This window comes from Suncus etruscus, chromosome 20 (assembly GCF_024139225.1).
Source record: "Suncus etruscus isolate mSunEtr1 chromosome 20, mSunEtr1.pri.cur, whole genome shotgun sequence".
NCBI lineage: Eukaryota > Metazoa > Chordata > Mammalia > Eulipotyphla > Soricidae > Suncus > Suncus etruscus.
The window spans coordinates 28240172-28310880 of record NC_064867.1 but is presented as its reverse complement, the minus strand read 5'-3'; the positions used below and the strand labels follow the sequence as shown (position 1 = coordinate 28310880).

The 70709-nt window shown below is 52.7% G+C and overlaps 1 protein-coding gene across 1 annotated transcript; it reads right to left on the bottom strand.

Annotated features, from left to right (window-relative positions):
- Nucleotides 1-29068: 29068 nt before the first annotated feature.
- On the bottom strand, nucleotides 29069-70004 carry PLXNA1 (plexin A1). Its single transcript, XM_049766486.1, has 32 exons — nucleotides 69892-70004; nucleotides 64329-65612; nucleotides 60627-60809; nucleotides 53289-53429; nucleotides 52655-52755; nucleotides 52301-52424; nucleotides 52043-52196; nucleotides 51794-51893; nucleotides 50876-50990; nucleotides 48164-48364; nucleotides 46109-46205; nucleotides 45682-45875; nucleotides 45435-45586; nucleotides 45093-45213; nucleotides 44703-44839; nucleotides 43531-43698; nucleotides 43149-43242; nucleotides 42727-42966; nucleotides 42475-42618; nucleotides 41880-42114; nucleotides 38400-38542; nucleotides 37115-37419; nucleotides 36529-36595; nucleotides 34960-35106; nucleotides 34709-34868; nucleotides 34230-34333; nucleotides 33948-34044; nucleotides 33590-33780; nucleotides 33299-33468; nucleotides 31931-32143; nucleotides 31686-31836; nucleotides 29069-30420 (listed from the first exon to the last, which is right to left on the bottom strand). Exons 2-32 carry the CDS (start codon nucleotides 65532-65534, stop codon nucleotides 30325-30327), a joined length of 5751 nt encoding a protein of 1916 aa, XP_049622443.1. The 5' UTR covers nucleotides 65535-65612; nucleotides 69892-70004; the 3' UTR covers nucleotides 29069-30324.
- Between the last annotated feature and the right edge of the window lie 705 nt (nucleotides 70005-70709).

Here is a 70709-nt window from a genome sequence, read left to right as displayed (position 1 = left end):
GAAGTAAGGCACTTGCCTTGCATGTGGTTTTGGCTCAGTCTTTATCTAGTCCAATCCTCAGTACCACATATGATCCCCTAAGACCTGCCAGGAATTATTCCTGAGCACAGAGCCAGGAGTATTACCTGACTATAGCCAAGTATGGACAAATTACTGTGCATACACACACACACACACACACACACACACCATTTACATGCTAAGGATATTTATAATATATCATTGCAAGAGATTAATATGTAAACTAGACAAAGGTCTCCAGGAGTCAATAAAAAAACAGTGTAAGAGAGAAAAATGGACAAAAGCATGAACAGACCAAAAGAGGCATGAAATTTACTCCAAAATAAAGAAAACTCTATTCAACCTCATTAATAACCTGGGAAATTCAGATAAGACAACAACGAGATCCACATCACTTCCATCCAATGAGAAAAAGAAATAGAAATTGGAAAGGCAAAGTGCTGGAGAAGGAATAGTCCCCTGGTTGGGAGTAAAGGAGTAGCCATAGGCCCAGGAAACCTGAGCACCAGCCAATGTACTTCTGAGGGGAATCTCACAGCATCCCAGAATTGTAGCTAGTGTGGGCCCAGCAATGTGTCACATGTGTAGGAGCTGCATCATCCCCAGCACAGCAACAATGGACAGAGAGGTCATGAGTCAGACTGGGTATGGGATGACCCAAAGGGTGAGCCAGAGAGGTGAGCACAGACATGTTTGGTCTTTATTCCAGCATCACTCAGAGGCAACTCAAACAGAACCAATGTCTGCTTGGGAGTAAGGCATGAAGAATTCAGCTCAGAATGATGAGAGGTGGCAGAGGAGGTACAAGACCATTGGTACTGTTAACTGGTGGTGGGGACCACAGCATTACTTCTCTATAAGCACATATGAACCTCAATGAGCTGTATGTGATATATGTGACATTTTATAAAATAGCTCAAAAAGAGTTGACTCTGTTGACTGTTGTTGGCCATACAGGTTGAGGACAGTGACTCTGCTAGACAAAGAAAAAAGAGGTCAGGATCTCCAAGAGAGGGACATGCAGATATGGTGCAACACAGAGCCATGGCAGAGAGCATGGGAGAGGGAAAGGTGCTGAGCAGGGAGGTGGGAGGGAAGATCAGGTGTGTCTGTCAGTCCATGCGATCCACTTAATGGAATCCTTCACCAGTATGCCCAGTGGGATCCAACTGGTTGCCACCAACAATTGTCCCACTTGCTAACTAATACATGGATATTTTTGCCCAGGGAGCCTGTTCTATCATTGCCAGCATAGCAAGCTCCAGATCCCTGGTATCTGTTGGTCCCTGCCTCATTCTTCACTCTGATTCAGTGAAGCACCCTCAGCAGGGAGCAAGCCAGGTGTAAGTACTAGTGTCAAATGATGGGGAGTCGAGGTTCAACCCTAAACATGCCACCTTCTGCCCTCTCCCCCTTGTAGTACTAAGGTTTTGAATTTATTTAAACAATACAGGGAGGGTCTGGAGGCATCTGATGGCAAGCATCATCCCCTGTTGTCAAACACCTGTTAACCCAGTACTTCTCCCTATCATGCCCCCATATTAGGATGACTTTCTACTCAACTACTCAATTAATATCATTACCCAAACACATAGCAGAAAGGAGGTGGGCAGGGTCCAACTTGCTTTAAAAGGCCAGACAGATAGTACAGCAGGTAAAGCATTTGCTCTGCATGATGCCAAACTGGGTTTGATCCCCTGCACCCAATATGATCACTAGAAGTGATCCCTGGGCACAGAACCAGGAGTAAACCCTAAGCATCACTGGGTGTGCATAAACCAAAAACCAAACCAAACCAAAATGTAAAAAGGACTCCTTTTTCAGAAAGATGGCTCAGAAGGCTAAAACACAGGTCTTTTTCCCTGCAGGAGCCCCATTGTGAATCCCAACAGTGCTTGTTCCCCGATCACTACTGAAAGGGGCCCCCAAGCACAGCCCCGGACAGCTCCCCCTCCAATGAAAATGAAAATGCCATATTCCTTCATGAAGTTGTCAGGAAGCAGGAAAGGCCAGGCCAGGTCACAGGGCACAAAGCCCAGTTGAAGGCAAAAAATAGAGGAGAGAAATGTGTGATTTCACAGGAGATGGGGCCAAGAGCCCAGGTCACCCACTGAACTGCAGCATGACAGGGACAGGAGGGAGAAATGGTTCAAAGTAGCAACATGGATGAAAGGCCTGTTGAAATCCTACAGCACCAGTGCAGGAGAATAAAATTCCAGGTTCTCAGGCTGCTGCAGGAATTTAAACAGAGCTGAAAGAGGGGTGCCAGTCAATGTAGCCCATGGAGGTAGTCGTAATGAAGGGGCTAGGAGAATAGGAGAATAGGTAGCAGGTGACTTGTCATGTGTGTGTGTGTGTATGTGTGTGTGTGTCTGTGTCTGTGTCTGTGTCTGTGTGTAAATAGCCATCCCTTCCCAAAATAATTGGGGCATCAGTGTATGGAAGAACTGCATGGTCAAGCACCTCCTCCTGTACTTCTTCCCTTCCCCTTTTTCAGGAATATTCTGAAAGCTTCTTCATCATAATTCTGACATCTAGGAATAGGAAAAAGTTTGGAAATGGAGCTGTTGTGCAAAAGAATTCATATTGAAATTATCATGAGTTGTGTGTTTGATTTTTTAGTTTTTGGGGGAGATACACCAAGCAATGCTCAGGGCTACGACTCTTGGCTCTGCACTCAGAGATCACTGCTGGTGGTACTCAGGGAACCACAGGGGATGTTGAGGATTGAACCCAGTTGGCCATTTACAAGGCAAGTGCTCTCCCAGCTGAACTATCACTCTGGTCCCTAATGAGATGTTTAACAGCAAAAATTAGAGAACTCTACAGTTCCAGCAACCAGAGAACAGCTAAATAATTCTGACACTTCCTTGTTATAAATAAAATACCAAACAGCTACTTTTATTTATTTACTTATTTATTTTTATTTTTTTATTTATTTTTTTTTTGAGGAATCAGGTTAGCAATCCCAGAACCTCACACATGCAAGGCAAGTACTCTATTGATGAGCTATATCCTCAGTTGTTTTGGGTTTTAATTTGAGGGAAGCTTTTGGTCATATCTGGAAATGCTGAGGAACTACTCCCAGCTCTTTTTTGGACTATTCCCATTCTCATCACTTTTAGGGGCACCATGTTGAAGACTGAAGCCATGTTGGTAACATGCAAGGCAAGCATAATAGGCCTTATACCAGTGGTCCTCAAACTATGGCCCCCGGGCCACATATTGTATTTGCATCTGTTTTGTTTCTTCATTGCAAAATAAGATATATGCAGTGTGCATAAGAATTCGTTCATAAGTTTTGTTTTTACTATAGTCAGACCCTCCAATGGTCTGAGGGACAGTGAACTGGCCCCCTGTTTAAAAAGTTTGAGGACCCCTGCAAGGCTTATACTATCCCTCTGAGCCTAAAGGGTTGTTTTAGAGAAGACCTCAGGTCTATGGGCATAGAAAAGGATACCTTAAAGATGCCAGCCAGTGGAAAAATCTAGGCTTATGTGAGCACATGACTGCCAGGAAAGGGCAGGGCAATGGAAAGGTAGGAAAGGAAGAGAGATTGGGGGAGTAACTTGTTTTTGTTTTTGGTCCACACTCAGAGGCACTTAGGGGTTAATTCTAGCTCTTCACTTAGAAATGTCCCCTGGCAGGCTCTGGGGATTATATGAGATGCCAGGGATTGAACCTGGGTCCATCCGGGTCAGCCACATGCAAGGCAAATGCCCTACCACTGTGCTATCACTCTGCAATAAGGAAGAGAGATTGATTCTGAGAGGAGACTCTATCTCCCTGAAGATTCCATTGGGCAGAAGCAGACAGATCTCATGTCACCCTATTGCTGGTTGCCAACTGGGTCTATCTGAAGAAGACCATGAATTTGCCTTCATGAGGTCAAGCCTAGTGGGCTCACAGCGCCTTGAAGTCAGCCAGGCTCTGCCCATATCACAGCAGGGCCATGAATTCTTTCTAGAATATTCTGCCTTCCTGGAAGAGAGGATAGTAGGGTCTCATTTTTAGTGGGGTCTGTGCCTACATGGTTCCTCAGTGTGTACTGATCCCCATGGAAGGAAACTTGTCAACAGCTTTTAGGCAGCACCTAATAGGAAGTGACAGAGGATAGGTAGTTATTGCCTTGTTTCTTTGTCTTCCTCAACAAAGAGAAGAACGTGTTTTTTGTTTTGTTTTGTTTTTTTTTAAATTTGTTTGTCTGCTTGTTTGGGGCAACACCCAGCAGTGCAGAGGGCTAATTCCTGACTCTGCACTCAGTAATCACTCCTGGTGGTTCTTGGGGGACCATATAGTGTGCTGTGAATCAAACTCAGATCAGCTGCATGCAAGGCAAATGTCCTACCTGCTCTAATATCTCTCCAGCCTGTTACTAATCTTCCCATAGTAACTGAGGATTTGGATTAAAGGTGCTGAATATATCATGTGAATTCCTGCATGTCTTTACTAAAGAGCAGAGTGAGAAATTAAGCATGTGTCCAAAATTAAACCTGCAAAGGCCTCATAAAATGTTCCCCTTGTTTCCTCAGTAGGAACAGATTCACCTTGGGGAAGATGGATGGAAATGAGCCTGATTTAACAGGCATCTACCTCCAAGGTGAGCCAAGGGTTCCTTCTGAGTTCATTCTCCCTAAAGAGACCCCAGGGGAATCCAGGCTCGAGAGCACCAGCCAGGAAAGGCAGGAGAGGTGGACTGGTGTTCTTATGCAAGACGGCCAACCTCAGCCCCTTTCCCAGCACTGCCAAGCATGTGGCCATGTCTGATCCTGTGATTGTATTGAATGGGAGCCATGAGGGAGCCATGGGGGCTGTAGGTAGAGGGAACACTTGAGATCTGGGCACCCTCTGATTCCAATCCCCACGTAACACAGCAGCAGGAAGAAGGCCGCACCCCACGTCTGCCCACCTGGGGAAGATGAGAGCGTTCTCAAGACATCTGGCAGCTTTCCAATACAATTGCTGCTCTGGCTTGCAATTAACCAAAAAGTCAACTCATCAGTCAAAACGCCCAGTCCATGAGTACAGAACACCCAATTAGTTCCATCTTGTGGACAGAAAACTCATGGGTGACAAGAACAATTCAGGAAGCCCACTGTGAAGGTGGATAGAAAAGGAAATGGAAAAGAAAAAAAATCCACGAACAAAGATCAGGTAGAAAACAGAAGAAAACTTTTCCTTCAAAAGCCAGTTTATAGTCTACAGAGACAGAAGAAATACTGGCGCCATGAAACAAGAGCCACATTCTCATATATTAAAACAAAACAAAACAAAATAGCAGGTCACACGGGTGCAGATGCAAAGCGACAACAACCCTCATTCGTGGCAGGTGGGACTGTAAAAAGGCAGACTTTATAGGAAAGAAGTGAAATTTCTTCCAAAGCTAAACACACTCTGGATTTCCCAGGACCAGTAATCATGCTCCATGGTATTTACCCAAGTGAGTTGAAAGCCATGTCCACACAAAAACTATTGGTATGTTTATAGCATCTTTATTAATAATTTCCTCATACCGGAAGTCTCCAAGGCCTATCAATGGTGTATGGTTGAACAAATGTGTTACATCCATACAAAATACACTTGTGATGAAGAAAAAAGCTGTCAATACACATACACCCACAAACACAGGGAGGAACCTCAAATTCATATTGATGATTTGGGGATGGCAGTATGACAAGACTAGATGCCTTTTGAGCCCAATTCTATGACATTCTGGAAAAGGCAAAGATACTATAGCAAGTGGAAATACCAGCAGTTGCTAAATAAAGCACAGGGCATTTTTGAGGGCAGTGAAACTATTCTGTGTGCTACTGACATCGTGAATACTTGGCATTTTACATTGTTAAAAGCCATAGAGTGGGGCTGGAAAGAGAATACAGGGATTAAATCACTTGCTTTGTACACAGCCAACCCCAGTATGATCCCTAGCATTGCATATGGTCTCCCAAGCACTACCAAGCATGATCCCTGAGTGCAAGGCCAGAAGTAAACCATGAATACAACCAGAGTTTATTAAAAGCAAAGCATGTACAACACTAAGCATGAGATAGGGACTAGTCAGTACCAGCTAATAACCAGTGTTAATGCTACTTAGTTTATTGTACTGGTGGGGTACTCTGATGCAAGATGCTTATAGGAGAATGGGTACGCTGGGGGCAATCACAGGGAACACTCAATGCAATCTACTCATCTTTTCTGGAAATTCAAAACTGTTCTAAAAACCAAAGTACGCTAGAAATTGTAATGAAAGCTACAAAAAAATGAAACTAAACCTCTCAATTGCTTTACACATGACTGACCCCAGTTTGATCTTCAGCACTACATATTATCCCCTGAGCACTGCCAGGAGTGATCCCTGAGCTCAGAGCCAGGAGTAAATCCTGAGCACAGCAGGGTGTAGCCATCATATAAAAAATAACAACTGTAAATGCATAGACTTAAGCATAAAACTTTTAGAAAAAGTAAGAGAAAAACTTCAACATCAAAGACTTTGCAGAGAATTCTTAGACTTGACTCCAAAGCATGACCCATAAAAGGTCAAGAAAAATCCATTAACATCCAAACTTTTGCTTACAAAAACCCTATAAACAAGATGAAAAGACGAACTATGAACTGGGGAAATAGTTGCAAACTACGTGCCCAACAAGGATGCAATATTTAGAACATAGAAAGAATTCTCAAAATTTAGCAAGAAAAAAAATCCAAATCTGGTCCAAATCTAGGACAGAGGATCAATGTTTTTCTTGTACATGATTGACCTTGGCTCAATCCTCAGGGCCCCACATATGGTCCTCAAGTGCCACCAGGAATGATCCATATGTACAGAGCTAGGAATAAGCCCTGAGCACAGCTGGGTGTGGCCCCCAACACCACCCCCCAAAAAAATTACCAAAGAGGTAAACAAACACTGCACCGAGGAAAACACACAGATGGTAAAATGAGTACATAAAAAGATGTTCGGCATCATTAGTCATGGGGAAATGCAAATCGAAATCGAAACCAAACAGAGATAGACTGCACACCTCTCAAAAAGGCTAAAACGTAGCTAACTGTGAAGTTGTGTTTATTATAGTTTAGGCAATGTGGTTACAACAATGTCAACAGTCATGGTTTCGAGGAACAAAGTTATTGCATTTTCCTCTACAGCCAAAGTGCCTGCACCCCCCCCCCACTGTCCTTATGTCATTTCTGGTTCACGAATGACTAAAATTTAAAATGACAACAACACCCCAAGTTGGCGAGGACGCTGAGAAACTGTATTGCTCATCTGGTCAGAATGAAAAATGTCATAGCCCTTTGGAGGAAATGAGCTTGTCAGTGGGATACATACTATAACACACAAACCAATCACTGCCACCTTGTGCATTTATCACAGAGAAATGGAAACGCAGGTTTCTATGATAATCTGCATGTGAATATTCAGAGCAGGATGATGCATAGTGGCCTCAACTGAAAGAAGTCTGTGTCCTTCGGCAGGTGCATTTTCAGCAGACGTGGTGGTACAAACCTCAGAGCTAAGCAGTATGGTTCTGCCTCACAAAGGCAACTGGAAAGACATCGACCCCACAGAGCTGCCTGCTGTCAAGTCCCCTTTACTGACAGTCTTGGAATTACAAAATCACAGACATGGAGAACAGACACATGTGACCATTCAGGGGAGGAAGGAGTAGAGAAAGCGGGGAGAGTTTCTATAAGCATATGTGGGAGTCTGGTAGAGATGCCACATTCTGTATCTTGACTGTCTCCGTGTCAGTATCTTGCAAGCTGCTCCCTTTGGGTGGGGAGGAACTGGATCTGTGTGTGTGCATGTAATGATCTCAAAGTGAAAGGTTTGATTCAAAAGTATATAATATTATGATGACTGGGTATTTAGTAATCTGCATAAGGAATGACATAGAAAGTTGAAAAAATCGACCAGAAAGCAGATCAAAAGTCTAGGAGGATGAAAAAACTAGGAGAGCAAAAGAAGTCAGTGCATTGATGTAAATAAATGCTCCTCTTGCTAACAGGGGGGCAGAAAGTCAGGCTAGAAGACACAAAGAGAGGATCATTGCTTGGATGCCAAAACTGAAGAAGATTGCAGAGTCCTTAATTCCTGTGCTGATTCCAGAAAGGCTGAAGAATTAAAGTGCCAGATGCCAGGAATTTGGGAGCTAGACCCCACCACCCCACCATTCAGGATGGGACTTTTGCTTTCTGCAGCAAGAGAGGCCTAGTTTGTCAAGGGTGGTGAGCCTCAGCTTCTGGAGACAGAGCTACATGAAGAGAAGAGAGGGCCTAGGGCAGGGGTCTCAAACTCAATTTACCTGAGGGCTGCAGGAGGCAAAGTTGGGGTGAGGCAGGGCTGCATAAGGGATTTCGCTTACCAAATATTCGCAATAAAAATTACATTAAGAAAAAATCGCAAAAAATTGCATTAAACATTTGCATACCCTGAACGGAACTGCTCGGGGTATGCGAATGTTTAATGCGATTTTTTTCTTACTAATGCGATTTTTATTGCGATTATTCAGTAAGTGAATAATCGCGAATACTGCAATATTTGAAGGCCAGCTGCGGGCCACAAAATGTTGTACGGAGGGCCGCAAATGGCCCGAGGGCCACGAGTTTGAGACCCCTCGCCTAGGGGGTTCCTGACACTCCCATCCCCTTCTATAGCACTTACAAAAGGTCTTACCAAGAAGATTGTGGAGAGTTTTATCTCCAAAGGGACACTCTCCCTTGAGACCCATGTAGCTACCCACAAACACATCAATACCCCACCCTTTGGTCCAGAACAATAGTACAGCCAGTAAGGCATTTAAGCCTTATAAGTGGCTTACTCCGATTTGATCCCCAGCATATGGTACCCTGAGCACTTCCGGACATTGTTCCTGTGTACAGAACCAGTAATAAGCCTTGAGTGTTGCTGGGTGTGTGCCCCCCCCCACAAAAAATGCTTATTCAAGAAAAATGAATCTGCAAGTGCACATCTCCTGGCAAGCACCCAAGTAGGTGAATGTTCACCATCTGAACACAAGAGTCTGAAAGAGAAGATTCCTGCACCTCCTAAGAGAGAGTAGCAGTCCCTCTGTCCCTGCCAGTCTTCGCTTGTTTCAAAGCCAACCTATCCTGGGGTTGGCATAGCTATTAGGGGTATGTTGAACAAAAAACAAAAATGTACTCAATATGTGTCTAATTGGCTTCTCTTTCAATGGAAAGGCACTTCCCAGCAGTGACCAATAAATAGCCCAGGATCCACATCCAGAGAGCTACTCTGCCCGGCTCTGCAGGCCAGAAGGTTCTATATGTCCTGTGTGCATGCCAGGTGTTATGTTTCCACCCTTCATTCTGTTTCCCTAGTTTTGCTGACCAGTTTTTAGTGCTCCCCTGTAAGGTTCCCTTCCCCCAATGCCTTATGTTAATCCCTCCTGGATAGTCAGACCTGCCCACACCTGGAATGAGTGGGTGATTTTGAACAAGGAATAATAGAGGGACCAGAGACATAGCACAGTGATAGGACATTTGCCTTGCACGCAGCCGACCCAGGACGAATGGAGGTTTGAATCCTGGCATCCCATATGGTCCCCAGAGTCAGCCAGGAGCAATTTCCAAGTGCACCCCTGAGCGCCACTAGTTGTAATCCAAAAAAAAAAAAAAAAAAAAAAAAGAAAGAAAAAAGAAAAAGAAAGAAAGAAAGAAAGAAAAGGAATTATAGAGTTTGGTTGGGGGAAGGGAGGAGAAAAAAAGAGGCAGGGAGCCTGAGGAGAAATAGCAAAGAAGAAGCTGTTTGGAAAACATAGCATAGAAGCTGTGTGAGGAAAAGCATATGGCGGATAGGACCTTGGAATAAAGCAAGCTGAATTTCAAAGAAATTCCGACTGCTGTGACTTAATCTCTCCACTGTTAGCCTGTGTCAAAGGGCCTAGAGGCACCATGCCAAGGAAAGCCTCACCCAACACTAGGACATTAGAGTTTATATTTTATATTAAGTCAACACTTTCCCCCTTTCAAAGATGCATAGGTAAGTAGGGATCACCCAGGAAAAACTACTCACATGCCCATGACCATGCAAAATGTCAAGGACAAGCTAAAACAAATACTGATGAAAAAAAGGACAGAGCCCAAAAAAAGCACAAGGTGCTCTAACAAAGGGAATATCAAGAATGATCTCTTTTTCATTCTTTCTTCCTCTTCCTGCTTTTGTCTTTTCTTTTTTTATTTGTCTGCTTTTGGGTTACTCCAAGATCAGGAGACCAAGCTGTTCCAGGAGGTCAAACTGAAGTCCATCATACAAACACATGCTTTGACCCAGTAAGCCATCTCTCCAGCCCCAGAAAACAACCGCTAAAAAGCCCTTTGACATACAATATGCAGTGACAGACATTCCTGCTCCTGGAAAGCACCTCTCTTGCAGACATGAGGCCTCACATTTGACCCCACCACCACCAGTATGAGTTCAGTTCTGGTAGCCCTGCCCTTGGGTGTCCACACCAAAGTAAAATGCTGTACATGATCTTTGAAAAAAGCAACAAGGGTGCAAGTGCCTCCAACTGTCCCCCATCATCAGAGCAACCACAGCACCAACAAAGGAAAGTGGGTGTTTAGGGAGTGTAGAAGAAGCCTCATACACCAACCCCAGAGGCATTGGGGAATGCAGGTCTAGAAGCCAACACAGGAAATAATTCACACCAGGTAAGGGAGATAAAAAAAAAAAAAAAAGGCTCAGGAACTTCTACCACAAGCTCTCTGCAAGCAGGCAAAAGGGCACAGGCAGGCAGGCAGACTAGCTGTGGGGCCAAAACCAGAAGTCTCTCTGAACTGAGGTCTTTATTGGGAAGAATAGAATCACCCCCATGGGTCGAGAACAGGTAGGGTTAAGGGGCCAATCCAAATATTCTTTCTATCCTAACAGGACAAATACATGCAAAGAAAAAATATTCTGATTAGAATAAGAACCAGTTACTCCAACAGGGGTGATAGAATGATAAGAAGAGAACAGAGTTCAGGAACTCTTCCAGAAAGTCTGATCAAATGACAAAAGGGAAGAGATGGTGAGAAAATCAAAAGGGACAGATAGATGGTACAAAAGACACCTGCTTTGCATACAGCTGGCCCTAGTGATCCCTGGCACTACATATGGTCTTCGAGCCCTGCCAGGAATAATTCCTTAGCACAGAGCCAGGACTAAGTCCTGAGCACCAGATGTGCCCTAACCCTCCCCCAAATTAAAAACCACTAGAAAAGAAAAGCCTTAAAGAAATGAGTGGAGGCTGGATTGATAGTACAGTGGGTAGGGCACTAGCCTTGGACATGGCTGGCCTGGGGATTAAACCCCCTTCAATATCCCAGATGGTTCCCTACCCACCACCAGGAGTCATTCCTGATTGCAAAGCAGGGGTAACCCCTGAGCATTGCCAGGTGTGGCCCCAAAACAAACAAGCAAACAAACAAAATGAGTGGACCAGAGATGTCTGAATAATAGGTACTTCAAGAGAAGGGAGAAAACCAGAGAAGAAATAATTACAGGAAGAGAGCAGATAATAACACAGAATATCAGAAAAGGTGCAGTGACGGGAACAAAGAGCCCCGGAAACAACACTGTTCTTTAAGTCTCAGAATCTGAAGGCAGAGCAGCTTCTCCAAACCCATAGTGGTTTCTGCACAGGCTTCTGCTGGGCGATCCTGGAAACCAAGAGGAGATGGTGATGTGGTCCCTCGACATTCACACCAGCCATGCTAATCACAGCACCGATGTTAACAATCCATTTTAAAGGGTAAATGCAAAGTTTGATATTAGGAATACACATGGTTGCACAGAGGTTTCCCTCACACACGTGCTTAGGAGGGAAAGAGCTGGAGAAAATACTAAGTCCACAAGTGGCAGAGCCTGGGAGGAAGGAGGCAGAAGGGACTAAGGCTTGGGAAGAAAGAAAAGGGAATTTGAGGATCACGTGTCATAGAACTAGCCAATTTGAATCTCTGGCACTCCGGGGGGATGTCATGAGGAAAAAATGTAAATGGAAGGATCACTAAAGTGTCTGAATGATAGTTTGAACAATAAAAATAAGTAAACATTCCTCTTGAGTTGGACAATTCCATGGGGAGAATTACATAATCAAAAGAATGTGATCATGGTTTGCAAAGTGACTCAGCCTTGACTGTTTATACACTCAGGGCTGTATCGTGCTGCAGCGTCATTTCACCAACATTCCTGCAAAGGGGAGCTGCGGTGTTAAGAGAGACTGTGCTGTTTGTTATAAAAGTAGAAATGCCCACCCCCCCCCAAGTCTAAAGGAGTCTTTTTTGCTCTTTTGAAAAATATGCCCCTACGGAAAAGGCATCCAATGGGCAAGACACATTTACTTCTGGAAGTTTGGAGTCAGAGGAGACAAGCTTTTGGCCTTAAATTTGATAATGCTCCTGATAACAAAGCTCATTTTCTTCCACTGTACATATCTGATTGTGTTGAAATGACTACAGAAAAAGCCAAGGATTCTCTGCTCCCAATCAAACTAGGTAGAGCTCACAGACCTTTTGCCTGGAAATATCCACGCTCTCTCAGTTGTTAAATACCAAAACCAAATCAAAAAAAAAAAAAAAAAAAAAAGAAACCCAAATGCAAACTTCAAATATCAAGAAATTCAAATACAAGAACAAAAGCCTCCTATTTGGGTTGTGCTCAGAGAAAAAGCATAACCATAAAGATATAAGATATAGATATAACATAAATATTTATGTAAGCCGACAAGAAGCAAAGAAAATACATTTTGGAGTGATAAGATAGTAGGGAAGGTGCTTGTTTTGCATGCGGCCATGGGTTTGATCCCTGGCATCCCACATGATCCCCTGAGCACTGCCAGGAATGATCCATGAATATAGAGCAAAGGGTGTAATCCCAAAGCAAAACAATAACAAAAACTTTTAAATATGTCCCCTGGGGGCTGGAGAGCACAGCGGTAGGGCCCTTGCCTTGCATGCAGCCAACCTGGGAGGGGCCTGGTTGAATTCCCGGCATCCCATATGGTCCCCTCCAGCCTGTCAGGGGTGATTTCTGAGTACAGAGCCAGGAGTAGCCCCTGAACACCACTGGATGTGGCCCAAAAACCAATCAATCAATCAATCAATAAAGTTTAAATATACCCCTGATTTTAATCCAGTTTCAAAATATATGTGTTTGTTGTTCTTGTTCCAGTATAGTTTTTGTGTTTGCTTTTTTTTTGAGGGGATAAAGGGAAACTATATCTGGTAGTGCTTGTTGGCTATTCAAGGGACTATGTGGTGTTAGGAATAAAACTGGGGACCCCGTTACCCACAGGTAATGGCTGCATTCCAGCATTTGAACCATCTTCCCCACTCAAAGTCTTTAGTTTGATTTTGAAGATACCAACAGAGCAATTCTCTGGCCCCACAATCCCCTGCGTCCTGACAACCCTATGCCTAGAGAGAGTGTCAGAACCTGAGAGACAAATCTCTGTCCCATGTGACATTAGGCTGTCCCAGATATTCTGATAACCAGCTATAGGACAGCAGCAGTTCCTGGCACCCACTCTTTGGAGGTCACAGAACTCAGAAGCTCTCTAGATGGGGCTGGAGGGATAGCACAGTGGTAGAACATTTGCCTTGCACACAGCCAACCGAGGATGGACAGTAGTTTAAATTCTGGCATCCCATATGGTCCCCCGAGTCAGCCAGAATTATTTCTGAGTGCAGAGACAGGAGCCCTGAGTGCTGCCAAATATGATCCCTTTCCTCAAAAAAAAAAAAAAAAAAAAAAAGGAAGCTCTCTACTTAGATCACTGGTTTACTTTAATTAAAAGGCTGCTGCATTGGCCAACAGCTGGGTGAAAGGGCTTGCAGGCAAGGAGTGAGTTGGGACAGCTCCCTGGGTGCCTTCCATAGGCCCCATTGGCCCATTGCTTCTGCAGCTGCAAACAGCCTCCTCGGAGGAGTCTTTATTACTTTAACATGACCAAGTCATGGGTCACTAGCAAATGAATTCAACTTCCGATCATCACTCTCTTCCTGCACTATCATCCAGGTCAGGGATGTCTGGAGACTAAGAATTCTGTCCTCTAGTCAGTCCCTCGAGCTGACTTGCTTTACCTAAGGAGCCATTGTTAGGGGTTTTACTATTTAGGATGTCCCTAAGATTTCAGGGCTCCCTGCATAAGAAAAGGACAAAGGGCCGGAATGGTGGCACAGGGGTAGGGCATTTGCCTTGCATGTAGCTGTTCCAGGACAGACTGTGATTCAATCCCCTGGTGTCCCATATGGTCCCCCAAGCCAGGAATGCAGATCCAGGAGTAACCCCTGAACATCACCAGGTGTGGCCCAAAAACCAAAATCCAAATAAAAAAAAGAAAAGGACAAAATCAATCCATCAAGGTGAACCTGCTCTCCTTTCATGGACAGTCCACCTATTCTCTACAAGGCTTTCTTTCAGGTTCCAAGTGAACTCTCTGGGTTGTGAACTCTCCAGAAGCCAGTTCCTCCCATCTAGAAATTGGGGTGGGGGGTGTTTCTGGCCTTCAGGATGGCTTTAGGTTCATCCCCAGTCTGAGAGGTGCCCGCCTTTGTGAAGTCTCCTGTAATGTCATGACATGGCCCTTACCAGCTTCCATGTTCCTTCCAGGCTCTACCACCCACCTTCTATAAGGACACACCAGGGTTCCACAGAGGAATGTCATCTCCTGTGGCAAGCATTGACTCACCCTAGGTCAGCCTTTCTGCTGCCCCAGAAAGCAGCAGCCTCCTAAAGGACTGATTTTGAACCTTCTGTCCCCTAGCTGTGCTGAGAGATCATTAGCACACGCTATATGAAACTACTAAGTGTGGGAGATGTTGCCACGAGCCTCGGATCATTAAGACAATGAAATGATCCTGTTTGATCCATTTGCACAGCCTGTCAAAATGTGGATCTAGCCACATGATAGACAGCAAATAGGACTATGAGTCCTGGAGTCCCACCCCTGTATCCTAGGGTCCCTGAGCACCACTGGAAGTAACCCCGGAATACTACCAGGTGGTTTCTCAAACCCACATTGCTCCCCCAACAAAATATCAGATTCAATTCTCCAGGTGAAAGTGAAGACAGGAAGTTTGTCACATCCCCAAGTCCAGGGATCACAAGTGCAGACTGAGGCCTTGGCTCCAGCTCTGAGGTCAAAAGAAGAATGAAGACAGGAGTCACATCAGCACTGTGACTTTTTACCTCAGGCCATGCAGACCTGCTTTGCCATGTAGATTTGCATGTGATGGTGGTGGGAGGCTGGCCTCTTCCCTGTTTCCCTCAGAGCTGGTTTCTTTTGCCTACAACAGGGGTGCTAGCTGCTTCAACCAACATCACTAGGAGTGTTCTCACCAAGAGGGGCACCCCAGGTTGGCCATGGTGAGAGACAAACACATGAGGAGTGGGAGGGGCCAGGCCATGGGACAGAACCTTGGCAAGAGGACTTGAGGTTCTCAGGGGACCACAGTGTATTTAGAAAGAACTGGGGAATTCCTTGATCTCTTCAAGAGGATAAGGGACTTCAATCCTTTTAGAGTGGATGGTGGGGGGACTCCCAACTCTCTTAGAGGGGACCATCCACCAGCTGTATCTGAAATCACCCAAGGGCAGAGTTCCTGAGAAAGAAGGGCTCAGATCAGCCTGTATAAGAACTTTGCCAAGTGGATCAACCCAGGGAACATGATGACTTGGCCATGAGACCTGGGCCTAGTCTCAGCCCCTCCCTTCCAGTGGCCCCCAGAGTCAACTGTGGGAGCCATCCCCCTTCTCTATGCTAGGTTCAGGGGTGCGTGTCACTGGGGAGCTAGGAAAGATAGACAAATCAGCTGCTTGCCTGTTGGGAATCTTTGTGTTTGCTGGAATGTTCCAGAAAGTCTCTGGAGTCCCAGACAGGTGTGGAGAGAATGACTGGAGGGTAATTCAGAATGTCACTTGACATGTCTGGATGGAGCTTGGGGTAGCAGAAATTGCTGATCCTGGGAACTGGGATGACTTGGGAGGGAAGTGGGGTGAGAAAAAGAAGGGTTTAATGCTGCTCTATGGGGCTTTGGGGGGCTTCATCTTCCCATGGGACTGTACACAGACACTCCCCTCCCCACTGTCTGACCCTGTCTCTTCCGAATAGAGGGATTCGGTGTCCTTATAGGTCTTTGGGGACTCTCATCTCTTCACTATAGCAATCAGATAGACTTAGGATCTGGAGGTCAGTTGTAGGTCACAGATGCAGTGCACAGCTGTGTGGCCAGTCAGCAGAACAGAGACCAACATAGAAGGTGATGAGAGAGGGAGAGAGGGAGGAAGAGAGAGCTAAGAGAGAAAAGAGCAAAGATCATTAGAGAGGGAAAGAGAGTAAGAAAGAGTAAAAGAATGAGAGAGAAAGGGAAGGAGGGTGAGAGTAAGAGGAGCAAGCGAGGAAAGAATAGCAAGAAAGAGCAAGAGAGGGAGAGGATGGAATGAGAAGATCAAGAAAAGAATAGATAAAAAATAAATAGGGAAAGAGCTAGAGAGAGTGAATAACAGAAAGACAGAACAAGAGAAGAAAAAGAGAGAGACGAGAGCAAGTGAGTGAGAGAATGAGCCAGCAAGAAGTCAAGGTAGGGCATGCTTAGCCACAAAGCCCTGGACTGAGGAGCTAGGAAAGGCTAAATTCCAGAAGTTTCTACTAAAACTGTGGTACAAAGGTCAGGAAGTTACAGGCTGGAGAGGGCAGAACCTAAGCAGTAAAGAGGGGCCAACAAAGACAGAGGTGCTGGAAGCAATAGCACAGTGAGTAGGGTGTTTGCCTTGCATGTAGCTGACTAAGGTTTGATCTAGAACCCCTGTGGTCCCCAAGCACTGCCAGGAGTGATTTCTAGATTAGAGCCAGGAATATCCCCCAAGCACTGCCAGGTGTAGCCCAAAAACCAAAAAAAAAAAAAAAAAAAAGAAAAAATAGAATGACCAGCTGACAACAATAGAGCCATTCAAGTTCTCACTCATCTGACTCTTGTCCTGTCCTTAAAACTTTCTTTCAAGAAGGAGGGTGAAATTAAAGTACAATAAGTTCAGAAGAAAACAAACAGAATTTTCAGGGCCAGAAGAGTGGGGAGAGCACTTACCTCACATGAATAGGGCTGGGGTTTGATTCCTGGCACCTCAAAACACATACACACAGACACAAAAGAGGGCTTTCTTCTTGCCTAGGCCATCAGACAAAAAGAACGGATCTCACAACAATTTAACACTTTTGTATACAAAAGACACTTTTAACAGCTCAGAGAATAGGAGAAAATGTTTGCAAATGTAAGGGACAGAGATCCAGAATAGAGAAAGAGCAAACTCCTAAAATACAACCACAGAAGAGAAGAATGAACTGGATTTTGCAGATTTCCCAAAACAAAACCAATCTTAGCTTTGAATAGACTTTGGTCCAGGGAAGAAATGCAAATGGCCAATAGACCCATGAAAAAAAGCCCGCCTTTACCCATCAGTAGAAAAAGGCAAATCTATATAGAATTAGGCTGTGTGTGTGTGTGTGTGTGTGTGTGTGTGTGTGTGTGTGTGTGTGTGTGCAGAAAGGAAACTGGGGACATTGGTAAAAAGAAGTGGACACTAGTGAAGGAATGGGTGCAACAGAAAATCATGAACTTTTTAAATTGGTATCTCATGGTGATTCAAGTAAAAAAATATATTTCTTAGGGGTCAAAGAGATAACACAGCAGTAGGGCATTAGCCTTGCACACAGCCGATTCAGGACAAACGTGGTTCGAATCCCGGCATCCCATATGTCCTTGTGCCTGCCAGGAGCAATTTCTGAGTGCAGAACCAGGAGTAACTCCTGAGCGCTGCTGGGTGTGACCCAAAAACCAAAAAATAAAAAAATTTTCTTAAAGAAAGAAAAAGGCAAATTAACTACACACACACACACACTCACACACACACACACACACACACACACACACACACACGAAGAAAGATATATGTTCATGGGCAGGTCCATTCTCACACACACATCACTGCTGATGCTGATGTGAGGACACTGAGCCCAGCTGTGCCAGTCAAGGAAAATATTGAAGCCATTGAAGAAGACTATGATGCCTCCTGAAGAAATCATCTAAAATGAGAATTACCATACAAATCAGCAATTCCCCTGGCAGGAGTGATCCCTGAGGATAGAGCCAGAAGTAAGCCTTGAGCACTGCCATATGTGGCCCGAAAACACAATATTTTGCCCCTGGGTCCCATCCTGGCCATGAGCCTAAAAGTGTTAATCCTAAAATATTTCTCTTCTCTAGCACTGTGGTTAATAGTAATGACAATGGCAAAATGGCATTTGGTAATTATTTCTATTCCAATAGTTTATTGCCAGATAATCTACTGACTATACATACCTCTTCTAGAATTCCTCTTCTAGAATCCAAACATTTTTGGATCAAATTGTCCTTTGCTGGGGCTGGAGAGATAGCACAGCGGTGTTTGCCTTGCAAGCAGCTGGTGCAGGGCCCAAGGTGGTTGGTTCAAATCCCGGCATCCCATATGGTCCCCCATGCCTGCCAGGAGCTATTTCTGAGCAGATAGCCAGGAGTAACCCCTGAGCACAGCCAAGTGTGGCCCAAAAACAAACACAAAAAATTGTCCTTTGCACCTAAAACAGTTTCATTGTAAATTTCTATTTCTAGAATTCACTCAAGAAGAAGTTCATGAAAAAAAACATATTCCCCACCCCAGAATACTGTATTGTATCTACTGTTATGCTGATCTAACATTCAGTACATTTTGTATTAGCACAATAAAATAACATAACAGACATCATCAGGGCATCCTGCTTGGAAGATATTTTATTGGTATCTTCTACTTTCATAGTTTCTTAAGTACATTTTAATGCTTAAAATAAACTTTTGAGCATATTCAGTTGACAAAAACAACCCATCTTTGAGACAGAAGAAATGCACAAAGTATTTGAGCTCTCAAAGAAATATATTGGGAACAGAAAGAAATATATTGAGTGAAGTTTCAATAGGAAAAAATATAGGAAGGGAAGAAAGGAGAGAGGGAAGAAAAGGAGGAAAAGAAGGAAGGGAGGGACGGAAGAAGGAAGGAAGGAAGGAAGGAAGGAAGGAAGGAAGGAAGGAAGGAAGGAAGGAAGGAAGGAAGGAAGGAAGGAAGGAAGGAAGGAAGGAAGGAAGGAAGGAAGGAAGGAAGGAAGGAAGGAAGGACCCTAATAGGCGGGGGAAAAAACAACAATAACAACAACAAAAGAGAGAAAACAGGCACTTCCACACAATGGAAGGCAGATTTTGCAAATCCTCTTGATAATGGACCTGCTTCTAAAATGTTCCCAAATGAATCAGTTAAAGACAGCCCAATATCAAACTGGGCCATGGAAGGGGAACAGATGCTTCTCTGAAGAAGACATCTGCCAGGAAGGGTCTAGGAAACAGCTGGAAAGATATTCATCCTTGGAGCCCTGGGGGGAAGATCAGAGAACCCTCCCCCACAGAAACAAATATGGACAGGAGTCTCCAACTATGACACCCACTCTGGGTCTTCCAATATGGCCTGTCAATGTCTGGTCCCAAAGTTTCCTTCCAAACAACCAGAGAGGTAAGCACCAACACCCTTGCCCCTCACCCGATGAATGGGTGAGAACCCAAGATCACCCCACCTGAGGATTATGACTCTGCCCCGAATAGGGAGGCTGAGCATTGTGCAGCATAAGAGGAGCCTGACATGGAGGTAACTCATATGCTTCCATTTATGATAAATACCACTTGTACCTGGTATAGGATAGTTTAGGGGTTTAGAGGGACTTGAGATAATGGAAGAGAGGTAGAAGCAGAGGGATGTGGGGTTCCTTTGGCTGAGATAAATCCAAAGTTCAGGGCTCTGATCAACATTGAGGGGAGCATACCGAAAAGCATTGACTTGCCCATGTCCAGTGGGTGGATTCCAGTTCAACGAGGTCTAAGTAGAAAGAAACAGAGCATCTCACTTGACTCCCACATTTCACCCTAATCTGCCCATCTAGAGTCATCACACAGCAAATAAACATAGTGCTCCGGATCGCTCCCTGCAGAAGCAGAGATATTAGCACTAACAACTGCCACATGTACACACACAGATGCATGACACATACAGTAAACACACAGATACCCCCACAGGTTGTTTTTAACACACACATGCGCGCGCACACACAAGAAATGGTCTGGTCCTACCCTAGTCAATCAAAATAGAACATAAATCAACACATGTACTGGAAATGTAATTCTACATTTCCTAGTGTCATAGTTCAAAAACTTAGAGGGAACAGGTCGAACTAGATTTAATAGTGTACTTAGCCCTATCTGTCGGAAAGATTATCACAGCAACATGCCATCAAAGTAAACCAATTTTCGGAGGTGCTTTATACATAAGGGTACTGTATATCTATAGGTCTCAATTCAGACCGGTGACATTTAAAGTCCCCCATGGTCACACATGGCCACTGGCTATGGCATAAAACAGCTCAGGTCCAAACTCTGGAAGCTGCACACGCCTGAGTAATCGGAACAGAGGGCAAGGGGGGAAAGGTGATGAACTGCCTAGTGTAATTGTTACCTTCAGGTGCAGCTGGATCTAGGAGTTCAATCTTCTCATTCCCTATCTTTCCATCTTTCCCAAAGCCCTCTTCTTTCTTTTATCTTGACTGTTTCTTGTCTTTACAATCCTCTGATCTGATTTTTCCTCTTAGGCTGGCTTATTCAGTAACTCACCCCTTGTAAAGGAAAGTTTTATTTCTGCTTCTCAACACTTTCAAGGAAAAAAAAAACAGCATATCTCTGATCACAGGACTTGCCCCAAGGTCATTTCACTGGGGGGCTGTGACCAGCACCAATATGCCTCTGTACTGAGCTGGGAGGAGATACAGGGCTCTGATCAAGGCTGTAGGCAAAGCTGGCGCCCCTGCACTCCCACCACTGCCCTCTATATCACGTTTGCACCCCACAGCACAACTGTAATCCATCCCTGCATCAGAGCACTCCCCGTAGCATACCTGTACCCCACACCTATACCCCAGAGCAACCTGTACTCCCCAGCACACCTATTTCCCCACACTACACCCCAGTGCTGTCTCTGCTTTGCTCCAAAGAAGGTTCTGCTATTTCTTCACTGTCTCACTTGCTATCTCTTGCTCCCTAGCTTCTGCCCTATTTGGAAGTTGAAACAAAAATCCTGGATTTTAAAAATATCTCAGACTCATGCTATTTAAACAATCTCATGGTTCACACCATCTTTTTTGGGGGGAAATGTGAAGTCTAGGTCATAGGTCAACTTCCTCACAGGCCCCTTCTCTTCCTTCTCCGAGAGATGGTATTGGCTGCTAGAGCCAGACTGACAGAACTTCTTGTCACTACGTTTTTCTAGGGACCTGGAAGTCAATTCCCCCATCACCCTGGAAACATCAGGGTTACAAGTTGCCAGGCACAGTGGGGCAGGTTGTGAGGAGCTTTCTTCCCCCATGTGGCATTCAACCCAACCCACTCCCCATGCTCCTCTGTGGGACAAGGTGATCCCTCTCTCTGTAGGGAGAAACCACCTTTAGGAGAGCAAAAGGGGGGACCCTTTACCTGAAGCATTGCTTCAGCTTGTGAGGCCACTTCACCTTAGTCATCTGTTCCCTCCCTCCAAGCCTCTATTTTCTGGAAAAGGGCTCATTTCCTGAGGAACAGGTCTGAGCTTCCCTTGGCAGGAGGCCTGGCTCCAGAAGTAAGGATTTCCTGCAGGAATCCCTTTGTCTTTTCTAGATGGGGTACACAGGTCTGCCTGTACCCCGGTGGGTCCCATGAGTACAGTTCTCCACTGTACAACTCTGGTCCCAAACATTCAGTAACAAGCAGACAGCCTGATCTCTGTCACAGACCCAGTGCTTCAGGGCACTTGTCTAGAACAAGTTAGGAATCTTCCCAACACTGTCTGGTTCTCTCCTGGCCCAAAGCCTGTACCATTCTCTCAAGTCTGTGTGTTCAAGCTCAGCGGAAATGCCAAGAATGGCAGGAATGTCACACACCTGCCTGCTGGTGGGTCGGGCCCAGAGCCTTGCCCCGATGGAGCCAGGCAGGCGAGCTGGAGCCCGCAGCCCCTGGGGCTTTCCATGAGGTGTCCTGGGTGCCAGCCGAATGGGATCTGTTCCCAGGGCCTCAGTGGGACAAGACTAGTAGGGGGTAGGGCCTGCCACTGCTTTATGTCTGGCATCGAAAGCATGTGGGTGGCCCCTTGGGGTGCCAGGGATCCCCAGATAGCACTGATGTAAGGCAAGGCTGAGTCTCCTCCACCAGGGAAGGACTCACTGGGGAGAAGAGATAGGAACAACAAGTGTGGTCATCTGCTGAAGGGACTGTGAGCTTTAGGCCAAGAGCCCAGCGCAAGAGGCAGAGGCATGCTGAGGGGAGACCCAGGTCCTTCTCTCCTTGTACCCTAATATGCTGCCTCTCATCAGGGTAGTCTATGAGGAAGGGAAGTTATAGGTGTTGTCTGGAGTAGGGAGAGAGGAAGGGTAGCACAAGGTAGGGCAGGGTGGGGCAGAGTATGAAAGGTAGGGAGGAGCTGGGCAGGGTAGACAGGTGGAGCAGAGGTCTGCTTGCCAACCTGTGCATCCTTCTAACCCCGGGCTAGTGCTGGGAAACTGCATTGGCTAGGAGAACTTCAAGGGAGCACCTGTCTCAGATCGCCTTTCCCATGCTTATATTGGCTCTCTAGATGTCTCTCTTAAGAGATCACGCCATCACGTTTTCCAGATTTCATATGATAAAAGAATGTATTTTAAAAAAAATACAGATTTGGGGTGGGGAATCACAGCACTTGGAGCCTGTGATGTTGTGATGAGGGACTCCAAAAAATAAGGGGACCTAAGGCCCAAAAGATCTGGGGTCCAGGGTCAAGCCACCCTTTTTTTATTTTTTTATTTTTGGGTTTTGGGCCACATCCAGTGATGCTCAGGGGTTACTCCCAGCTCTGTGCTCAGAAATCGCTCCTGGCTTGGGGGACCATATGGAATGCCAGGGGATTGAACCATGGTCTATCCTAGGTTAGCACATGCAAGGCAAATGCCCTACTGCTTGCACCACCACTCCTGCCCCTCAAGCCAACCTCTTGTTTCAGGACACAGAGCTACTTCTCAAGCCTGGAGAGGCAGAGGAAGGAGACAGAAAAGAGGGGGGCGGGGAAGGGGTTTCCTCTGGGTTCCATCCAAACCATCTGCAAAGACGCTATTTTGAGACAGTTGAGGAACTCTGAATATGCAAATATTAATGTTGTTAGCGTATTGATGACATGGTGGTTATATATGGAAAAGTGTCTTTTATCCTTTAAAGGAAAACAGCAAAACAGCCTCATGAACAAAGAAGATGGGGGTGTTTGTAAAGGCTGGGCTGGGGGGGGGGGGTGTCACCTGAAGGGCAGAACCGAAGAATCTAAGAGAGGGGATTGTTAGGGCAGGGGTGCCCCACCTGGGGCTCAGAATCTGCCCACCTGGGGCATTCTTCCTTCCCATTCAGGAAGGCTAATGCCACAAGTCTGGGACTCAGGAAGATAGAGCTACCTGCAGGAGTAGGGGGTTGGGGGGTTCTGGGATGAAGATGGTTTCCAGAGAGGAGACACCTCCACTGTAGTTGAGGAACCAAAAGAGATCATCCAACTCAAAGAAAAAGGAGGTATAATCCAATTCCAGAACATTCTGGAACATTCCATCCAAACATTCTTTATAAGTGCAGACCCTTTTTTATTTATTTATTTATTTGTTTGTTTGTTTGTTTGTTTATTTATTTATTTGGTTTTTGGGCCACACCCGGCAGTGCTCTGGGATTACTCCTGGCTGTCTGCTCAGAAATAGCTCCTGGCAGGCACGGGGGACCATATGGGACACCGGGATTCGAACCAACCACCTTTGGTCCTGGATCAGCTGCTTGCAAGGCAAACGCCGCTATGCTATCTCTCCGGGCCCGACCCTTTTTTATTTTTATTTATTTATTTATTTTTGGTTTTTGGGTCACACCGGCAGCGTTTAGGAGTTACTCCTGGCTCTATGCTCAGAAATCGCTCCTGGCAGGCTCAGGGGACCATATGGGATACTGGGATTCAAACCACCTATCTTCTGCATGCAAGACAAATGCCTTACCTTCATGCTATCTCTCCGGCCACTGCAGACCTTTTTTAATGTGGTCAGTGGCAGTTGAGGTCCCCACAGCACAGGGAATGGCACCCATTGTGGCCACAGTCAGTCTCCAGAGCTTCTCAGCTTCTCACACGGAGCCCCACCCCCAGGAAACACTGAATTTTTCACGCGAAGGATTGTCTCCAAGTTTCAACCATGTTGTAGCATGTGTCAGAATTTCCTTCCTTAAGGGAGAACAATCTCCCATTGTTACACCAGAGAATGTCTGTGGAGCCATTTATTCATTCTCAAGGAACTGTTTCAAGAGTTTGCTTTTGGACTTTGTGAACAGAGCTACGAGGGGCCTGGGTGCAGGTTTCTCTGAGAGCTGCTTTTGGATCTGGGTGAGGTTACTGGGTCCCAGGGTTACTGCAGGTAACCTGTTTTCCAAAGGAAGAAACACACCTTGGCTCTCACCTTAGGTGCACTTGGCTTCCGGTTTCTCCTGTCTTTGCCTACTAGGGCAGCTCTTCTACACAAGAGGCATTTAGGATTGTGGCAATGCTGCCAGAACTTAGCCTGGCTGGATCTGTGGATCTTGTAGCTGGGAGGTTGAACTCCAAGAAGTATAGATAGCAGTTGAAGTGCCACAGGAAAGGAATGGACAAAGCATATAACTGGGAACCAGCCAATCAGAGCACCTCATCTTTCAGAGGACCCAGAAGGGGGCCAGAGTGATAGTAAAGTGGTAGGGCATTTACCTTGCACACAGCTGACCCAGGATGGACCTCGGTTCAATCCCCGGCATCCTATATGGTCCCCCAAGCCAGGAGCGATTTCTGAGCACACAGCCAGGAATAACTCCTGAGCGTCACCGGGTGTGGCCCAAAAACAAAAACAAAAATAGAGGACACAGAGGGATTTGTTTCACTAGAAACATTTGCCCTGAACTTGGCCAATGAAGTCCTGTAGCCAAACATTTGCAACCCACTGTTTCCCTCTATGGACAACCTGGTAAGCCTAGAGTTATAAGGTGGCTTGCCAGGGAGAGAAAGGAAGAGGAGGATCTCACAAGACCCCTGAATCTAACCCTATCAGAAACTAGATATACCCTTTGCCTTTCTTATTCCAAGAGCCAACTGCTGTCCATTCACTACTCAAGCTTACTCAAGTGACCTGCTATTGATTACTGTGGGCCACCCAGCAAGGGAAATACACTTAGGTGTTTGGGGAAGACAGTTTTCAACAAGGCATAGCAAGGAGAGCTGGAGAGTCCATTTATCAAACAGATCCCAAGTGAGTTGGGGAGCTGACCTGAGATTGAATCCTCACTCTAGCAGGGTCAACTGAGTCCCTGGACCAGGAATTGACCTCATAGTGTTGATCTGAGCCCTCTATCAACACAACACGGCTTCCTATTTGGTAGCACTGGGGTGGAGCTGCAGAAACAATTATCCCAAAAGTCTGTGTTCGTCCCCGCTGAACTTTGTTCTGTGCTGAGCCATTGGCTCCCAGTAGGCTAACTGAAAAGGTGCTTTCTAGAACCTTCTCTGCAAGACCTGCTGCCCAACCCAGGGGTGACCACCTCCACCAACAACCCAAAGACCTCATGATGCATTCCATCTCCCAGAAGGGGCACTTTGAGGCTGCCAAAGGGTGCATAGACTCTAGGAACCTCTAAATTAGGCTGGGGTTCTCTGATGCCTCATGCCCCAAATGCAAATCAGAGTCCCCCCTTGGCTTCTTCCCAAGCAACCAGAATGACCTCCTCCATTGGGTGTCATCCTGGCATCCACCCCAACTGTCCCCAGCTTCTTCCTGCTTGCCATTCCTGTTCCCTGTCCCCCAACCCCTACTCCCTTGGACCTCCCCAAACTGTTCTTTCTGTCCACCTGGTTGTGGACCTTTCACCAGCCCAGTTACCTGGGCACCAGATAGCTTGGCCTACAGTTTGATTTCTGTTTAGTCTATCTTGGTGCTCAAAAGGAGCTCCGTGGAATGTGCTGGATCACAGGCCAGCCCCACCCCTCTGCCACCCACAGACACCCCGTCGACATGCCCTGTTCAGCTCATCCAGCAAAGCCCCAGTATTAATAGCTGATGGTTTTAATGCCCTCGATGAGCACGGCAATCAGGAGGCGCCAGCCTCCCTCCCGCACTGAACTCGGTATAATTACCCTTGATCACCGCACCGAGCACTGATTGCGGCTCTGAGCCGGCTCGCCTGTTTGCAGGCTGGTGGGGCTGGAGCCCTGGCAGCCTAAGGAGGGTAATTGAGGCAGGGCTGATTGTGCCGGAAAGCTGGAGGGGACTGAGCCGTGAGAACGGGCCACGTCACACCCCAAACGGGACCGCATTTTGCTAAATTTGTTTCCGATGCAATTTCATGGTGATTACACTGATTTCGTCTCCATAATTGAGCCTGGCGCAGAGCAGGCCGCCTGTAGCCCGGCTGTCAGGACAGCCCGCCGTGGTGGAGCAGGAGGTATTGATTATGATTTATGGACGGCTGTCTGCGCCTTCAACACAGGGAACAGGAGGGAGGGAGGGTTCTCCCCACCCTGCTTTGGGATCTACCTTTCCCCCACTGTCACCAACTACCTGGTGAGACTTCAGGGACTACTACTGGCCCCTTTACTATCCAGGCCCTTTCTGCTGGACAGTAGCCCTTCCCCAAGGGACAACCCTTCACCTTCCAACGGAGTCCCTGGAGCAGCCCCAAGCATTCAGAGGACCCTGGGTTGGCTCCACGCTTGTCATCACAGACCTGCCTTCATCCAAAACAGTCCCAGGGTCCCCCTGGCCAGAGCAGAGGTTGTCTAGGTTCCTCCACCAGGAAAGGTACTTGTTAGCATTTCCTGGGGAAGGAACAGTACATCCACACTGGGCATTTCCCAAACAGGGTCCCTTCACATGGAGGCTCTGGGGAAGAAAGTTTGCTTTTCCAAGTGGGGTCCCAGACCTTGGCCCCCAGGTCCTTTCAGCTCCTTGACAGACATTGCGACACTCTAGGCCAGAACTGTTTATCTGAGTCAGAGGTCCACCACTCTGCTACTCCTGAGAGCCAATGGTTAGTGATAGAATTATTCAATGGTGCACTCTGGGAGGCAGGAACTACCACCAGAGCTGCAGGTACAAGCCCTCTACTTCCCAGCTCAGCCTGAGCTCCTATGAACAGGTACCACTGGGGCCAGAACCTCTTTTCTGGAGCTTGGTACAGTGAATACCGCAAGCCCCCAAAAGCATCAGTGGATCCGAAACCACACAGTTCTGGGGTTTTGCTGCTGCAGGATTGGGGGGTGGCATCAGCACCCATCCCACAGGCCCCTAGCACTCTGGCAATTCCACAGGTCACCCAACACTGCTAAGACCCTCTCTGCAAGGAAAACCCAGAGCCATGAGCTTTAGCAAAAATGTTTACTCTCTCCTTAATGTGTGTGTATTTACAAGTACTAAATCTGAAGACCAGTAAAATAGGAAATCGCCGTCTATTTACACGGGCCTCAGGCCCGCTGCTTCAGTGAGAAGCGATGGTCCATGGGGTGCTTCTCTTTTTTTTTGGGGGGGGGGCAGGGTGGGTAGGGGGCACTGTGGTCTTAAAGGACAGCTAATTGTGGGCTTTGTCGGAAAAAATATCTTTCTTTCTCTCTAAATATATCTACTCTAGCTTGTGTAGCACCAACGGCGTGAGCCAACGGGGGGGTTCCCAAGCTGGGTTGGAGGCTCTGAGCAGAGAAAGCAGGAGAGGCACGAGGGGGTCCTCTCTCTGCTTCGGGGAGCCCCGAGCCCCTTCTCCTCAGCCATTCCAGGTATCTCAGCCCCTGGGCCAGGGAGTGCAGGGCAAGCTCGAGGTATTTGGAGAGGCGAAGCTCCCAGATCGAGGCGTGAACTGTTCCCGCACTCCTGTGGGCAGAGGGGAGGTGGGCAGGCCAGCGGGAGGGGTCTTTTTGGGGGGGGCAGGATAAGCAGACGACAATAGCAGCAGTGTCTAGGCCAGGTAGGTCCATCTGTCCAGCACCCCCTGGCCCTAAGACTGGCTCTGCCCACCCCAGCCCTGCCATACCACCAGCCCCCTCCCCAGCTCTGGGGATCCAGATCAGTATTCCCAGCAGGATGATGCCTGGTGACCAAGGGGGCACCTGGGCCCAGAGCCAGGGCACAACAGAGCCAGGAGGGCTGTGGGGCCAGTGACAAGGTAACAGGGCAAAAGCCTAGTCCTGGGCACGGTGGGGTGCTGCGGGATTGGAGTGTAAACATCCGCTAAAGTGCATGTCCCTCACCCAGGAGGGTGGACACCCCTTGCCCCATCACCACGGCCCCAATGTGTAGACCCAGGTGGAGCCTGGGCAGTCAGTTCTTCGGGAGAGGGGAGCAGAAGGGAAGGTGACAAGGGTTAAGGACCCTACCTGGACCTAAAAGCATGTGGAAAACCAGCTTCACTAAGAAGCTGGCATCCAGGGAAGACTTTGGGGGGCTGGTAGAGGACAATCTTCCACCAAGAACAGGGGCCACCAGAGGTGCCCTATTCTGGTGGACGGGGTGTTTTGCCAGAGGCACGGATTTCCAGAAGCCTCCAGAGTCAGGAGGTCTCACGGCCACAGTTAGCTGTCTCTCCAAGTCCTGGGCACCCTAATACCACTGACAAAGCCAGCCTGGAAGGGGGGGACGGCCACTGGCTGCCTTTTACCTGGGACTGAAGGATTTAAAAAAACATTTAAAAAAAAAAAGGGGGTCTAACAACCTCTAGTTTTCCACACTTGCAGAGTAAAAAGATCAAGTCAGACTAGACGCTAGCACGGTCATGCAGGGGTCCTGGGCTGCAGTGGACACACTGGCCCAGGAGATCTCGCCTCTCCATGGCAAAGGAAAACAGGGGGGCGGGGGTGCCCCTGCTGAAAGCTGGCCACTTTTTCCACGACCATTTGGTATTGCTTTCCCACTGCCTAAAGTTCTCTGATTCTAATGTGTTTTTCTTTTTTCGAACGTCTTCTCCTCCAGTTAACTATACAGGACCCCACTGGGGCTGGAGACTGAGGCCACACATATATATATGGATATATATATATGCATAATATGTACAGGGTAAAATTTTTTTTTTGTTAAAAATGTGTTTTCTCTTGCTCCCCAAAGACAGCATCCCACTCTGGGTCCCTGTGCCCAGCTGCGCCTTCCAGCCAGCCAGGCCCCCAGAGGCGAGGTTGGGGAATTGGGGTGAGGAAAGGAGGGGGGCGAAATCTGGGAGGGGGGTGTTAAGCCCTGGCTGCCCATGTGCACAGAACAGCAGGACTTCTTGATCCCTCTTAAAAAATTCAGTCCCCAGATGTCCCACCACTCCTGGGTCAGCACATGGCTGATGCTTGAGTAGAAGTCACTGGAAAGGGGTGAGGGGTCAGGATGGAGGGGGCTCAGTGGCGGAGGCAGGAGGAGGGCAGGGGGGTGCTCCCAGCGCTCGGGGCTCAGCGGGGCTGCCCTGGAGCAGACTGGGGTGCAGGGGAATAAATAACAGGGACGTGCGCTCACGAAGGAGCCCATGGCCCCAGTGGCTCCCAGAGGCACAGTCCTGAGGACAGAAGGTGAGGGGTTGAGAGTCCTTCCGGAAGTCACACAGGGCAGTGAGCGGTGGTCCTGCAGCCCGTCCCCTCCACAGGAGGGAGCTGGGGTCTCTCTTAGGGTGAGGGCACCATGGTGTGCGCTCAAGCTCTGGCCCTGGCCGCGAGAGCACGCGGTGAATTGGAGAGGATGGTGGCGGTGCAGAGTTGGGGGGCCCGACGAAGCCAACTGGGCCATGCTGGGCAGCCCCTGCAGTGGCTGGCAGGATCCTCTCCGGTCCTCGGTCTCTGCACAGGAAGCTGGCACCTGCAGGCATTGCCCCACCTTGGTCCTGGCCCTCCTGGCCTCTTGGACAAAGACCGGCTTCCCTTCGTCCCCGAGGGTTCCAGCCTTCCTGCCGAGTCCCTCAGCAGTCACCCCATTCTCTCTCAAAGGCCCCAGTGAGCCCAGGCTCCCCTAGGCCACTGTGTGTGGCTCTGGGCAGGGAGAGCAGCGCCTTGGCAGCCTGTCAGCGGCACCTGAGAACAGGGACCCCCACAGGGCAGAAGGGGGGCCCCAGTGCACAGCGGCCTCCCAGGACCTGCCAGCTCCAGGCGACAGAGCCCACCCTGGGCCCTCACTGGTCTCTGCTGGGCAGTCACCGTCTGTCACCGACTCAGCTGCTCAGGGCCATGGTGTCCACCACCTGCTCCAGCTTGCTCCGGAGCCGCTGCCGTCGCGCCTGTTCGTCCTTCTCCAGGGCCGTCAAGATCTGCAAGGCAGGAGGGGGTCAGAGCCTGTCCCGGGCCCTTTGCACCATCTTGGAGGGTGACACGCTTTTACCCTACATGATAGGGACAGGGCAACATGGGGCCGGAGTGGTGGCACAAGTGGTAGGGTGTCTGCCTTGCTCAAAGTAGCCTAGAACGAACTGCAGTCCCCGGTGTCCCATATTGCACCCCTCAAACCAGGGGCAATTTCTGAGTGCATAACCAGGAGTAAACCCCTGAGTGTCACCAGGTGTGCGCCCCCCCCAATAAAACAAACAAACAAAAAAATCTGGCAACACACCATCGGCCTAGACCTTGGCAATAAGACAGTAGGGACTTCCCTTTCCCCCTGCAGGGCTCAACACCTCTCCCTCAGCACCAGGCCTTCTGCTTGGCTATTGAACGAACACTATAACCAGAGACCCCAGGTTCTGGAGCTCCACTCCCCTCAAACCAAAGTCTTCCCTGTCAACCTGAGAAGTCACATTCAGGTGGGATGGTGGGTCTTGGCTGCTCTCTCACACTGCCTGGCTCCTGACACTCAGAGCACAGATCCCCCTCCTCCTTTCCTCTTTCTACTATCCCCAGCCTCTGACGCCTGTAACCCCACTAAGGGTGCCTTTTGCTTCTGTCTCCCTTTTCTGTTCACATATAGTACTGATGTTGCCAGTTGCTTCTTGCCTTACCCCATGAGCCCCGCTGTCCAGCCATGAGCCAGTTATCCCCCTCGGATGTTGTAGGACCCCAAGTTCTGTACGGTGGAGACCAAGGAGACTGCACAAGGTCTCCAATAAGTCAGAAGAAAGAAACTTGAGATCTAAACCATGCTCCCTGCTCCAGGCAGACTAGAAGTATGTTCCCTATCTGCTCTGGTTCAGCTCATCCTGGCAACCTTAGCAAGCTGACCTGGTATCAGGGTTCTCTCCTGCCCCAAAAGAAAGTTTTAAGGCTGGAGCAACAATACAGAGGGTAGGGTGCTTGCCTTGCAGGCAGCCAATCTGGGTTCCATTCCCAGGACCACATATGGTCCCAGCCATAGATGGGTGCCCCAACCATTAGAGGGTAGAACAGCCTCAAGACAGAAGGAGAACTGGGCAGAGTCAGGCTATAGTAGATGGGCTAGGGTACAGTGGGGAGGACTGAGCTTCAGGGAGCAGGACTGAGCAGTGCTAGGAAGGGGTAGGCTATAGCGGGGAGGGTTGAGCCAATTGGCCACAACCAACATGGCGTCCAGCTGTGTCATGGTGGGTCAGATCTTGGCTCTTACCTCATCCTTGTACTTGGTGATGTAGGAGTAGATCTCGTGCAAGGCGCTCATGCTGTTAAACTGACTCAGGTGAAGCCGCGATTGTTCAGCCAGGTAGGCGCTCATGTCCTGGTCGCTGATGGCGGGCATCTTGGCGATGTCAGCATAATACCTAAGCCAGGGGGGCAGGGCAAGAGGCCATGAGCAGGCTACTGGGTCGAACCGCCCATCCATCTGTCTACCTGCCTGCCCGCCAGGTCGCCCACCTCTCCACCCAGCTCTTGTAGTTGGGGATGTCCTTGGCATAGAGCAGCTTGTTGGAGGGTGAGTCCTTGCCCAGCTTGTGCTCAGATGTGGAGCAGGAGTCCATGAAGGTCTGCGCCACCACCGACAGGCAGGCATCCGTGATGCTGCTCTTGTGGATGTCAAACACAAACTGGGGGTTCTTGATCACGTTCACCCAGAAGCGTAGGGGCAGGCTGGGGAAGAAGGAATGATGGTCAGTATGGGTAAGGTCAGTCAGAACCCAACCTGGCACCCCCTCTTTAAAGGCATGGGGAAGAGATAGCCAGTCATCCACCACTGCTCACTTCCATGCAGCTGAGGAAACAGAGGCCCAGAGGGGAGCATGAGGGAGAGCTGTTTCCTCATGGCCAATATTGAGATGTAGTCCATGGCTGCCCCAGGAGACCCCGAAGTCTGAGCACTGTTCAGACTGAGTCAGACTCAGGAAAGCAAAAAATGTAGGTCCTTAATGGCCTCAGCCATGTGTCAGATGCTCAGTGGCCTAACACATGGATGGCTGCCACCTGGCTGGACAGTATCAGTGTAGAACCTTCTGTCAATGCTAGCGGTTCTGCTAGATGGAGCAGACAGGGATAATTCTGCAACCCGGTGTGAGAAGCAGAGGCAGCATGTAGACAGGGAAGGAGGGAAGTGGCTAGAGCACAGGGCTTTTCTGGGAATGGGCCAGCGCTGCTTTAAGGAGATAAGACGAGTGTTCTCAGTTTGTGGAATAGAATGCTGAGCCCAGAGTACCTGCTGTCACCCTCAACACTGCAGCTGGCTGGCACAAGCAAGGCCACAAGAAGCCTCAACACGCACAGCTGCAGAGCCTGCCTGCCCAAGACATAGTAGACACAAACATCTGCAGGTGGACACACAAATTCAGGTCAACACCCCCCCAATATACACACACATTGGTGGGTGGACATGCATATTCAGACACACATACACACATGCACAGTCAGGTGAATACTCACACCCCAGAACACACACAAACTGGTCAATATACATACCAAGGAACACTCTCAAGTGAACACACATATCTGGGACACACAGATAGGTGAATACACATGAGATTTTCACATACAAGGACTTATCAAAGTCCACACCCTGCCAGCATGCACACACACACACACACACACAAGCAACCAGACATGCCCGGGGACATTCACACACAAACACACACATATATACACACTCATGGATGAACCCACATACTCCATACACATGTACACACAGAAACAAGTAAACACACACACCCAAGACAGGGGCTGATGCACAGAAAGGCCCAGTCAGTGGGGCCCAGCCATCCTTAAGACCCCACCCACCCACCCGCCCGCCATAGGCACCAGTTGCTCTTCCAGGTGTGGCGCACATCTGCATCATGGATTTGGTGCTGGTCGGCCTGTTCATCCAAGAAGTCAAACATGTACTTGATGGCCAGTGGCAGGGCCGAGCCCCGATGTGCCGTGCTGAAGATGGTCTCAAATAGATCGTCCACGAACTTCTGCAGAGTGCCCTGTGGGGAGTTGGGGGGAACACAGAGCTCAAGGGCATCACTTGGTACCCAGGGGCCTGGCAGCAGGTGGGGTGACTCATCTGCTGCCCTCCCTGGCCCCTCGCCTGGCCTCTGGGCCCACCTTGGTGGCCAGCAGCCGTGTCAGGTAGATCTCCGAGACCATCTTGCTGCCCCGATCGCCTTCTCGTTGGTCCAGGTGGTCATGGTTCTTCACAAGGTGCCAGAGCTTGGTGCCACTCTCCAGGTCAGGCGTGATCATGGGTGTGCGCGAGCGCAGGCTGTCGGGGCTGCTGGCTGTGCGCAGCATGCTCTCTGATGGGGGAAACATTGCTTCAGCAGGGGTTACTGTCTCCAGCATGGTGTCCCTGCCCCTTGCCCCTCAATATGGCATCCTCACCCCCACTTTCCCTCAGCAGGGCATCAGGGATAGTTATCCCAGGGAGAAGCAGGGAGCACTCAGGGAGGGTCCCCCTCCTCACCATATCTGCTGAGGGATTTGGTGAAGGTGGAGGAGTTGGAGATGTTGTAGGCCGACGTTTGCTTGGGGACCAGCGCCACGGAGGACCCATCTGTCACCTGGGAGCCGGTGGGAGAGAGGTGAGGTGACAACTGGGGTGTAGAGCCCAAACAGTGAACTCACTGCTGAGCCTTGGTTTACCCCCAAGCTACTCTGGTTGTGAGGCAGGCATGTGGTATTGAGGGGCTCCTGCCAGTGAGGGGATCTCGGGCAGCTATTAGGCCCTTGGCAGCGAGGGCCATACCTGGTAGTGTGCCAGTGTGTTCAGTCTCTTCCAGTCGTTGTCGATCTTGGTGGTGACGTCCTCGTCCTGCAGGATTATGCGGGCCATGCGGCCCTGGCGCCACTCTGCAGTGCAGGAGAAGGGTGTTGAGGGTAGCTGCCAGGCCTCACCCCTGCTTCCCCGATGCTTGCATCCTCCACAGAGTGCAGGGGGAGGGCTAATGGAGCCAGAAACCAGGCTGGCTGTGGGTCCGATGGCCACCACCCACCTGTCTCAGACCTACTCCAAACCTAGACCTGGGGAGACCTGCACCCCTCTAGGTCTGGCTTTTCTCTCTGGCCCCCGTAAACCATCTGGCTCCTGAGCTGCTGCCCATCCCCTTACCTCTCCCCAGAACATTGAAGCTTCCCTGCATCCCATCACCTGCCTCTAAACTCCTCATCCCCATCAGATCTCTCCTCTGGGCAGCACCCCCCAGTCCCACACCCCAGCAGACTCACCCAGGTCCATGTCCCCCGCCTTGGGTCGCTGTGAGTAGGGGACACCCTTGTACACAGCATCCAGCAGCTTCTCCTTGACCTGTGTCACTGTGTCACAGTTCAGCCCCTTCACCGGCACCTCAGGGGCATTCTCGTTCTCGGGGTTCACACAGTTCAGGGTCTGCGGAGAGGGCAGTAGGGTGCGGATGAGGGGGGGTGTGAGCAGTGACTTTCAGGACTGGGAAATTGGGCGGGGCAGGGAAGCCCCTCACCAGCGTCTTGTAGTCAATCTGCTGCCTGATGAGTTTGTCCTCGCTCAGCGAGTAGCGCGCTTCGCCCGTGATGGCGTCGATGGGACCCTTCTCCATCTGCTGCTTGATGGCGCAATACAGCATGAAGAGTGGCTCCCCGGCACACTCCTGGGGGGGGACGAACCTGGGTATCAGGCTACAGGCCCTTCCCAACCCTTCCCAACCCCATCCCAGGACATGATAAAACTATGGCTTCTAGATCCACAAAGGTTGCATCAGGGAAGGAGCAGTTGCAGTGACAGACCCAACGGGATACCCCAAAGAACACCACAACACTGGATAGACTTGGGGATCAAGAGTGAGCTAAGCAGGGCAAGATCTGGCAGGGCTGAGACCAGGCCAGCCTTGGCCCCACTATCCTAACAGGTGGAATCTCCCTGGAGCTGCCCTAGACCTTCTGAACATAGCCCCATGAGACTCCAAGCCCTCTTGGACACTAATCAGCAGTTGCAAACCTCCATTCATATGGAGGTGGCCTGGGGTTGGAGCTAGGGCATGGCAGGCTCACTGGATGTCCCCATTGAATGTGGGCCTCAGCCAGGATCAGAGAATTGTGGCAAAGAATAAAAGGGCAGAGCTGTCTTGAGGCCAACCCTGTAGGTGAGACCACATTGCCTGCCCACCTCCTGCCACTTTCCACTTCCCTATCTCTCCAACATAAGCTCAGTCCAGCACTTGCTTCTGAGCCTTCATCATTGTCTGTGCTACCCAAGAGCTTGCTGCAGAGTGGTTGCAGCACTCATGGACACTGCAACTCCAACCATCTTTGGAATTGCGTGTCATCTATGCACCTACATGTGCGGCTCCACCAAGTCTAGGGAGGAGGAGAAAAGGGGTGCAGTTGGGGGAGAGGGGCAAGGGGAAAGAATAGCTGCCTCTCTTCTTGCAAATATGCTTGGAAGAGAGAGGCTGGTAGATACAACATACAGCAGAGAAAGGAGCATCATTGAAGCATATATGAGGTGGGGGTGAAATCTTGGCCTAATGTAAGAGTTGACCAAGTAGTAGCCAGAGGCTCTCGGAACATGTGTTCCCAGTATGTGGTGGGAAAAATCAAGTAACAGCCCTGCCTCATGCCCAATGTGATGGGCACCAGCCACATCTCAGGGCCACAGAAAAGACAAGACCCTCACCAAGCAGAAGTCCTGCACTCTCACCCGAAAAAAAAAAGGGGAAGAATAAAAAGGGAAAGAGAAACCAAAGTGGCCACTCAGATGCTCAATTTGTGGGAGAAATGCCAGCAAGATGCCAACCCACTAAGGCTGGCAGAGGGGAGGCCAGGCCAGAAACATTCAGAGCTGGGCAGTTCTGCTGTGGCTACTGGGCAGGACGGTATAGAGGAGGACGCCAGTCACCGACAGTTCTCAGGAATGCCACTTGGCATTGGGCCTACGATAGCCAGCCCCTTAACAAGCCCTGGGGATGGGGAGCATCTCCCCAACAAAGGAAACCCCCAGGCAGACACCCTGTAGGTCCTTGAGGGTCCATGTTTCCCAGTCCTGCCCACCCAACTCCTCTGGCCCATCCTACCTTGAGGAATTTGTACAGAAGGAAAGTAAACCAGTTGGTCAGCATCTTCTCCGCCACTGACTCTGTCCTGGGACAGAACAGAGCAGAGGGTCACAGCGCCGATCTCCAGAGCTCCCCAATCACCACCATGCCAATGCCCTCCCCTGTCTTCTGCACCAACAAGGCCACACCTGTGGGCATTGGGGCAACCTGCAAACTCTCTGTGTGTGTGTGCATTGGTCATGAAGACCTTGTCTTGGTCAGAGAGCAGTTCTGAGCATGACAACTCAAACTGTAGCTTTTGGGGGTTGTCCAAGGTGTTGTGCCCCAAAGAGGAGACCATGTTGACAAACCAGAGTTCCCACTCCTTGGTGATGAGAAAGCTGAGGTTCTCCCCAGATTGGGTCAAGCAATTCTCCCCAGGTCCCCCACAAAGCCAAGTCATCATCTTACATATCCTTTTCCTTCACTCCTCCCACAGCTAAGCCCTACCAGGCTCACCAACCTCTACCTCTGCAGGCCCAAGTCCCACCCCTATAGACTCACTGCTCCCCATCCTTACAGACTCATGAGCCCCCACCCCTGCAGGCTCACCGCTCCCACTCACCTTCTCAGTAGCAGCTTGGGGTGGTTCTTGCTCTCCAGGTTCTTCTCGATGAGGTCGGATAGCAGCTGTTTGAGCACGCCTGTGGCGTACTCCATCTCACCCTGGAGGGCCGTCATGATGAGCGAGGCCACGTTGCCACGGTCCCGCATGGAGAAGCTGCGCTGGGCCTCCAGTGTGCGAATGAAGGTCAGCAGGAAGTGCTTCTTGGTTAGCAGCTGCCCGAACAACGTCAGCGACTTCTCCACATTGGCCTGCACCTGGCGGGGGACACGGGCCTGCTCAGACCGCCGCAGGGGCAGCCGGCCCTGCAGGAGAGAGGCAGGAGGATGGCCGCTGGCCGGGGCATGTCACTGACAGCTCCACAGACCTCAGGCACCCTCAAAGATTGGCGGCTGCCTGACCCACTATGAGTAGACATTGGTGGTCTATCGGAGGCGCCCACTATGGGCCTTCTGCCTCCTTCATGCCCTGCCCTGCCTGGCCTGTTTCTTGCAGCCAAGAAGAAATATGATTTACTGCCCACCTATCAGGGGTGATATTTGTGGTCTCATGGGGCTTTAACTCAACTGTCAGCATACACCACCCCACCCCTCAGTGACCCCCATTCCCCATGTCATGAGAAAGACACTCAAACCAGAGAGGTTTGTTCAGGGCTATCCAGTGTGGAGGAGGGTACAGGGGAAAATGCAGGTATGGCTGGCTCCAGCATCCTGATTCCTTACCCACACTAAAGCCTCTGTGGGCAGGAGATTCCCAGGCTGTGACAGAGGCAGCAATACCTGAATTTCCTCAGATGACAGCAGGGAAAAGGCCACAAGAAGTGGGGGCCCAAACATAGCAGTCATCTCAATAGAGCCCCCTCCCATCCAGCCTTGGTTCCAGAGTGAATGTCCTACCAATAGGAAAAAGGCCCCAACATCTGACATGAAGTGATGGTGCCACCTTGCCAAGAGGTGACCTGCAGAGACCCCAATGGAGTCTGCCAAGGACTGCTAATCCCCTAATGAGGACCCGGGGGTCCTTGCTCATCTCCTCAACCTTGTGCCAGGGCCTAGGAGGCAAAGCCCAGCTCTCTAGGGACTCTGGGGTGCTGCCTCCAAACTCAAACACCCACATATCCCAGCATGCATGCCAAGAAATAGGTCGTGTGGACTATGGGTAGGTAGCATGGAAACCCTCAGGACTCAGCAATATCTTGGAAGGTGCTCTATCTTCCCAGAGCCCTCCTCATATGGCTGAGCCCTGGGCCCTGCCGGCACCCCAGGAGCCTCAGACAGTAGCCCACCTCCATCTCCTTGAGCACGGGGTGGTCCTCGATCCCAGGGAAGAGCACCCGCATGGCGTACGTCCGGTAGTCGAGGAACGGGATGCCAGCACCATCCAGGTCGTTCGTCAGCTCATGGATGTCCGTCTGCAGTTCAGCAAAGGCTGCAGGCAGACACGGGGTCAGGACAGACTGCCTGAGTGAGCATTGGCCACACTCTGGGTCATACACATATCCTGGCTCTGTTCCCCCCCACCCCCATGGCTGGCTGAACTGTTGAGACCACTCTCACACCTTCTCCATTTCTGGGGCTGACCCAAGGATACCAAACCATTCTGTAGGTTTTGTTTTTGGTGCTAACCCGGGGTTATAACTGGCCTCCCTGTCCTACTGCAGGATTCCCCAAGAGCAGAAGGTGCTGTGGCCAGGGTTTAGATGAGAGGCCCAATAAAAAGAAACTTCACAAACTGGGGGGAAAATATTTGCCCGCCTCTCATCTGATGAAGGATTTATATCTAAGACACAGAAAGCAGTTGTAAAACTTAACCAAAAAAATTAAGAAAAAATAAATCAAAAGGGGCCGGAGAGTTAGCATGGAAGTAGGGAGTTTGCCTTGCATGCAGAAGGACGGTGGTTCAAATCCCAGAATCCCATATGGTCCCCTCAGCCTGCCAGGAGTGATTTCTGAGCATAGAGCCAGAAGTAACCCCTGAGTGCTGCCAAGTGTGACCCAAAAACCAAACCAAACAAACAACAAACAAAACTAAAAACATTCAAAATTGGGGAGAAGAGGTGAATAGGCACTTCTTCAAAGAATAAACACAGAGGAGACAGTGATAGTACAGCTGGTATACAGCTAACCTGGGGTTCGATTCCCAGCATCTCATATGGTCCTCCAAACTCTGCCAGAAATAACTCCTGAGCACAACTCAGGAGTAAATACAGAGCATATCAGGTGTGACCCAAAAACAAAATAAAAAAAGATACACAGAAGGTCATTAGGTCCATAAAAAACTACTCGGCACTAGTGATCATGAGGGAAATGCGAATCAAAACAAAGGCGGCATCTCCTCTCGTACCAGTGAGAATGGTGCACACACATTACCAAGCACAGAAGCAAATGGGGTTGGCGGGGAACAGGAGGAAAAAAGAACCCTCATCCACAGTTGGGAGTTGAGGTTGACTGGTTCACTCTCTTTGGAAAATAATACGGATCCTTGTTAAAAAAACAACAACAACAACAACTAATGAATGCACTTCAGCAGCACTATTCACTGTAGCATTGTCCACAAGAGACCAAATCTGGAAACAGCCCAAGGCCCAAGAACATACGACTGGGTAAACAAACTATGGAATGGACACACAATAGACTTGCCTTCAAGAAAAGAAGAGATCATGCATGTTTCTGCTACATGAATGGAACTAGAAAGTATCAGGCTGAGTGAATTTAATTGGAAGGAAAGGAACAGACAGAATGATCTCCCTCATCGGCAGAATATAAAGAAACACCATTGACGGGGCCAGAGAAATAGAGCAGTGGTAGGGCATTTGCCTTGCATGCAGCCAACTGGGGGAGGGACCTGGTTCGATTTCTGGCATCCCATATGGTCCCCCAGCTTGCCAGGGGAGATTTCTATGTACAGAGCCAGGAGTGACCGCTGAGCGCCATTGGATGTGGCCCAAAAACCAATAAATCAACCAATTAATAAATACAGTTAAAAGAAAAAGAATAAAAGAAACACCATTGAAGAATAACAGAACCCTCAAAGCAAGAGAAAGTGAGAACTGAGCTTACCACAGTGGGGGGAAGAAGAGAACATAAAGTTAAGGGTAGAGTGTGGGCAAACTGTATGCATAAAAGTGTTGCAAAGCACAGTGCCACAATAAAGTTTTAAAACAACACATGTGTATTTAAGGGGGGAGGAATAAGAGGAACCTTCAAAGCTGCCTTGAGAAGGAGGGGAGCAGCTCTGATAGCTCAGAGGGTTGTCACCTGGGGAGGGCGGGCAGAGGGCCTGGCTCTCCCTAAACCCCTGAACCTCCTCCACTTTGCCCGCCTGTGTCAGGCCACCGCTGCTCTGAGTCCCCTGCTCGCTGCTATTCTGCCTCTGCCTGAGAAACAGAGGTAGACAGGGCAGGGGCAGGCCCTGGCAGAACATTCCAGAGCCATGAGGTGTTGGCCCCGCAGCAGTCTGTGGGATACACTATCTGATCCGGAGCCAGAGACACGGGCAGGCTGGGGGGAGGTGGGTGAGGCTGGCAGATTTAATTAAGAGCGGGCCCTTCATCTCTCAGGCACGGCTGCCAGGCGTCTGGTTATCTCCACCTGGCTGGTACTGCGGTGCCCGCCAGCCCCGGAGCCCACATACCCGCTGGCACATAATGGTGTCGCACCTGCTAGCCCTGATAGACCCCTGTGCCAGCTCAAGAGAAACCCCCAGGGCTGTCCACTGAGAGGGATCCTAAGTCAGCTTTGAAGGGATCCCTTCAAAGATAGGAAGAGGATCACCTGAGCAATGACCAGAATCCCCAGTGTCCCAACAACCTGACCTGGATCCAGAGAAGCACAAAGCCCCTGGCTGCCCTGGCAGCAGCTACTGGAGGCTTCCCATCCCTCCCCCAGGTCCATCTCTGCACGCCCTATGCAGAGACTCAAACAGCTGCCCCCCAGCTGTGAGCTTATTCATTAACACTTGATGAGGGACCAGAGAGATAGCACAACAGGAGGACTTTTGCCTTGCATGCAGCAGACCAGAGAGGGACCCGGTTCGATTCTCAGCATCCCATATGGTCCCCCAGCCTGTCAGGAGCGAATTCTGAGCACAGAGCCAAGAGTAACCCCTGAGCGCTGCTGGGTGTGGCCCAACAACCAATCAATCAATCAATCAATAAAGTTTTTTAAAAAAATAAAACACTGGGGCCGGAGAGATAGCATGGAGGTAAGATGTTTCCCTTGCATGCAGAAGGATGGTGGTTCAAATCCCGGCATCCCATATGGTCCGCCGAGCCTGCCAGGAGCGAGTTCTGAGCTCATAGCCAGGAGTAACCCCTGAGCGCTGCTGGGTGTGATCCCAAAACCAAAAAAAAAAAAAAAAAGAATAAATAAAATAAAATAAAATAAAATAAAAAATAAAACACTGGAGGTCAAGGCTGACCACAGATCCCTAGGCTTCCAGCAGGTGAATGGCCATTAGCTCTGCTCCATTCACACCTGGTGATGCCTAGGACCCTAAAATAGTCCTCAAGGTACCAGCAAGATTTCCAGCTGGCCAAAAGCTCCAGTTCTGGTACTCAGCTCACACAGGCTGTCTGGGCGACCCCTCACAATAACCTGGCCCTGAGACCACTCTTTAGGGGAGAAACTGAGGCGATGTCCAGGGCCCAGCTGGTACGCCCAGAGCATGGGGTGGGAAGGGGCTCTGAGTCCACAACCTGTATACACCTTGGCAGCACCCTGAAGCTGCTCCCTGCCCTGCACCCCTGTACCCAGCACGCACTGACCTTCCTTGCACTCCAGGGCCACGCGTGACTCCAGGTTGTCCATCTGCAGCTGCAGCCGCTTAAGGGTTCGGTCGGCATCACGGGACTTGCGTTTGTAGGCAATGAGCACGGCCACGATGACCAACAGCAGGAGGCCCCCGCCGCCGCCGATGCCCACGATGGCTGGCAGCGTCAACAGACTGTCGGAGTACACCTGGAGCATCCCAGGCGAGAACTCGAAGCCCCCAGCCCGCACCTGGAGGAAAAGGGGGTGCAGGTGGCTCACCCTGTGCTCCCTGTCTCTTGCACTGTGACCATGAAGACCCCCAAGAGCAGAGCGGCCATGCCAGAGTCACTCTGGGCAAGCTGGGGAGAAGGTCCCAGAAAACCGAGGTGGGTGGTATTTTTGTTTCTGTGTTTTTGTTTTTGGGCCACGCCCGGTGATGCTCAGGGGTTACTCCTGGCTCTGCACTCAAAAATCGCTCCTGGCTTGGGGGACCATATGGGACACTGGGAAATCAAACTGCAGTCTGCCCTAAGTCAGCTACATGCAAGGCAAACACCCTACCACTGCGCCATAGCTCCAGCCCCCCAAGGTGGGTGGTTCGAGCCTCACCGTGACCTTGTGCTGCCCGGTGAGGTTGGGCGACTCGCACAGCAGCTGCGTCTCAGATACAGTGAGGGCACAAGGTGTAGAACCAATGAGCACTGTATAGTTGAGCCTCGAGTTGCCGGATGCAGGCGGAAGGAGGTTCCGACCCTGGGGGATGTCGGGTAGTACAAGGGCCATGAGATGGCGTCCGGGCCACCCACCTCACCTGTCCAACCACAGCCTCCTCTGACCCCAGGGCCCCATGGTCTTCCTCACCTTGAGAATGAGAGGGGAGCTGGGCTTCAGCTCCAGGAGGCCAGTAGGGCTGAGAGGCTCGATCACAGGGTCCGGATAATAAACAAAGGACGAGCTGTTGAGCACCAGCAGGGCACGCACATCGTCCATAATGAAGCCCAGCTCGTCGGGCCGCTCGCCCAGTTCGGGGGGTGTGCGGGTTGGGTTGTCCACGGATGGGGCACGGCACACCATGGTGGTGTCGTTGTACACCAGGCAGCTCTGAGGACACAACACCAAGAGGCAGAGTCAGGCCTGTAGGTGACGTTGCAGACCCCACTGGGCCAAAGGACAGGGAGTTGCCCAGGCTGGGGCTAGCTGTGCCCCCCACCAGTGCCCACTGAGGGGCCTCATTGTATCATCAGTATCATCCACAGGTGAGAAAGTAAGGCTGAAGGACTCACATTCTCCCTCTCGATGCCGCCATACTTGGCCCGGATGCGGGGTTCACGCACGGTGGCCAGGTTGGTACCTGTGACCGTCAGGAGAGTCCCTCCGCTAGGAAATAAGATAAGGGGTGCTAGTTATGGATATGCTCTGCCATGAAAAACTAGCCCCCCTGGGTTTCCCAGGAAATTCATCTCTTGGTGTCCATGTGAGGTGGCAGAACTGAGATAGGAGGATGCCAGGGACAAGGTCGGGGACAGGAGACAGATCAGAGATGGGGACAGGTTGGGGAAGGAAGAGTCCAGAAATGGGCAGGGATGCCAGAGACAGGGATAGGCCCAGGACAGGGGACAAGTTGGAGGTAAGGTTGAGGGATCTGTGGAGGACGGGACACCCCACCTGTTGATGCTCCACTCGGGGTCGATCTTGAGGATAGTGGGGTCCTCGGTGTAGTTGTACTTCACCTCAGGGTTGGTGAGCTCAGCCCTGTTGATGTTGATAACAATGGGGGCACTGCCGGGGTTCTGGCCGGGGGGTGTCAGGCAGCGGATTTCCCTGGAGTTCCTCCTGGAGGGGCAGTAGAGACAGTGAGGATGGACTCCAGGGTTACCTTTCAGGGGAGCCAGGGGGTTTAGGGGGGCCAGGAGGGCAATGGGCTCATGAAGGGTCATCCTGGATCACACCTATCTTCTGTAAAGCAGGAGTGTGGGGTGTAGGCAGCTTGGTGGGGGAGAGAGGAGGCAGATATGCGCCTTCCTGTGCCCATCTCAGCCCTTCGGCACAGTGCACACTGCCCAGACACCTTCCTGCTGAGTGGCAGCTCTTGATACCTGAAGTGACTGCCCAGGGAACCCCGTCTGTTCCTGAGGAAGGGGCCCTTAAATCTCCACCAAAGGCCCCTATCTACTAGGGCTTTATACATTTCCCCGAGAAGTCGCCTCTGCTGAACCTGCAGATTCAGCATCTGGAGTTCCCCCACTATGCTGTGGGTCCCCAGGCCTGGCAGTCAGGAAGGCAGAGTGAGTGGACAATGGGGGGCTGGTGATCAGGGGACCCTGATCACCCCCAGTAGGCGGCCAGCCAGTCCCTGCTTGCACCTGAGCCCCCATCCCTGCAGCTGCCAGCCTGCACTCCCCGTGAGCCTACAAACACCAATAATGAGTCTGAAAACGGGTAATTACCACAGGAAAAATATTTAAAGGGCCGCTCCATTATCATCCCTAATCTAAAATTATCCACTTCAGGCCTCGGGGCTTTCGCTAAGATTTCTTTTCTTCTTTCTTAAAAATTTTTTAAAAATGCTTCTCATTATGTTGCCAAGGGATTCCCCCACCTCGACAGGGGATCAGTCCTGCAGCTAGGGTCAGACCCCACCCACCCGCTGGAGGTAGCTGTGTCCATGGTAACCTTGGCCGCCTCTAGGTTTCCATGGTGATCACCCCAGCCAGGCTCTCCATAGCCCCCCTTGTTTCCCAGGCAACAGGATGGGGCACCGCAGCCATCTGAAGGAAGTGCCACCAGGAGGAGGCGGACCAGGACCAGGCCCCCCACTTCCGGTCTGGTCCCCATACCAGGAGAAGGTGCAGGGCCGGCCGCCGATTGACACAGCCACGTCACTCCCGGCATTCAGGTGGCTGCCCTCGATGCCTATCCAGGTGCCCCCCGACAGAGGCCCACGAGCGGGGCTCACGCGGTAAAAGGTTGGTGTCTGCAGGAAAAAGAAAGAAGGTGCCTAGTTGTCCCCAGCCCTGTGGCCTTCCCCAGGGAACCTTCCCCAGATGGCTCCCTCATGGTGGGAGGGGAGGCAGAACAGCTGGGTGCCGGTACAAGAGGTGAGAGAGTAGGATCTTTTATCACCATACTGAGTGGAGAATACTGAGTGGGGACTTGGGGCTAGGGCAGGCCCTGCTTGCATTGGAGCCCACCCACTGGAGAGAGCAAAAAAGACGCATGAGGCTTACCACAAAGGTGAAGCGCTTGGGTGACAGGGCCCGATAGTGGGGTGAGCAGTCCCGTACGCACACTTCCACCAGGGCATCATGAGACCTCACAGTGCTGGCATCCCCGATCTCACAGACGATCCTGTGGATACATGGCCCAGGGACTGCACACACATTCATGGTGGTCCATTTCCAGGAGCCCAGTCACCCGCTACTCATGCCTGTCAAACCGGCCCACATGCAGTAGCCGTGTGCCCATCCCTCACATGCTCATATAAACCCCCATGACTCACCTCATATACATGCTCTCCCACCCTGTGTCCACCCCACACATGCTCACAGCGTCCCACGTGTTCCACTCACTGCTCGGCACTGATGTACTCGTTCTCCACTGGGTTGCACAGCACTTTGCCCACGCGCACGCCCAGACGCACATCCTCAAAACGCAGGCCCAGGTTCTCTCCAGTGATGGTAAGCCGGGTGCCACCCTGCCTGGGGCCCGTCTCGGGAAACAGCTGCAGGAGGCAGAAGCTGAGACCCTGGTGCCGCGTCCCCAGCGAGGGCCCTCTAGTATTGGGGGAGTCCATGAAGGAGGGGGAAGCCAGCCTACCTTATGGATCTTGGGGTCTGTGCAGCGGCTGCTACCATGGCGGGCATGCATCCAGGTGGTCGGAGGATCCATAGGGCAGTGGGGTCGCAGGGAGCAGCGGCGCTCGGCCACACACCAGCCACACTCAAAGCGTGGGTCGGCCTTGAGACATAGGCCACAGCTCTCCCGCAGGGCTGGGCACTTGTAGAGGTGAGCTGCAAGAAGGGCAGGGAGGTCAGGGCCAGCCTCCACCTGATGTCCTACCTAACTGATGCCCTGATGCTCAGTTGTGCCTTGGACACCCCATACAATTAAGCTCCTCCCCCAGATACCTTACCCTCCAGACCAGACCCTTCCTAGATATCCCACCCACAATCAAGTGTCTCCCCAAATGTGCCCTACCTCCCCCCTAGGATCCACCCCTGCTGCCCTGCCCTTCTCAGCTGACCTTGAATGTTCTGCGGGTTGTCGATGACAAAGTTGCCGTTCCACACCACTGACAGGTTCACTGGCAGGTCGCTGATGTCGTTGCCCTCATAGGAGTACTGTGGGTAGTGGTAGAGCAACAAGGTCAGACCACTGCCCAAATATTGGGGGTCTTGGCTAGAAGATGCAATGGAGCCTTCCCAGGCACCTATGAGCCTGGCCACAATGGAGGACCTGAACAAGGCAGGTTCTGGGACTGGCCCTGCAAAACTGGCTAGATAGACAGCAATACCAGGCCTCTCTCCCCATCTACTAGTGCTACCATGCCTGCTGCCCCCTACATACCCACTGGCAAATCCCCTTCCTGCTGGCCCCAGAAGGCAGGAGCACAGGGCAGCTGTGGACACCACTGCCAGGAAGCCAGGTCTTTCTGCTTTGAGGGGCAGGCAGCTCTGAGTCCCAGGCTCTATCTGCAGGGGGCCTGCCCTGTGCTGCCCAGGGTTCCAGCAGGCAGGAAGCTGATGGGCAGGTGAGGCCCCAGCCCCCAGGCTGGGTGGGGGACTCAGCCTCCCTCCTCAGGAGCCATGCCCCACTTTCCTGCAGCCGTGAGCAATTCATCATTATTTTATCTGCAGGAATTTAATTGGATCCTATCAAATTCCCTGACACTCCCTTTTCCCTTTAAACACTGAGCAGAAAAGATAGATGAGGGCCTGCGGCAGGGTGAGGGGACGACGGGGAGGGTGAGTGAAGCTGGGGCAGAGGTATTGGGAGGGGAGCTGAAAGCCGTGGGAGGCAGGACGACATAGTGAAGGCATCCCGGGGCACATAGGGGGGGACCAGGACAGCAAGCCTGTGTGTCTGTGGTTTCCATGTACAAAAGAGGACACAAAAGGGGTATGCATGCTTCCCTTTATTCACAGAAAGGGGACAGAGCGCAAACCTCCAATCCACTCCCAGGGAAATGAGCTAGAGGTGTCAAACCCAGACACTGCAGGTTATTTGCAGGCCTTGCCCCTGGGACACAGGCTGGGGACCTTTCCCCCACCCAGCCCCTAAGCACAGCCACATCTTTGTAAGCCACCACTCTGGTGTCTGAAAGCTGCCCCTGTGAATATCTGAGTATCTCCTCAGAGCCACCCACATCCCACCCCAGGAAATCCACAGCTCTTTGGACTCTACTCTCCCTCTCCCTCAACAGTGGGAAAACCAAGGCCCAATGGTGGCTCCTGAGAGAGTGGAAGAGGCCAGCTAGCATGGCACCATTGCCCCTGCTATCAAGACAGGCTTTGCCATTGCCAAGTACCCATCACCAGCCCACTGAACCAAACAAAAGCCTTCAAGATGGTGTTAGGGGCCCAGATAGATAGCACAGTGGGAGGGCATTTGCCTTGCATTCAGTCGACCTGAGAGGGAACTGGTTCAATTCCCAGCATCCCATATAGTCCCCCAGTCTGCCTGGGGCGGTTTCTGAGTGCAGAGCCAGGAATAACCCCTGAGCACCACCGGGTATGGCCCCCAAACCAATCAATCAATCAATCAATCAATCAATCAATAAAGTTGGGGCCAGAGATAGCATGAAGGTAGGGCGTTTGCCTTGCATGCAAAAGGACAGCGGTTCGAATCCTGGGATTCCATATGGTTCCCTGAGCCTGCCAGGAGCGAGTGTAGAGCCAGGAGTAACCCCTGAGTGCTGCCGGATGTGACCCAAAAACCAAAAAATAAATAAATAAATAAATAAAATTAAAAAAAAAAAAAGATGCTGTTAGGTTCTAGCTGTTGACTGGCTTCCTCCCAGTTACACAGATCACATGTGAATGCATGAACTCCAGGACAGAGAGCTGAGTGCTGCCCCCTGGCCTTGCCCCTGGGACACAGGCTGGGGACCTTTCCCCCACCCAGCCCCTAGGCACAGCCACATCTTTGTAAGCCACCACTCTGGTGTCTGACAGCTGCCCCTGTGAATATCTGAGTGTCTCCTCCTCAGAGCCACCCACATCCCACCCTGGGGAGCCCCAGATGTGACCGCAGTGTCCACAGACTCAGAGCAGAAGCCAGGAGCAGGGACGGGACTCACCGAGGAGTTTTGGCACTGCAGGCTGGAGCTGTTAAAGCGCAGGGCAGTGACACGGGCTGGGCCACCGGGGATGTGGAACACACATTCGTAGCCACGCTGGCCTGACTGTGGCTGTGGCAGATTCCGGGCGGCCAGTGTGATGGGCTTCACCACACCCACGGGCACATAGATCTGCGTGGAGGGCAGGATCTGCGGGCAGTCCTGTGATGGGAAGGAAAGATCAAGCCTGAGCCGAGTGCGAATTTCACAGATGGGTGGGCAGACTGGGGGTGCAAAAGCTGTGTATATCATCTAGGGAATCTGGGGGTTCTAAAAAGATGCTGTAGCTGAGGTGGTGTGCTGTACCCTACCCTGTGCTCAGGACCTCACAGTTTCGAAGGGACCCATCTGGCCCACAGCTGAGAAGGCCCTTGGGGCTGATGTAGCCAAGAGTGGGGCGTTGGAGCAGTGAGTTCTCAGCTGGGGGCCCTGGGAGCATGTAAAAATAGCCAGAGCCAGGCAGAAAAACAGCCCGGACCCCCAGGGACCCAAGATTCGGCAACAATGAGTGATGCAACTGCCCCACTTCCTTGCAGCATGGCTGGCTGGTGGCAGTGCCAGGAGCTGCCCCCCGGAAAAGCCGCAGAGCCAGGTTTTAAATAGAGGCGCTGAAAACAGACAGCGGTCCCCCAGCCCTGCCTCAGCTCTCAAGGGGCCTCGGCTCTGCAGAGGTGCGCGGCCCAGAGGGATGACCACTGAGCAGAAAGAGTGGGCAGAGATGCCCATCTCCATGAAGTGTGAGCAGCTGAAGTGTTAGGGACCAAATCATTGTCCCCACAGGGATCTGCATCTGGGCCATGGTCAGGCGGTCACCCCAGAGGGGAAAGGCAGGACACAGGCATAACCTCCTCTGCCAGCACACCTGCATCATTGTTCTGGGGAACCATCATAAGTGGTGCTCAAGGTCCCCACAGGCAAGTCTCAGCCAACCAGGTCAATGGTTCAATGCAAGGGAGTCCCCTGGCCATTTGCTGAGCCACCAGGGCAGCTGCAAGTTCACTGGCCTTCATGGGGTGCACCAGCAAGTCACAACAGCAACACCCCATCAATGGCAACCCAGGCTCTCTCCAGTTCTGCTCACTCCACACTACATAGATCTTGGAGCCAGCTAGGTGTCACGTAGGGGCTGCGGCCACACTGAAGGACGGGTAAGGACTCTGGGGTTTCTCTAGACCCAAGAGCCTGAGTGTGCCAGAGCTCAGAGGTGGCTAGGAAGAGGACAAGCAACATAGGCCTTGGGGTCTAGTCAGTGGGGGGGGGGGGGGGGGAAATCTTAAGATCTGCACAGACGGGGCCGGAGAGATAGCATGGAGGTAAGGCATTTGCCTCTCATGCAGGAGGTCATTGGTTCGAATCCCTGCGTCCCATATGGTCCCCCGTGCCTGCCAGGAGCAATTTCTGAGCCTGGAGCCAGGAATAACCCCTGAGCACTGCCGGGTGTGACCCAAAAACCACAAAAAAAAAAAAAAAAAAAAAAAAAAGATCTGCACAGAACCAGTGTTGCTTGAGAACTTTAGGGATAATATACAGGGGGTGAAGACTGGCTATCCGCCCAATCCTGGAAGGGTGACAAGCAGAGTGAAGGGCCTGGCCCACTCTTGAGCAGCAAGCCCGGGGTTCAGGAGACAGGAAGGCAGGCTTAGTCTCTCTACACCCTTTCTCTGTGTCCTCTGGGGTGCCCCACACTGAACAGGGTCCAGAAGAGGAAAGGAGGTTTTGGGGGATCCCTCACTCCACACATGGAAGCTGGAGGAGTTGGCTAAGATCAGAAACCTGAAACTCAGGATACATCAGGCCCAGATGCAGATCCCTGTGGGGACAATGATTTGGTCCCTAACACTTCAGCTTCTCACACTCCGTGGAGATGGGCATCTCTGCCCACCTTTTCTGTGTGAGGGGATCCCCAGAACATGGAGTCAGAGCCAAAGACAGACAAGTGGGGGGGGGGGCGCGCTGAGAAGATGAGAGTCAGGTCTGAATCTAGTACATTCCCTGAGACCAAACCCTCAAATTCACAGCTTCAGCAGTAACAGCCAAGAAGGAAGTACTTGAACCCAAGGCCATCCCCAATCTCCCCTTAACCTACCACAGGCCCCCAAGACTGAACCCCCTGTCACACCCACGTCCTGTTGCCCACTGATCTCCACATCCCCAGGACAGCTCTGTGGCTACAACCTCAGGAGCCCCCACATGCCTCTGCCCCACCACCCCAAACACTGCCTGCTTTGGGCTCCAACTGCTGCCTGCATTCATTATGTGTGATGTCACACCAGGCAGGAACATGAGTGCTGGGGAGGGGCAGCTTCTGTAGCCTGGAGAAGATTTGAGGGGTCAGAGAAGCACCTCCCAGTTGCAGCTGTACTCCCAGCAAGTGGGGTGACCATTATAAAGGACCCTACAGGAAGAACCACCTCAGAGCTGGAGACGGGGTGCCTGCCACCCTGCACCCCAGGGCTGGACATGGTGTCCACTATTTGACATTTCCCTCTAGGTCTCCTGGCAGCTATCCCAATCACTATAGTCTAAACGTTTAGACTTTAAACCTTGCATGGGGCAGGCTTCTAGCCTCCAGTTCCACCTCAGCCCCATTCCAGGGGTATCCTTGTCATCTGCAGGCCCCAGCCCAGCCCAGGGAGAGGGGCAGGAAGGGGAGGACAAGACCCAGGGCCTCACTTCGGACACGTTGACACGGCCCTCCAGGAAGGCACAGTCAGCAGCGTTATGTGTGCATACGTGGCGGTACTTGCACCAGTGACAAGGGAAGGAGCCATTGACACAAGACAGGCAGCTGCAGGGAGAGAGGAAGAGAGGTGAGGATGACTCCACCCTGCTGCGCTAGCACCCAACCTTAGGACCATGGCATGTCCCCAGCGCTGCCCACTCCCCACTGTCTTTTCTCCGGACCTCCAGGTACCCCATAGCCTGCCCAGTGCTGCCCAGAACCCATCAGGGACAAGTACAGGGTACGCAGGCAAAGACGAGGGACACCGAGGAGCTGCCTTTAGATTCTGACTTCTTTAACTGTCAGTCTCGCTGGCAGTGAGCAGCCAGGATGAGGGCAGCACTGAGAGGAGCCAGACCCCACTCTTGTGCCCCTGTGCTCAGCTCACACCCCTCTCCAGATTCCTCCCCCCCAGATCTGCCAGTCCCCATCCAGTTGGCTTCCCAGGGGACAGCAATCTCTCTGTTCTCAAGAGCCCCATACCTTAAAATAGCACTTAGGGGACCCGAAGAGCTATGGAAAGGCAATTGGTAGCAGCCCTGAAAACCAACCATTGCTAGCTCTGAGACAGAGCACCCTGCCCAGGATAGGAACCTTCACCTACAAGACCCTTCCAGACTGGCATCCACTAGGTCAGCACTGCCAAGGGGTCCCCTGTGGGCCTAGTGTCTGAAGCTCATGCAGGCAGCAACATAGAAACACTTGTCTCTGCCCTGGTGCCATTGTCAGCAGGGCCAGCTCCCTTCCTGCAATGTGGACTGGCCAGAAGCACCTTGGGAATCAAGGAACCCACATCTCCCCTCAAGAAGCCCTGCCACGTGACTATAGGAAACCTGTTCTGCCCCCCACCCCCCCAATAGCACACTCACGCCTGGTGAACACTGCAGTTGTAAAAGACAAAGTCCACAGATGCAAACTTCTTGCCCGTCTCCTTGGACTTCAGGTAGAGCTTCACCACCCGCTGGTCCCCTGCGCACAGAGAGTAGCTAACACTGAGCAGGGGTCCCAGCAGGGTTCTTCATCTACCCCACATTCCAAGGGGGAGACGGTGAGAAAGGGCCTGATCCCAACATCACCAAGCACCACCAGGCCCCGAGGTCCATCTTAGCAGCACTCACCCTGACCCCGCGTGATGGGCGCCACGTCTCGGGCTGTGGGGGATCGGCAGTGGATCTGTCCACCCTCCAGGATGCCCTCTGATTCTGTGAAGTCCTCGAAGGAGCAGTTGATGCCGGCTGAAAGGTCAGGAACGTTCCAGGCCTGCAGCACAAGCTGGGGTGCAATAGGGGGGCAGGTGAGTGGCTGCCCATGCCTACACCTGTCCTGGGCCCTCACTCTGCTGATGCCAGTGGCAGCATATACACATGTGCACTCACCGGGACCTGGGACATGGTAACCGAGACATTGCGTGGCTGCACGGTTAGCTGGACACACTGCTGCAGGTTGGAGGCGAAGCGCTGGGGCTCATCCGCCCTTTCACACGCATCCTGCCGTGAGCAGCTGTAGACACGGCGGCAGGTGAGTACATGTGAAGGCAGCCAAAGGGGCACCTGACCACTTGCCCGAAATCCCCAACCACACCAGACCCCATTTTTACTGGGGTACAGGCTGGCCAGCCATGGCTCTGCAGGTTGTAATCAACTGGAGAAGCCTCAGGTGAGACCAGGAGGAGCTAAGGGGAGCCATGACTTCCCTGGTGTCTCCCCCCAACACTCAACACCCCCACTCACATGCTGTGCAGGACACACCAGCCACAGTGAGGGTCCCGGGACCCCAGGCACAGCTCACAAGAAGGATACTGCACACAGCTCTCCACAGGTACCTGTGTCACCTGCAGGAGGAACTGAGAGTCAAGCCTTCCCCCAAGATGCCCCCACATTCCCCTCCACACCCAGGAGTGTCCTCCCGGCAAGTGGGCAGGCGAGATGAGGTCAGAAGGAGTCATCACTGGTTTCCAGGGTCCCTACTGCCAGCACCTAACTTTGGTCTCAGTTCCCAGGGGACGGAAGATGCCCCTGGGTAAAAGCAAGAGTCAAAGCTGGCTGAGGAAAGAGGCTAGTGAGACCTGTCCTGGTGCCCCACAGGGCCCCCCTGAGGTCACGGGCACAACAGAAGGGAGAAGCAGGCTCCAAGGAGGCCAGGTCAGAAGGTGCAAAGCCTGGTGTAGAAGAGGGAACAGACAGTTGAGCCCAGGACTACATGAGCCTGAAAACTAGGGGCCAGATTACAGGCACCCATAAATCTTACAAACACCCAGCTCGGGGCATGTCTGTTCCTGGAAATATGATGGGGTGGGGGTAGGGAAGGATTTAGGGGCTGAAGCTGCCACCAATCCCCTCTTCCCCCCATTCACACAACACTCACCTGCTTCTCTGTCATGGCGTACAGGTACTGGCGATCAGGACTGAGGACCAGGTCACGCAGGATGGGGTTGCCCTCCTGAGCCACCACACTCTCATAGGCCAGGGCTGGCTTGCCGCCGGGGCTCGCCAAGTCCACCAGGATCTGCAGGAGCAAAGACCTCAGATGGCTGTGCCAACCTACCCACCCAAAGGAGCCGAGGGAGTGGGGGACAAGCAGTGTGCAGACATGGGCCAGCTCCCACCCATCAGCAGAGGCAGCACCCTAGGTAGGGGCCTCTAGAGACTTGCAAAAACACAGCCCCCCCCCCCTTTCAGGGCAGGGCCTAGCCATTGGAAGAGGCGAGGGCACAAGTGAGGTTGCCTGGAGCAGGGAATGCCCCTCTGAGAAGGAAGGGGATACTTGAGAGGCTGGCAACCCCTGGCTAGGTGACAGGGCTGGGGGGACCCCCCAACATCTCAGCGGCACGGAAATCTATTCCAGATCCTAAGCAAACCGGGCGGTAATTAGCCAAGCTCTTCTTCATTCGTAGCTCTGAGGCTACAAGTATTTTTAGTTGCTTTTTACCAAACAAACGTATTTAATTAACAGAGACACCCAGGGGGCTTCCAGAGATGGGGCTCTTGGGTCTGGGGCACTGGCCCTGCCGCTGCTCCTCCTCAGGGCCTCCCTTGTGTACCCACAGCGGCTTCCACCAGCATTTCTCATTCCTACCCCTCCTCCTAGCACCCCTCCTGCCAATCATGGGACTTGGGGCGGGGGAGAAGGGGGGCTTGAGGCCTCGGAGGGGGCAGGCTCAGACAGCACCAATGGGGCTGGGATAGCAGCCGCCAGGGCAGGGCGCTGTGTCCCTGGGCCAGAGGCTGCGGCTGAGGCTGCGGGAGGGGGCGGGCGCATTCCTGAGAGCCCACAGCCCCCCCACATCCGCTCAGCTGCCTCCCTGCCAGGCAGTGGCTTAAGTCAAAGCAGACCCAGGGTTTGCTAGCCCAGGGCCTAGCAAAGGAGAATGGGCTGGGCCTAAGGGCTGAGGAGGTGGTGAAGGGGTGAGGGTGAGGGGTGTTGGTGAGAGGGGAGTTGGTGAGAGGTGCCTCCCCATACAAGCTACACAGGCAGGGGGGGGTCAGGCTGGCCAACACATTCCGACCGTGCAGTTGGGGCAGGGAAGGACAAGCGCCCTGCATCAGTTTCCCAGCCTGAGCAGTTGCAGCTTACCACACCAAGGAACAGTGATAGCGCTAAGCCAAGTCAGTCATGTGGCCAGGCCAGTCATGGGTCTATAGGACCCATAGGGAGCGGCGAGGGTTGGGAGGACAACGAGGATTGGGCAGGCCCAGTCTCTGCCCTCAAACCTGAGTCATGGTGGGGTAGTCTCTTCAGGCTGGGTGGCCCTGAGAGGTGGTTCCCAGGCCCAAATCTGGCCCTTGGCACCTCAGGCACTGAGGGGGTACAGGCCAGCCTGCTGAAGAAGCCATCCCAGAGAGGCGCATGGTACTGTGTCCTGAACCCCGTCCCCCAAACCTGGCCCTTCTGCATGTATCTCAGCTCAAGGGGTGATCCTGCATAGGGGGGATCTCCAAAGTTTTTCACAAGACAAATAGAGCCAGGGAGAGTCCTAGCGGATCTTACCGAGGGTCCTGGAAAGATATTTGCCCTGGCCAAGGGCAGTTATCTCAAACAGGTGCTCCCAACAGCTGCGGCCCCGGTGGGGGGATGAACATGTACCCCCAGCTGTCCATGCACTGGGCACCCATCTGTCCACCCAAACACACAGGCTGGCCCTAGGGACAGGAGGCCTCTGGGCACAGGCAGGTCAGCCCTGCCCACAGTCAAGGCCTGCTGTGCTGGGGACTGAATAGGCAGGGGGTGGACAGGACCCTATATGTATGGGACTTGCCTGTCGTGGCCTGGCCTTCATCAGGGCAGACAGGTATACTGAGGCACCACAGCCAGGGTAGCTACCTTCAAGGATCATGTGCCTCCCGGAAGAAAAGGCTGGAACACGTGGCGGGGCATGCCAGGAGGGAAGGGGCGCAAGGGGCCAGCGAGGGGCCAGGCAGCTGGCAGAATGCTGGACTCGTGGAGGAGCGTGTGCCCAATTCCACACCCTGCCAACAGCTGTCCCTTCCAGGCCACCCAGCAGGGCGGCCACCCCGCCACCTCCAGCTGTCCCCACCATTCTACAACTATCCCTACCCTGCCCCAGTCAGCAGACACAATCCTCAACCTTGCTGGAGATAGGGACAGCCCTCCTTCTACCAATGCTGGATGAAACTATTCAGCTGTCCTGGAGGGCACAAAGGGCAGATGCGGAGTCCACACACCCCCTTGGTCTTGACCCAGAGAGAATGGGTCATTGCCTGTCCAGGCCTCTGCTTGACCCTAAAAACTGGTCATCTTCCTCCAGGATAGCCCTCAGCTTCATTGCCAAAGCACCAGTGCTGGGCACCCCTGGGCATGGGAAGGATACCTATAAAGACCAGGCCATCAGCTCATCCCTTTGATGGGGCCAGCAGGTCCTAATGGCCCAGGACACCACAGAAGGGTTCCACTCGGAGGTGACCTCAGGCCTTAGGGACCAGAGCCCCTGACTGCCTACCAGCTGTCTCTGCACCCATCACCCCAGCTCTGGCCAACTGCTCTGGCGGGCAGTTGATGGGCCGCAGGTCAGCTGTCCAGCCAGCCGGGCCTACAAAGAGCCCATTCTCCAGCGAGGGCTGGCGGGGCTCAGGGGGAGCTGTCTGGGCAGCTGGGCTGGCTGCCAAGGCCGGCACGCGCCCCTGTGCCCGGAGGCAGGGGGCTGCCCACTTGGCCTCACCCGAGAGGGGAGCATGCCCGAATCAGCCCCCTGAGAGGGCGCCCTCGAAGCTCGATCTATGACATGGGGTGGCCTCTCATTTCCCACTGGGGGAAAGAGATGGGAAGGGGGGGATTCATAGCAGCCACAGGTCAGGAACCACACTAATATCTATCTGCCCTGGGGGTAGGTGGCCTGGCCCCTCTATGTCTCCAACAGATGAACCCAGTCCCGCAGAACCCAAGCTTGGGCAGGACATAGGTGTCAAGCCCTGTTGGATTCACTCAGCAAATGGGAAAGTAACCAGAACTTTATTGGTCGTGACAACTGGGTGAACAGAACAGGGTCTGCAGACAATGGCTGCCCCCAGGCCAGATACACAAAAGAGAGCACCTAGGACTCTTTCTGGCCCTAGAGTCAGGGCATGAGCATGTAGACAGGGATCAGTGGCCAAGCATGACTCTGCTCGAACCCTCTGTCTCCTCATCTTTGAATGGACAAGTCCCTCTTAATGGCTGATTGAAACTTTGGTTTCAGTGGGAGAGATTTTGCACAGGGTCCCCATGACACTGCTGTAGAGGACACAACAGTCCCCCCCCTCCCAACACCGGCACTGCCCAGCACACCAACTGAGTGCCTGCCTCCCCTCAGAACTCAAGAAACCCCAAATCAATGCACTGCCATTCCCCTGGGGCAACAACTCTACACCAGCCCAACCTCACCTCAAGTCTCTGTGGGAACCAGGGGCCCTCATCTCACATAGCTTCTATTGCACTAGGGCCACACTTCACCCCATGCCTGCAGACCCCCTGCCCCAGGTTGACCCCATTGCCATCAGCCCCTCCTATTGGTGAGAAGCAAATCTTGCCTTGCAAGTATCCCGGCACCCCCATTCCAGGAGGCTGACCCACTAGACTGGCCCAAACCTGGGGCCCATTCAAGGCTGGATACAGCCACCCTGGCTCTGGGGGCACACAAATAAAACCTGCTACATGAGCAGGGCCTGAGTGCAGGGCTCGGACACCCGCAGGCAGCAGGGAGGGACACTCCAGGCCCAGCAGAGAGAACCTGGACAAGTCCAACCACAAACACCTGAAGCAGTCCTGGCCCTTGGAGGAGTAGGGAGGGGAACAGTGTATGAGGGCGGCATGCTTCAGCACCAGCCACACACTGGACATAAACAGGGTCCAGCCAGAAGAGCCGGTGAGGAAGGGTGTGTCCCACTGCTGGGCTACAAGGGGGCTGTGCAGGGAGATAGTGGAATTCAGCCTGGTTCCCCCTAGAACCACAAGTTGACCCCCACAGGCCCTGAGCAAGGAGAGGACAGGGTACATGGCTGGCTGTGGGGCCCAGAGCATCTGGTGGAGTCAACTCAGTGCTCCCTACCTTCTATACAAAGCTGGTCAGGAGGAAGGGGGCTTTCCTCAGATCAGAGGGGACCCCTCGCAGTCAGGGTACAAAGGCATGGTACCCCCGAAAGGGATGCTCCAGGGATGTTCCTGGGATACAAGGGCCCCTGGGAAGCAGGAGTGGGTGACCCAACCCTACGTGGCCCCCCGCAAGCACTCAGCAAACAAGCCTGAGCGTGCCCTCCTCTCTCCTCACCAGGAGCCAGAGGAGCTCAAACCTGCCTCCACACTCCCAGTTCCCTATGTGGGGGGTAGGAGGGGGCCCCACTCTGCTGCCCCCCTCTAGCTGGCGTGGCCATGCCTTCTACTGGGCCTCACAGCCTCCAGGGATCCCATGTTCTGACCTAGGCCACCCAGGCCCAAGACTATTGGCCCTCAGCATTCCAGAGCTGGTCGGCAACACTTTCTAAAAACCATGTGAGCTCCTGAATGGAATGATGGGACTTCGCACAAGAAAGTGGTTTCCAGATTCTCCAGAAAAACCGGATGCTCAGGCAGACGGCCCCAGGGCTGCTGGCATGGCTGCGGCAGGCACATCTTTCCCTTACAGTAGGGCCCACTGCCCCCCCCCATGGTGCCCCAAGGCCAGGGCCTGCCCCCAATTAAGCTAGGCACAAAGGGAGAAGGAGGAGAAAACAGGCCCAAACCCTCCCTACTGACCTAGGCCAGTGCTGAGGATTCCCCTCAGGGCCCCAATGTCCCTGGTGAGCAAGAGGAGGGAGATCAGGCAGAGTTAGGGGTGCTGACCCAGGAGGACAGGCTGCAGGGGTGTGGGAAGGTGAGGGAAGTGGCAGGCAGGCGTTCAGGGGAAAGGCAGGAGCGGCGGGTAGCAGGGCCGGCCCTGAGCAGTTCAAGTTGGCAGGCTGTCAACTAATGGGCTGCACTTTTACACAGTGCTTGCGGGGCCTGGCCCAGGGCCAGTGGTGTCCCTGGAGCCCCCAGTCACTTTGTGAAGCTCAGAACAAGGGGTGGAGCCAGCACACAAGCCTGGTGCCAGGTCCAACGGTGTGTAGGGTCCGGGGCCCATCCAGACAGAGGGCAGGAGGCAGTGTGGTGCTCATATGCTTAGACCAGGCCTCGACTCACTCCTCAGGCTGGTCACAGGGGCAAGAAGGGCCTGGAGATGTCTCCCCAGAAGGAAAGTCAGGGATGAGCCCACTTGGAGACACTGGACGACACCCTAGAGCATAGCCCCCAAGGAGGTAATGGAGAAGCTAGATTCAGACATGGTCTGCCCCGCAGACCCCTACTAGAGTGGGAGCGGGGTTGGGGTGCATGTGGGCAATTTTCCTTCTCAGGACCAAGCACTGAGAACCGGGAGTTCTCAGCAGGACAGGACGGCAGGACAGGGAGTCACTGCATAAATTGAGGGTAGAGAACAAACTCTCATCTGACCCCTGAACACAAGTTTCAGGGAATGCCGGAGTTCCCAGGGAGGCTGAGAATATGAAAGAGCCCAAGTCCTCTGGAACTAGGATGCAAAGGGGGAGAAGAGGAGTTTCCATGCAGGGGTCCTGGGGCTGGAAGAGACCCCCAACCTAGGCACAAGGGCTTCCCCAGAACCGAAACTTCCTCTGGGAGGGAAAGAAGTCCCTTCTCCTCCTTTCCTCAAAAGACCCACAGAAGAGGGAGCTTGAGGGAGTGTAGATATGAGTCCCAAAATATATCTCTACTATGGTATGCCTCAGTTTCTCCACCTGTTAACTGGAGGATGGAAAGATATGAGGAGTTCACAGTCTGAAGGAAAGCAAGAAGGACTCTGGGCTTGCTGCCTGCCTTCTGCTCCACCTTTTTCTCTCCCTGGTGCATGGGGAAACTGAGGCTCGGAAAGGCTGGTGAGCAAAAAGCCAAGGGGAAGTTGAAGGACACCCACGGGCACCAGATGGGGAATGAGTAACAGATCAAGTTGGTGACCACAGACCCCCACAAACTCCACCAGCAGAAGGGTAGGGGCATCCTCCATGTGTGCTCCAAGAGCCCCACTGGGCTGGCCCTCCACTCTGGGCCACACAGGTGGATGGGGAAAGAGAAGTGAGAGCCGAGATGGGGATCTGGGAGATGGGAAGGGGAGCAGGGAGACCCCAGCTGCGTCTGAGCTGAACTGTTTCCCCTCTGCAGGATGCAGGCTGAAAGATGGGGGACAGGTGAGCAGGAGGACCATGGTGCTGGGGCCAGAGAATGGTCAGGAGTGAGGCAGGATCAGGCAAACCCATTTTCCCAGCTTTCTGGGGTAGCCTGTGGGCACAGACAATACCTCAACCAGCCACTGATAGCCTCATGTCATCGGGGAAGCCCTCAGCTAGCCTTTCGTAGGGAAATACACTGTGGAGGTGCAGCTGGCCCAGGAAGACTCTGCCAGGCCCTTCCCACAGGTGCCCCATGAGAAGTGCAGACAGCCCTGCTGAGAAGGGGGGCAGCATTCCCCACACAGGACATGGGGGAGGCCAGGGGTCTAGGGCCCAGGAGCCTGTCCAGAAGGGGATTCTCAGCTGGCTGCCTCCTCCCATGTCTACTGGCATAGAGTCCCGGCTAGCAGCTGACCCACACTGTCCCACCCTACCCGGGGTGGGAGCAGGCAAGAGCAGGCGGCCAGCTGAGTCAGCTGAGACTCTGCTAGGGACAGCTGTCATTTCATCTCCAAGGCAGGACACCCTGCCTACTCCCAGCCTCCACCTAGCTTCTTGGGGTGTCCTGGGGTTCAGCACCACACCAGCTCCCCCATCAAAACATAAGCTCCAGAACATCCCAGAGCTCCCCAGAAGCAACTCTGTCCTCCATCCCTGGGCTCCAGGCAGCAGGAGTGGGACGAGGACCTGCCCTTGGCCTGTCCTTGGCCTTGCAGTTTCCTGAAGGCTCTGCTGTCTCAGCAGACACTGGATGCCAGTGAGGAGGGGGTGCAGGCGGACTCCCAGGATCACTTGTACCAACCAGTATTTCTAAGACCTAGGGGTATGGGCTTGTGCACCCCCCAGTCCTGAAACCATCAGAATCTAGATATCTGCTCCACAGCTGCAGGCAGGGCTAAGAGGGGACCCAGAGGAAAATGGGCACCCAGGCCAGCTGGCCTGGGAGAGAGGGGCAGGGAGGGAAGAGGGGTGACATGACTCTTCCAGGTCTGGGTCTACAGCCCATGCTAACCTTGCGGATGCGGCCACTTCGTGTGCCGGCGAAGACCACAGTGCGACCCCGATAGGCGTAGGCAGCCACGGCGCTCAGCCCGTCCTCCCTGTCCACGAACAGCGGCGTGCCCTCGATGGGGACCGTGCCCCCCAGCGGCTGGTTGAAGTCCTGCCCGCAGAAGTCATCGTCGATCTGCAGGGGCTGTGGGGAGAGTGTGGGTGAGAATCTGGGATGCACAGTACTGGCGGAGGGGGCAGCCAAGTACCTAGGGTACCTGAACAGGTGGGGCAAAGGCAGGTTCAACTGGGCACGGCTAGCCCAGAGTGGGGCTGGGAGGTCTCGGACCCCCACCCCCTCCAGGCCAGAGGCACAAGAAGGAAGGCTCTCTACCCACCACTGTGGAGGACAGGGAGCAGTCCAAGTCCCCCAGAAAAGGAAGTGTGGGGTGGGCAGGGCATAGAAGGAAGCAGGCAATGAGGGTGGTCGTAGCGAGGGGTGCTAAGAGGGAGGCTGGGGTCTAGATCCAGAGAGTCAGTAAATTTGGTCAGCAGGCAGAAGGGGGTGCTGGATAGGGGAACTAGGCTCCTATATAGCAGACTGGGGTGTGGGCAGGGCACATGCCTGCAAGGAATAGGGGAGGGAAAAGCAGGGCAGGTTATTGGGTGATTTTCAGGGGGGTGTAGGGGGCAAAGCACATAGGGAGAGACAGGGAAGGGAAGGGAGGCTGAGCTCTACAGAGTACAGGGGTGAATAGGATGGACTAAGATGAGTTCAGTTGGGGTCCAGGACAAAGCAAAAAATGGGGGCTATGAGGAACAGTGGACACCACACCAGGAGGGAGAGTATGGCTGGGACAGAGATGCAGAGCATGGCAAACTGCTAGGAGCTGCCTCTCTGTGCCACAGAGATGATACCACCCTGAGAGGCTGGAGAGAGTGCAGGGATAGGGTACTTGCCTTGCACAAGGCCAGAACCTGGTTTGATCCCTGGCAGTGCATATGGCTCAATGCATATGAATCTGGCAGTGCATACCTAAGTACCACCAATTATACCCCAAACCTCACCCCTCCCCAAACTGCTTTATTAAGCATGGGGAACTAACAGTGGATATAGCAGCTCAGACACCAGGGGCTCCTGTGGAGGGTTACCCCATCTTGGCAGGACATAGTAGCAGGCAAGAGGAAGGGCTAAGGGGAATCTCACCACCCTGCCATGCCCTGAGAATAGGCCAGCATTACCCCGCCATACAGAGAAGGGGGAAACTCAGAACCCGTCCCCTGAAGCAGAGGGGCTGAGGCCTGGTTCTAGGGATCCCTCCCATTTTTCCAAAATCTGATGATTCCTATCCCTACTCCTAGCTGACTAGATGCTCCCCAAAACACAAGTGGTCCAAAGCTGGTCATCAGAATTGGAAATGACTGCCCAGCTTGTGCCCAGGACCTAGAAGGTTCTAGAACTTCTGAGGTTCAAGTGTCTGGAGATTGCTATCACGCAGAGGGTCCCACTACTGAGCACTCAGAAACTAGTTCCAGTACTTAGCACTTAGTAGTTCCAAAACTTGGAGGATTCTGGTACCTAGCGCAGGGGTGGGTAATCACAGAAGACAGGACTGTGAAGTCCATGAAAGGACAAGCACGGGTATTTCTTAGGAACAGTACACAGCCCATCTACCTGTTGCATGACTTGTGAATAATGCCACAAGTACCCAAATGGCCCCTCTCTGGAAAAATGATCCCCCAACCCTGACCTAGATGGTTCTCATACCTCAAGAATTCTAGTACCTGGGGAGCACTAGTCTGTAAAGGGCTCTGCTATTCAGTCTCCTACTTCCTTGAGCATATTAGTACTCTGAGAATATAAACATCCAGAAAGCACTAGTACCTAGAGAAGAGAGGTACTTATAGGCTCCTCGTTCCTCAGGAGTACTGGTACTCTGAGGATACAAAACCCAGAGGGTTCTAAAACCAGAAAGTACTACTGCCTAGAGAGTTTCAGCATTGATAGGGTTCTACTTCCTGGAGAAATAGTACCTAGGGAGTACTAGTGCCTAGAGAGTCCGAGTATTTATAGGATCCTAGTTTGTAGAGAACAGTAGCACCTAGAGAGTACTGGTACCTAGAAAGTTCCAGTATTTACAAGGCCTTATTTCCTAGAGAAAACTAGTACCTAGAGTATGAATACTAGTACCAATAAATATTAGTAGAATACTAGTACCAATGCCTAGAGTTCTAATATTTATAGGGTCCCAGTTCCTAGAGAATAGTAGTACTTCGAGAGTACCAATATCTAGAGAGTTCTAGTATGTACAAGGTCCTGAATACTAGGACCTAGAGATTATGAATGTCTAGTTCTCGTATTTACAGTTTACAGAGTTCTGGCTCCTGGAGACAACTAATACCTAGAGAGTACCAGTGTCTAGAGAGTTCTAGTATTTATAGGATCCTAATTCCTGGAGAATATCAGTACTTTGAGACTACAGCTAACTGTCTAGAGAGTTCTAGTGTCTGTAGGGTCCTGGCTTCTAGAGAATAATAGTGATTAGAGTTTTAGTAGTTATAGGGTCCTGGTTCCTAGAAAGTATCAGCACCGAGAGAGTACCAGTACTGAGAGATCTAGTATTTATAGGGACCTAGTATCTAGAGGATATTAGTGCCTAGAGAGTTGTAGTACTTACAGGACCCTTGTTCCTAGAGTGCTAAAGCTCAGATGCTATGGATACCCAGAGGATTCTTATACCCAGGGAGAAGGAGGACCTCAAAGAGTTCTAGTAAAGGGGCCAGAGTGATTGCACAGCAGTAGGGTGTTTGCCTTGCATACAGCTGACTCAGGATGGATGCAGGTTTGATCTCAGCATCCTTATATGGTCCCCCCAGCCAGGAGTGATTTCTGAGAGCAGAGCCAGGAGTAACCCCTGACTACTGCAAGGTGTGCCCCCCCCCCAAAAGAAGAAGAAGAGTTCTAGTACTGAAATAATGACAGTTCCTAGCACATTTTAATACCTAGAGTCTACTAGCATTTTCTGGGATTTAGAAGGTACTGTATCTAGAGGGCAAGCCTAGAGGGTACATATCTGTCTTCTACCAAGCACCATAGCAGGGCTGGTGCCATCAGTTCCCCTTTGGTGAGAAAAGAGGTCCAGGTGCCCAGGACAGAACCTGCAGATGGGGAGTGTGGAGAAAGACAAGAGTCCAAGGCCAGCCTGACTTTTGCTTTTTGGGCCACACCCTGTGACACTCAGGGCTTACTCCTAACTATGCTTCAGAAATTGCTCCTGACTTGAGAGACCATATGGAACACCGGGGGATCGAACCGCGGTCGTTCCTAGGTTAGCACATGCAAGGCAAACACCCTACCGCTTACGGCCCCAAACCACCTCTACCTCTTAACGGCTGTGACTAGGCGCAGGAGTCTCAAACTCAATTTACCAGGGGGCCTCAGGAGGCAAAGTCGGGGTGATCCTTGAGTGCAAAGTCAGTAGTAAGCCTTGAACATTGGGGGGTGTGTGTGTGACCCAAACAACTAAAACAAAACAAAACAAAAAAGGATTCCTCTAAGGGCAGGGCCACAAAATGTTGTACGAAGGGCCTGCGAGTTTGTGAGACCCCTGGACTAGGGGCTGCAGGTCGCCTCACCTGCTGGAGTCTTAGTACCTGGGTAGGCAAGCTGGAGACAATATAGGGCAGCAAACAGCCCAGAGCCCAGCCAGGCAGGGGCACTCACCGAGTTAATACAGCCCAGCTCCTTATTGAGTAGCCAGGGCAGAGAGAGCTTGCCCTCTCCACGGTAGCAAGACTGGATACGCTCCTTGATCTTCTCCTTGATGGCACGCAGCGTGAAGAGACACAGAACCGACTCCCGGGGTGGCTTCACCCGGTTCTTCTGGCCCTGGGCGAAGACGGTGAACAGTACGTCCTCGTTCTCGGCCAGGCCCAGCTGGCGAGCCAGGGTCCGGCCTGGCCGGCTCAAGTAGGCATCCTGCACCAGGCGGTACTCCACGCCGGCCTGCTCGCAGCCGATGGGGAACTCGACATACGAGTAGAACTTAGGGTCATCTACGCAGAGCCGCACAATCTTAGACGTGAAGAAGTGCTCGCCAGCGGCATCGGGGGAGGTCAGCTGAGTGTCCAGCTGCAGAGTGAGGTAGTAAACAAACTGCTCGCTGCGGAAGCTGTACACGTAATAGATGTCAAAGGCGGGGAACTTGGACAGCGTGTCCGAAGGGATCTTGAGCTGCGATGACACAAACTCGTCCTGGTACACGAAGCCGAACATGTCGGCGTCCTCCTCGTTGGCCATGAGACGGCGGCTGGACAGCGTGGGGAAGTACTCGGATTTGCCGTCGATGGGAGTGCCCACGAAGAGTTTAGCTTGGCCCTGGCCTGGGGGTCCGGGGATCAGCACCCCCGCCATGCTGCCCGCTTCCCGCACACTGGATAGATAGTGCTCCTTGCGGTGGTGTGGTTCACCCAGCTTGAAGAGGTCATCGAGTCGCAGGAACTGGCAGATGCCCTGCGAGGCACTGCCACAGGCCAGCAGGCGATTGGCGGCATAGTCCAGCAGCAGGAGTTTGTTGACGTTGTCGGTGCTCTCCAGGCCGTGGGGACAGGACTGCACGCTGGGCGGCGGGTAGCACTTCTCGTTGTCCTCCACCGGCCCAGTCACATGGGCACGCAGCAGTGTAAGATTCCCAGACAGCTTGTAGATGCGGTTCACGGCGCCCACATATACCTCGCCCGTCTGCTCGTGTACCACCAGGTGGGTGAGGCCCCAGTCACTGGCTGTGAAGGTGCGGAAGGCAGGTCGGAGGCCTTTACCCGCCCTGGGGGCAGCCGCCCAGGCGCCCCCTGCCAGCTGCAGCAGCAGCAGTAGCAGCAACGGCCACAGTGGCGAGGGGAGCGCCCGCAGACGCAGACGTGGCGGCTGCATGTCTGGCCTGCGCCTCCGGGTGCAGGAGCTCAGGTCCTTCTTGCCGGGCTGCACTTCAAGGGGCCCGGAACCTCCACCCTGTAGGAAGAACAGGCAGGAGATGGATGGTAAGTGGGCAGGGTCCTTGTCTGTGTGGGGCTGAATATGCATACCTATCTCGCGAGTTCTCGGGGTAACTCTCCCCATCTGAGACAACCCCGTTTCAGCTCCACACTTTGGAAAAAATCCAGGAGTGCAGAGATAGCTCCTCCTGGCCTGAAGGCCTGCAAGCCATGAGGGCCTAGGGTATGCCAGGGATTCCCAAAATGAAGCTAATGGCTGAGTGACTTCTGCATATCTGTGTCCTGGTGTTGGAATTTATATGAGAAGGCAGGGGAGTATTGAACCTAGGGACAGGAAATGGGTACACCCCCTATAATGGGGACCCAGGTGACCTCCCCAACCTGGAAGCTGTGACTTCCTGTCTCAGAATTCACATGTACCCTGTAGCATGAGGACCCTCAGTTCATATTGGTCTCAGGCTCTAGAGATTTGCGTACCACCGAGGCCCAGCACTGTTGCCCAGGTCCCTATGTACAAGCACTGCTCTTCACTTGGTTGATCCTGGCCTGGCCCCTGGTTTGATCTGGTGCCTACATCTGGGGGAATAATCTAAAAGCCAAGGACACTTCAACAACACTCACTGCCCCCCCCCCCCAACCTCATCTGCACAAAGCCCACAGTGCCACCACCCAGCAGCCCACAGGTATGGACTTGAGCTGACCAAATCCAGCTCCAAGAAAAGGTGGAGAAGATTTCTTCAAAAGAAAAGAAGGCTGCCCCCCCATGTCCTACCCAAACCTCTGAAAAGCACAGTGCAACAATTCAGACTGTCCTTCTCTAGTCAGGGGTCCTGAGTGAGAGTTCTTTCTACTGCAAGCTTCAGTTTCCCTATCTGTAAAGCCAGAAATAACAGTAACTCCATTTGTGGATGTAAGGAGAAAGACAAGAGCATGTCCAAAGGCACCATCAGCTGGAGCACCTCTTCATGCCAACAGGGCCCCACCCTGGCAGGTACCAGCAGGTATATATCCTCCCTCCGGCACCCATTTAATAGGTGGGAAAGTTGAGGCCCAAATGCCTTCTGCTCAGTGCAAACTGGAAGCTGACACAGGCAGTAGGAAGCTAGACAAGCCAAGCCCTTCCCTCAGCCATGGGCCTGGGGTTCCTCTGTGGGAGACCCCCCCCAACCTGACAACTAAAGACAGTCATGTGCCTCTGTACCACCACCACCCCCGCTGACCTCTGACCTGCAGCATGGTCTTCCAGATCTCTTTGTGCCCCAGTACCTCACCCCACACAGTCACACACAGTTAGTTCTTTGAGGCAGAGCCTGGTAAAGACAACAAATCCCTGAGAGTGAAAGAACAGAAAATGATCTGCCATCTCACTTCCCATGTCTGCCTCTCAGGTGGGGAAACTGAGGCTGGGGTGGGGAGTGGTGGCTTGGCACTAGGGTAGGATCCCAGAGAACCATGTCATGCTGTGCCCTGCAAGACTCTCGGGTGGACTGGCCACGGCCTTTCCTGAAGATCTCTGCTTGGATAAACACCCAGGAACTGTGCATCCAGGGGCCCCACCGGCAGCTGGGAGAAGGCGCAGGGCAGGCCCCTCCCTCAATCTCAGGAGCCCAAGGCAGTGGCAGCAGCGGGGCCAGGGCTGAGAGCTGAGTTGCCTGCAGTTCTAAAGCGAGCATGAATCAGTCAGCATTTATCAGTTCAAAGCAGGCCTGCAATTACCAGGGGCTGGGCTCGCCCCTCCTCTGGGATAATTATACAGGTCTTAATGCAATTATGGGCCCGTTTTTCATATTAAACAGGAGGGACCCAGTGGAAGAAGCCACTGTCCCAACTTCAAACTGGGCCCGGGTCTGTGTGTCTCTCAGTCACCAAGGTGCCTGCCTGCAGTAACCAGTGGGTAAAGCAGATCTGTCTGGGTCCAGGATGGGAACCCCATATTCTACTGCTCCGCATGGCCTGTGAAGACCTTGAGGTCACCGCCTTATCCTTAAAGACAATGGTTTCCAGGCTCCAGGGCTACAAGGTCACCTAGCCAGTCCCCGCAGGATAAGACTGGGACTCCCCACCCCCTCCCCAGACACCATGCTGCCCAGCCAACCTGCCAGGGCTGGACTCTCACAGGCCCTGTGTCTGCCCAGGAAAATATGCCCCTCTACCAAAGCTAGGCAGGGGAGCCCCGCAGCCTCCTGGGCCCTGCAGGGAGGGAATAGAACTAACCCAAGCTCTGGGCGGGCCTCCCCTACCCATTCTGGACAGATCAGGCATTAGACACGTGGGGAGGGAGGTCTTGGAGCTGTAAGGGTGCAGACTAAGGTGGGGTGCATAGGGGCACACAGGAGGCAGCAAGGGGGCCTCCCCAACACCTAGGAGCATCAGGTCAGAGTCACGCAGGGGACAAACTGATGGCTTGGACTCTGGGTCCAGGGAGTAGGGACAAGTGGGCAGCAATGTCCATCTCCCTGTCCTGGGAGTGCCATCCCCACCCCTCCCCATGCCACCTGGAGAAACAAAGAGTCTCAGAGGGAAACCTCAGCCCCCAAGCTCTCTCCCCCTATGCTGGATTCTTTGACAACAGGGCAAAAATGAGGCACCCCACTAGCAACTGTGGCTGCCCTTAAGAGGGTGGGGAACATGTCCCTAGATGCAGGGTCTCGCCTCCCACTATCCCCCCCATGGATGGAACTAGGATCTGGGGACTCCGCAAAGTTGCTTACACCTCCCCCTTTAGCCCCTCCAGCAAGGGGCTCCCCTTCCCAGAATCTTCAGTAGGGAAACACACTGGGAAGCCCAGTGCTGAGTGCTTTGTCTGGGGCCCCACAGCGGCCAGACTAGACTGCCTGACTGCCTTGCATCTCCTCCCAGCCAGCAGGCGGGATCCCTGGCTGTCACCTCTGCCCTGGGCACAGGCCAGAGCTGGGCAGAGTCCTGGCTTATATCAGCAGCACCTGGGCTCTCCCACGCACCCAAAACCAGCCTAATAGAACCCAGGGGTCCTGGGGAGGGGGGGCACCAGCTCCTGAGAAGTCAGAGAGGCGGCAGCAGCAGTATAGAAAGAGGGGGAGGGTGGCACTGATTTGCAGGGGTCCAGGAGGGCTCCAAGCAAAGACCCCTCTTTTCCAGCCCCTCTGACACACCCCCCTTTCTTTCAAGGGGCGTGGCCCCAGCACCCCACAGACAGCCTGGGGCAGCTGGGGAGGGGGCTCAGGACTCTGCACCCCATGTTTCTCTCTAAACAGCCTCCGGGATCCCCAAAGCCAGCTCCCAGGTCCCCCACGGCTTTCCCGGGGGGCCCCTCCGGCGTGCTAACACTCCAGGCCCGGGACTATCCAGGAAGCAGTGGGAAACCTGGGGGCGAAGGATCTGACCCTGGGGAGGCCCTGCGAGGGGGGCAGCGGCAGAGAGGAGGCCCAAGCCGGCCGGCTGGCCGGCCAGCGGGCGAGCTAGGGAGCCGGGGAACCGGGGCGGCCTGCCGGGCGGCACCCACACCGCCCCTCTTCCAAGCTAGCCAGCACGGAGCTTGGCCAGCGGGCCCGGGGAGGACGCTGCGCCCTGCTCCCCGCACCCCGCACCCCAGCCAGAAGGGGCGGGCGCGGTCTTCAGTCCCTGGGAAGGGAAGCGGCTCCAACTTGTATTGCGATGCCTGCCCGGGGGGCCTGCCCGGGGTGCAACCCAGCAACTACCTCCCCCGGTTCCTGCGGCCCGGCCCGGCCTGGTGACCGTGCAACAGCACAGCTCAGCTCGGGCCTGCCCGACTCGGACCGGCCCTGTCTGCGGCTGTAGGTTCGAGCCACGGTCCTACCGCCCTAGCTCGGGCCTGGAGACACCCGTAGGGCCTTGCTGGAGAGTCCGGGGCAAACTTTCTCTCGAGCCCTGGAGGAGGAGGAGGTGTAGGGGGAGGAGGGCAGTGGCCGCCCCTAGCCCGGGTCGGGAGCTGCTCCCCGTTGCTGGGCCAGGCCGGGCCATGCAGGGTAGGAGGATAAGGGGGAAAAGGCAGGCGCAGAGAAGCAAGAGAAGAGAGGCCGGGGCCTGAAACCGGGTCCGATCGTGGCCGACACACACGGGAGCCTGGGGAGCCGGAGCCGCAGGGACACACGCGCTTTGCAAAACCCGTGCACACCCCACTTGAAGCCAGAGCACACCCCACTGAAAAAAAAAAATCCATGCAACGCACAACCCACTGGAAGCAACATTGCACACCCTCCTTGCAGCATCAGCACCGGTGCACACCCCCCCGGAAAGCACCACCGGCGACCCCAGGCCGGGCCCCCCTCGGGCCAAGTTGCAACCCCTGGACTCACAGGCTGCACGGGTTCGAGTCCCGCCACCGGCCATTGCCTTGCACCGCTCCTCCCAGGGGCCCAGTTCCAGCCTTGCTTTGCTGCAGGCCGCCCAGGTTGTCCAGGCCGAGGCCGCCGCCGCCGCCGCCGCCGCTGCCCGCCTTGCCCGGGCTCCGCTGCCCAGCATGAATGGGGCGCACTGAGCGCAGAGCCGCGCGGCTGCAGCCCGGCCTCGCTCTCGCCCGCCCCGCGCATGCGCCGCCCGGCCTGCCACCCACCCACCGTGGCCGTGGGCGTGGCTGTGGGCGTGGCCGAGGCCGCCCACGGCCTGCAGAGGGCGCTGTGCCCCACGCCGCGCGCCTACAGGGCCCCACTGCGCTCCTTGCAAGGGCTGTGCCATGCAATGCGATGCAAGGGACACAGAGGCCTGGCGTGGCTTGGCGTGGCGTGGCATGGCATGGCATGGCATGGCGTGGCAGGGTGGACCCGGTGGTGGCTCCCTGGATCTAGTAGGGGCCTGGCTGGCCTGTGTGTTGCCCGGGAGAGGGGTTCTGGTGCCATTCATGGAAAAGGAAACTGAGCCCCCCCCCCCCCCCTCACTCCTACAGGGCTACTGGAGCAGAGGAATCTTGGAAACTCTGCCCTGTGTAAGCTTGGTGACAGTTGGGGTGGGCTGGGCACACCCCCCCCCCCCCGGAGGAGAATTCACTGATGGTTCCTGGCTGGCTGGGGGTGTCTGCCCCTGTGTGCCTGGGTGAGAGGGTTCTGGTGTCATTTACAGAAGGGTAAACTGAGGCTACCCCTGCAAGGCTGCTGGTGGGAATCTTGTTTTGTTTTGT

Excerpts from the sequence above, each read along its gene's own strand:
- PLXNA1 (XM_049766486.1), bottom strand. The coding sequence starts at position 65,534 with ATGCAGCCGCCACGTCTGCGTCTGCGGGCGCTCCCCTCGCCACTGTGG. Across the intron at positions 52,197-52,300 it reads TTACCATGTCCCAGGTCCCG|CTTGTGCTGCAGGCCTGGAA; the intron begins GTGAGTGCACAT and ends ATTGCACCCCAG. Across the intron at positions 44,840-45,092 it reads CCAAGCGCTTCACCTTTGTG|ACACCAACCTTTTACCGCGT; the intron begins GTAAGCCTCATG and ends TTTTTCCTGCAG.